General features: G+C 45.7%; 1 protein-coding gene across 1 annotated transcript; it reads right to left on the minus strand.

Annotated features, from left to right (window-relative positions):
• Positions 1–17,724: 17,724 nt before the first annotated feature.
• Positions 17,725–24,207, minus strand: LOC125521305. Its single transcript, XM_048686357.1, has 5 exons — positions 23,520–24,207; positions 23,025–23,237; positions 22,795–22,933; positions 22,446–22,585; positions 17,725–21,542 (listed from the first exon to the last, which is right to left on the minus strand). Exon 5 carries the CDS (start codon positions 21,439–21,441, stop codon positions 17,989–17,991), a length of 3,453 nt encoding a protein of 1,150 aa, XP_048542314.1. The 5' UTR covers positions 21,442–21,542; positions 22,446–22,585; positions 22,795–22,933; positions 23,025–23,237; positions 23,520–24,207; the 3' UTR covers positions 17,725–17,988.
• Positions 24,208–72,089: the final 47,882 nt, after the last annotated feature.

Raw genomic sequence — 72,089 nt, forward strand, 5'->3', positions numbered from 1 at the left:
AGAGTCGAAATGAGGTGCGGTTTCCGGCCACGCGGTCGTGATCGAACGCTCTAGAAGATGGAGAGGGTTTTGGTGGGTTTTGGGCCAAATTGTAAGGGTGTTGGGCTGCAACACACACGAGGCCTTCTCAGTCCCTCGGTTAACCGTTGGAGCATCAAACGAAGTCCAAATGGTACGAAACTTGACAGGCGGTCTACCGGTAGTAAACTAAGGCCGCATGACAAGTCTCGGTCCAATCCGAAAACGTTTAACGCCCGCACACGAAAAGAGGTAGAAAGGGACACCGGGTGACATAGGAGCGCTAGATTGCAAAACGGACAACGGGGAAAATGCTCGGATGCATGAGACGAACATGTATGCAAATGAAATGCACATGATGACATGATATGCAATGCATGACACGCAAGCAATGAAAAGGCAACAAAAGCCAATAACTGCAGGACACCTGGCACATCGGTCTCGGGGCGTTACACTAGGGGAGTCCTACTCCCACCGGGAGTAGGATTCCCCCTTTCCTAGTAGAACTAGGAGCCCTTCCAAGTAGTAGGAGTAGGAGGGAAGGAAAGGGAAGGGAAAAGGAGAAGGAAGGAAGGGGGCGCCCCCCCGCCCTAGTCCAATTCGTACCAACCCATGGGGAGGGGTGCGTCCACCCTTTGAGGCCTTTCTCTCCTTTCCCGTATGGCCCATTAAGGCCCAATACGAATTCCCGTAACTCCCCGGTACTCCCGAAAATACCTGAATCACTCGGAACCTTTCCACTGTCCGAATATAGTCGTCCAATATATCGATCTTTACGTCTCGACCATTTCGAGACTCTTCATATTTTCCCCGATCTCATTCGGGACTCCGAACTCCTTCGGTACATCAAAACACATAAACTCATAATATAACCGTCATCGAACTTTAAGCGTGCGGACCCTACGGGTTCGAGAACTATGTAGACATGACTGAGACACGTCTCCGGTCAATAACCAATAGCGGAACCTAGATGCTCATATTGGCTCCTACATATTCTATGCAGATCTTTATCGGTCAAACCGCATAACAACATACGTTGTTCCCTTTGTCATCGGTATGTTACTTGCCCAAGACTCGATCGTCGGTATCTCAATACCTAGTTCAATCTCGTTACCGGCAAGTCTCTTTACTCATTCCGTAACACATCATCCCGCAACTAACTCATTATTTGCAATGCTTGCAAGGCTTATAATGATGTGCATTACCGAGAGGGCCCAGAGATACCTCTCCGACAATCGGAGTGACAAATCCTAATCTCGAAATATGACAACCCAACAAGTACCTTTGGAGACACCTGTAGAGCACATTTATAATCACCCAGTTACGTTGTGACGTTTGGTAGCACACAAAGTGTTCCTCCGGTAAACAGGAGTTGCATAATCTCATAGTCATAGGAGCATGTATAAGTCATGAAGAAAGCAATAGCAACAAACTAAATGATCAAGTGCTATGCTAACGGAATGGGTCAAGTCAATCACATCATTCTCCTAATGATGTGATCCCGTTAATCAAATGACAACTCATGTCTATGGTTAGGAGACATAACCATCTTTGATCAACGAGCTAGTCAAGTAGAGGCATACTAGTGACACTCTGTTTGTCTATGTATTCACACATGTATTATGTTTCTGGTTAATACAATTCTAGCATGAATAATAAACATTTATCATGATATAAGGAAATAAATAATAACTTTATTATTGCCTCTAGGGCATATTTCCTTCAGGAATATCCTTCGTTGACTATGAGAGCTTGTGATGGGCTAAGTTGGGACACCCCTGCAGGGTTTTTGAACTTTCGAAATCCGTGCCTGCGGTTATGGGCAGATGGGAATTTGTTAATGTCTGGTTGTAGAGAACTTGACACTTAACTTAATTAAAATGCATCAACCGCGTGTGTACCCGTGATGGTCTCTTTTCGGCGGAGTCCGGGAAGTGAACACGGTTCTTGTGTTATGCTTGAACGTAAGTAGTTTCAGGATCACTTCTTGATCACTTCTAGTTCACGATCGTGCTTTGCTTCTCGTCTCGCTCTTATTTGCGTAAGTTAGCCACCATATATGCTAGTGCTTGCCGCAGCTCCACCTCACTACCCTTTCCTACCCATAAGCTTAAATAGTCTTGATCTCGCGGGTGTGATATTTTTGAGTCCCCGTGACTCACAGATACTTCCAAACAGTTGCAGGTGTCGATGATACCAGTGCAGGTGACGCAACCCAGCTCAAGTGGGAGCTCGATGAAGATCGTGTTTGTTGTGTTGTTTCGTTTCTAGTTGATCAGTAGTGGAGCCCAGTCGGGGCGATCGGGGATCTAGCATTAGGGGTGGTCTTCTTTTATTTTGGTTCCGTAGTCAGACCTTGATTGTATTCTGGATGATGTAATGCTATATTTATGTATTGTTGAAGTGGCGATTGTAAGCCAACTCTTTATCCCTTTCTTATTCAGTACATGGGATGTGTAAAGATTACCCCTCTTGCGACATGCCTACTATGCGGTTTTGCCTCTAAGTCGTGCTCTGACATGTGGGAGATATAGCCGCATCGTGGGTGTTACAAGTTGGTATCAGAGCCTTCCCCGACTTAGGAGCCCCCTGTTTGATCGAATCGCTGACGTTGTTGAGTCTAGAATTTTTTTTGAGTCTTATAGGATTATATATATCGGAGAGTAGGATTATTTTTACTCCTCAGTCCCTTCGTCGCTCTGGTGAGGCCTCCTGACGTAGAGTTTTGACTCTTCTCTTCTCAAATTTCACGAATTTTTTTAGGATCAGGCGTGTATATTGGAATCGTTCCGATGGTTTTGTGACGAGAACATTGTTCTTGGTTCCTCCTGACATTTAGGGGTTGTGGCAGTGTCCCGGGTAGTTGAGCTCCGAGGTGTTGTCGTCACAATTATATCGTTGCAGTTCTGGAATACCTGAGTTCGCCGACATCGAAAATCTCCTTTATGCAGTTGTTGGTGAGATAACCTCGACGCCACCCAGTACTGGGGCAGGAGTAAGGGAGTATTGCCATAACTCGTATAACGGATGCTTTTCGAAGGTTGAGGTAAACGATTTCCAAAGGTTTCTTGGTTATGTGTTGAAGGATGGATACAGTTGGATGTAGGATTTGCTAGTTTTGGGTGAGATATTATGCTTCCCGTGTATCCCCAACACCTGATTGCATAACTAGAAAGTTTCGGGAGTTTATAAGTGGGAATTCAAGTAGCTCCTAGAATAATCTTTCCAATGGACACATGATACGATATGGGATCTATCATATGTTTGTTTCCGGCTTATTTTGCAAGCCAATCCTTTGTTTTGTTTTTCAGTTGTGGTATTCGAGTTGCTTCGAAGTCAAATGTTGATTCCATACCTTTCCTAAGTGGTGTTCTCATATTACTATGGGAGTACTAATCCTTCTTGATCTTCGAGTTTGCCATCTCAATTTCATCTGAACCGGTGTGTCTCTCTTCAAGTGGATCCGATCTTTTTCAACATCCGCAAGATCAACTCAAGTCTTCTCAAAGTTGTTTGTTTCATCCGTCCCAAGTTTCCTTTGTTTTTTCCCGCCCTCCCACCCTTTCTTTTATTCAAGGACTCGGATTTCTTAATCAAGTAACCTTTTATGGATGTGAAGTCTCTTCATTCTTTTCAATCAATGTTCTTATCTGGTGATTCTCAAGAAGATGCTAACAGAGCTTCAAGTTCATCATTCTTCGTTTCTTTTATCTTCTCCGGTGGTTCCAACTCAAGCCTTTCAGTGTTGATCATATTCCTTTCATTGTTTCAAATGTTTTCCCATGCCGGTGCACCTCTTAATCATTCACCTCTCACTATTCATTTGTTCCGGAGGCTGAAGATATCTCGAAGATTCGTGTTTCCACTCTGCATTCGTTCAAGCTCTTTCAAGATTGTAATCTCATTCAAGCCATTTAATTTAACCAGTACAATCTCCTTTTCAAGTAATGTTCAACGTTGTATCTTTTGAGTGGGCCCTAACCCACAGGTATTTTCCCAGGATCTTACCTGACTCCTCTATTTTCCCGCAGTCTTCTCCAAGTTTGACGTAAGAATGAATTATCATCAGTCATTTGTATTTCTCCAGGATCTGTCAAATTCTTTTCATCATTGGTTCAACCTTTCTAATTTTCATTCCGGAGTGCCTCAACAATTCATGATGGTGTTTCTCGTCGTCATTCTCGGATTGTGAAGACCGAAGAAGAGTTTCTCTCAAATCTTGCTCCGTTATCTCAGAGATGCGTGGTTCTAGCTTGATGCCATCCTCTCAGAATTGTTTTCGATTGTGAGAATTCTTTTCACCCATCCAGAGCATTTCATGAGTTGTTTCCATTTCTTTCCCCCGAAGGCCATCTTTTCAAATATTACTCATTCCCAGCTTTCATCTCTTGTTCTCCAAATCATACCGGTGCATCATTCAAGTATTCTCTCATCAGCTCGTGATCTCTTCGTTCTCATGTATCTAAATTCTGTCAAGTATCTTCATTCGTTCTCTAATTCTTTCCGGTGTTTCTTTATCTTTTCTTCGTTCATTTTAAATTCTTACAGTGGTTTGCTCACGATTCTCTTCCATGGTTATCATATTTATTCATTCATTGTTTCAATCCTACTGGTGGTTCATTGAAGATTTCCCAAGGTTGCGCTATATCTATCTTAATCCTTTCTATGAGAATGAGTAGTATGCCAAATCCATTGTTTGTTATCAATTTAATTGGTGAAGGATAAGCATAATATAATTCTTATTCTTGTTTCATCGAGTAAATTCAATTCCTTATTCAGGAGGTTCATCAAAAATTCTTGGTTTCAATAGCTCATCTTTATTTTCCGGAGTTCCAAGTTTTCTTGGGTATATCATTTCAAAGCTTCATCTAATCATTGCAAGGCTTCTCCTGGAGTTCTTTTCAATTTTCCCTTTTGTTTGATCATTCTTTTATTACCGGAGTTCTTCATGGAAGTTCTACATGGTGGTTCGTCAAGGATTCTTTTCATTATTCAATTGTTCTTCAAGATATCTCTCGAATTTATGGTCCGCCAAGCTATACTCAAATATAAACATGGAGTTCAACACATGTCTTGTTTTGAGGAGTAAAAGTTTTCTTCATCTTGCAATCCGGAGTGCAATTGTTCTCCCTTATCTTTTGAGGTGGTAATATTGTTGGAAATATGAGAAATTTACCAAATGATTTTATTAACAGAAATATTAGATAAAGCATGACTAATATAGCCGCGATAAAGCAAGTCATGCAACCTGACGGAGAAAAAGTAAACAGCATTTGCATATATGAACTTGAACTGAACACGTCTAGGACAGACACTAGATCATGTTGCATATATGGAGTAGAACCTAACACATGTAGGGCAAGTACTAGTACGAGAAACTGTGGCAGGACATCTGATAGAAAGAAGAAGAACAAATATGGGACAGCAGCAGCAGAAGCACTGGACTTGGGGTCGACATCCTCTCCAGCCATGTCGTTGCTGAGGTAGTCGACGTCGGGGAAGAAGTCGTCGTCGGGGAAGTAGTCGTCGGAGTCCGTGATGAAGAAGCCAGTAGTCGCGCAGAGCGCTCCCCAAAAACCTTATCACCCTTCTCCCGTACAGGACTCAAAAGGTGCGGTCTCGGAGGCCTACTGTCCCGACGTGCGGTGCACGCCGCAAGCCGGGATGAGGAAGACAGCAGCAGCTCAGAGATGGAACCGAGGGTGAGGAAAGGAGTAGTTCTAGTGCGTCTCTCTGGGAGGAGCGACCTCCCTTTTATAGGCGCAAGAGAAGGAGGCGAGAGCGCAGCGACGGGAGGCGAAACGAAGAGACGGAGGCGAAGCGAGCAGCCAGCAACCGAAGGGCTGCACCGTTCGCATTCGAACTCCACTTTCGCAAAAATATTTTCAGCTTCCGTGTGACCTTTCTTATACCCGTAGTGCGTGGCAAAAATTTAGATATCGGCTCGGATCATTCCCGCAACCCGCGTCGCGTCGTGACGAGGCGTGGCGTGGCGAGGCGGGCAGCGGAGGATGGATATCCCTCTTGTTCTCATGCTCGTACAAATGGGGAAAGAACCTCCCTTATAAGGAGGTCCAACTCCCACTAAACTAGCAATGTGGGACCAAACTTTAGTAGTATCCCTTGCCTTGCACAAATGGGCTAAGTGGGCCTCTAGGATTTATTAGGAATTTCTGAAATAGTTATTGGGCTGCCCAAAATAGACTAAATTCCAGGAATCCCCACCAGATCCCAGAGGCACACAGAAATTTGCCTTTGGTTCCAAAACACTGTTTTATATACCGGTACTGCAGTGGAGACTGTTAAGTTGAACTTCCACCTAGAACTCTATGCTACACTAGCAAGCAACTTGAACAGTGGATTGGGCCTTGAACTGCAAGTTTTGTGCGAATCTAGCTTCACATAAAGCCTTGACCGATACGTGGCTACCGTGGGTCTTCCCCGCGGGTGGAGCTTATGCGTCATACTCCGTGACCTTTCATGAGTTTACTAGAGAGAGCCCTACTCTCATAGATTGCGACGTTTGACAATCAGACTCATGTAGGTGTGTTCTTCAAAAGATGTTCTGTAGGATAACATCTCTGCTTAAATAAGCCACTTAGAACACATTAAGATATACATCAACCTGCCATGCAGATTAGGAGAGTATTGCATCTTCATGGAGTGGTATTGTGAATAGTAAGGATACTCTCCTCTCAGTTGACCAACAGCTTGTCTTCCACATCTAATTCATGGGATCTCTGATCACAAAGAATAGGTTACCCTATGAACAACTCATATTGTGGGTCTCATACCCATCTCCCTCGATGCATTATCTATCACATTACGTGATAGACCCTTAGTAAAAGGATCTGCCAGATTTTTAGACGTTTGGATATAATCCAATGCAATAACTCTGGAGTTTTTCATTTTCCTGACAGACTTTAACCTTCTCTGAACATGTCTTGATGACTTCATGTTATCCTTTGAGCTGCTCACTTTCGTGATCATAGTTTGATTGTCGCAGTTCATAAGGATACTCGGTACAAGTTTCTCAACAACCGGCAAGTCATTCAAGAGCCGACGAAGCCAATCTGCTTAGACCGTAGCTGTATCTAGTGCTGTGAGTTCTGCTTCCATTGTTGACCTCGTTAAGATGGTCTGCTTGCAAGACTTCCAAGAAACAGCGCCACCTCCATGAGTGAATACATAACCGCTCGTGGCCTTTATCTCATCAGCATCTGAGATCTAGTTTGAGTCACTATACCCTTCAAGCACCTTTGGGTGCCCGGTGTAGTGAATTCCATAATTCGCAGTGCCTTTCAAATAACGCAAAACTCTTTCTAGAGCTTTCCAATGCACATCTCCTGGTTTTGAGACAAACCGACTCAGTTTGCTAACAGCAAAAGAGATGTCAGGTCTTGTAGCACTGGCTAAGTACATAAGCGAGCCAATAATCTGAGAATACTTCAATTGGTCTCTAGCAATTCTTCAATTCTTTCGAAGTAACACACTTGCATCATAAGGTGTTGGAGAGGGCTTGCAGTCACTATAGCCAAATCGACTCAAGATCTTTTACACATAGTGAGATTGAAGCAATGTAATCCCACCATCATCGTCTCTCAACAACTTAATGTTCAGAATGACATCAGCCACTCCTAAATCCTTCATCTCAAAACAGCGAGATAGGAAATTCTTGACCTCCTTAATAACATTCAGATTTGTTCCAAAAATCAGTATCTCGTCAACATACAAGCAAAGGATAACTCCCTCGCCCCCACCATGGTGATAGTACACACATTTGTCTGCTTCGTTTACAACAAAGCCTGCGGCTGTTAAAGTTCTTTCAAACTTCTCATGCCACTGTTTAGGTGCTTGCTTGAGTCCATACAAAGACTTCAGCAACTTGCACACTTTTCCTTCCTGACCATCTAATACAAACCCATCTAGTTGTTCCATATAGATTTTCTTGTCCAACTCTCCATTTAGGAAAGCAGTCTTAACATCCATTTGATGAACGAGAAGATCATGCGACGCAGCCAGTGAAAGTAGAACTCGAATAGTGGTCAGTCGAGCCACAGGTGAGTAAGTATCAAAGAAGTCTTCACCTTCCTTTTGGGTATATCCCTTAGCCACGAGCTAAGCCTTGTACTTTTCAATAGTACCATCAGGCCTAAGCTTCTTATTGAATACCCATTTGCATCTATAGGTTTGCACCAATAAGGATGATCAATTATCTCCCAAGTTTCATTCGCCAAGATGGAATCCATCTCGCTACAAACTGCTTCCTTCCAGTAGTCAGCATCTTCAGATGCATAGGCCTCTGAAATAGAACTGGGAGTGTCATCTATGAGGTACACAAGAAAATCATCACCAAAAGACTTTGCAGTCCTTTGTGTCTTGCTCCTAATAGGAACTTCATTGTTCTCCTCCACAGGACTTTCAAAGTGTTCCATCGAAACTGTAGGTTCGGTAATTGTAACTGGTTCCTGATTCGATGAACTAGGCATCTCCTGATTAGATGAGGTAGCCATATCCTTCATGGGACAGATATCTTCAAAGAAAGTCGCATCATTCGACTCCATGATCGTACCGACATGCATGTCAGGTACCTCAGATTATACAACCAAGAATCTATAGCCAATGCTATGAAAAGCATATCCCAGGAAAACACAATACACAGTCTTTGGTCCAAGTTTCCGCTTCTTTGGAATTGGAACATTGACTTTCGCCCAACAACCCCATGTTCGTAGATAAGAGAGTTTTAACCTTTTCTTCTCCCATTCCTCGAATGGAGTTATCTCTTTGTTCTTTGTGGGAACTCGGTTTAGGACATGACATGCCATCAATATCGCGTCCCCCCACCATGCCTTGGAGAGACCTAATGTGTCTAACATGGCGTTAACCAAATCAGTTATAGTACGGTTCTTTCTTTCGGCTACCCCATTTGATTGAGGTGAATAGGGAGGCGTCCTCTCATGGATTATACCATGTTCCGCACAAAAAGCATCAAATTCATTGGAAAAATACTCTCCACCACGGTCGGACCTAAGCCTCTTGATTTTTCGATCAAGTTGGTTTTCCACTTCAGCTTTATAGATCTTGAAAAAGTTCAAAGCCTCATCCTTAGATTTCAGAAGATACACACGGTAGTATCTAGTGGAGTCGTCAATTAACGTCATGAAATATTTCTTTCCACCTTTTGTCAAAACACCATTCATTTCACATAGATCTGAATGTATGAGCTCTAGTGGTGCAAGATTTCTCGTTTCTGCAGTCGTGTGAGACGTACGAGGTTGCTTAGCTTGCACGCACACTTGACACTTAGATCCCTTGACAGTGGTGAAACTAGGGATTAAGTTCAACTTCGCTAGTCGCGACATGCAACCAAAGTTAACATGACAAAGACGTGAATGCCACACATTGGATTCACTATTGTTGCAAATATGATTAACAACTTTATTGCAAACGTCTGATAAGGATAAACGAAACAGACCTCCTGACTCATAGCCTTTACCAACAAAGGTTCCATACTTGGATATTACAAATTTATTCGACTCAAAGACAAGCTTGTAGCCATCTCTACACAAAAGAGATCCACTAACAAGATTTTTATTGATGGAGGGGACATAATGCACGTTCTTCAGCCGCACGATCTTCCCCGAAGTAAACTTCAGATCGACCGTGCCAACACCACGAACAGAAGCACTTGAACCGTTGCCCATCAGCACGGTTGAAGTCCCTGCGGTCTGATAAGACAAAAACATGGAAATATCACCGCATACATGCATATTAGCACCCGTGTCAATCAACCAATCAGGAGAATGACATACTAAAAGAATAGTGGGAAATATACCATACCCAACATCCTTCATGTCAGTGTCTCCAATGACAACATTAGCGGTCTTGTCGCCTTTCCCAGGATGACGCTTGTCATAGCGATTAGGGCAACTAGGAGCCCAATGATCAGGATCCCCACACACACATGACAAGCACCTTTCTTCTTGTCATTCTTCTTCTTGAGGTTTGTGTGTTGCACAGCCTTGTTCTTCCCATCAAACTTTGCTTTACCATCAAACTTGCCCTTGTTCTTGAACTTGTGGGACTGGAAGTTCTTCTTCTGTACCAGATTGGCACTAGATCCTCCCTCAATACCTCAAGCACGTGTGTCCTTTGCTCTCGCCTTTCCTTCCACATCAAGAGTACCAATGAGATCCGGCACGGAAAACTCCTGCCTCTTATGCTTCAGCAAGGTAGCAAAGTTCCTCCACGAAAGAGTAAGCTTAGTGATGATACCTCCGGCAACAAACTTGTCCAGTAGCATACAACTGAAGTGCTCAAGTTCTCTAGCAAATGACTGTATCTCATGAGCTTGCTCAACCACGGAGCGCTCTTCAGTCATCCTATAATCATAGAATTGCTCTATGATGTACAGCTCAGTGCCAGCATCCGAGACCCCAAACTTGGCCTCGAGTGCATACCACATATCTTTTCCATTATCAATTGACACATAAGCATCAACTATGTTATCACCAAGAACACTCAAGAGAGCAGCCTTAAACAGAGTATCCATTTTCTGAAAAGCTTGTGCCTGTTGAGCATCAAGCTCTCCTTCAGGTTTGCCAAGAGTGGCGTCGTAGCAACTCATGGTTTGAAACCATAAGACTGCTCTCACGCGCCACCTCTTATAGTGGATACCCTCAAACATAGGAGGTCTCATGGAAGCATCAAAACCACTTGGGGCAAATTGCCTATAATAAGGTTTTTGATTGTTGGAAATATGAGCAATTTACCAAATGATTTTATTAACATAAATATTAGATAAAGCATGACTAATATAGCCGCGATAAAGCAAGTCATGCAACCTGACGGAGAAAAAGTAAATAGCATTTGCATATATGAACTTGAACTGAACACATCTAGGATAGACACTAGATCATGTTGCATATATGGAGTAGAACCTAACACATGTAGGGCAAGTACTAGTACGAGAAACTGTGGCAGGACATCTGACAGGAAGAAGAACACATACGGGACAGCAGCAGCAGAAACACTGGACTTGGGGTCGACATCCTCTCCAGCCATGTTGTTGCTGAGGTAATCGACATCGGGGAAGAATTCATCGTCGGGGAAGTAGTCGTCGGAGTCCGTGATGAAGAAGCCAGTAGTCGCGCAGAGCACTCCACAAAAACCTTATCACCCTTCTCCCATACAGGACTCAAAAGGTGCGGTCTCGGAGGCCTACTGTCCCGACGTGCGGTGCACGCCGCAAGCCGGGATGAGGAAGACAGCAACAGCTCAGAGATGGAACCGATGGCGAGGAAAGGAGTAGTTCTGGTGCGTCTCTCTAGGAGGAGCGACCTCCCTTTTATAGGCGCAAGAGAAGGAGGCGAGAGGGCAGCGACGGGAGGCGAAACGAAGAGACGGAGGCGAAGCAAACAGCCAGCAGCCGAAGGGCTGCACCGTTCGCATTCGAACTCCACTTTCGCAAAAATCTTTTCAGCTTCCGTGTGACCTTTCTTATACCCGTAGTGCGTGGCAAAAATTTAGATATCGGCTCAGCTCATTCCCGCAACCCGCAACCCGCAACCCACGGCGCGTCGTGACGAGGCGTGGCGTGGCGAGGCGGGCGGCGGAGGAGGAGCGTGCGTGGATATCCCTCTTGTTCTCATGCTCGTACAAGTGGGGAAAGAACCTCCCTTATAAGGAGGTCCAACTCCCACTAAACTAGCAATGTGGGACTAAACTTTAGTAGTATCCTTTGCCTTGCACAAATGGGCTAAGTTGGCCTCTAGGATTTATCAGGAGTTTCTGAAATAGTTATTGGGCTGCCCAAAATAGACTAAATTCCAGCAAATATATCATTCTTCATTCACAAGAATGAGATATTTAAATCCATCAATCTCTTCATTGGAGTTACCTTGGGTTATATTTCACCTAAAACCTTCCCTAAGGAATGTTGCTATTGGGGTGCTTATCAATAATCCAAGTTTCCTCCTATTCTCACGATGAAAGATGTTTTCATCTCTCCGTCGCTCTCAAGCAAGCAATTGTTTTCGTCTGTGGCAGGTTTTCACCTCAAGTTTTTGAGATGTTTTTCCATAAGCCCTCAACAAGCCTGTTCTTTTTGTTGTTGATTTCCCAACAACTCCGTTCAATCCTTCTTTTTAAGGATGCTCTCTCAAATTCATTTGAGGTAGAACATGTTGTTTTCTTCTCCGTTCTTTTCATTGCATTCTTTCATTTCTTCCGGAGACATTGTGATGATGCTCTCTTCACTCATCATCTCGTATTGTGAAGATCATGTTCTTTCCTTTGCTTATCCATTCAACTGGAGTGTCGTGTTTTCATTCGAGCTCTCTCATCTTATCAAGTTTTGCCTCCCTTCTCAACCGGAGTGCTGTCTGGAATCTTTCTTACCCCTTGTGCCATTCTTTCAATAGTTCCGGAGGCAATGTGTTGTTCATCTCATCAAGTATCCTCTCATCTTTTTCAAGTTCATGTTCAATTCATTCCATTTACAGTCGGAGTGTTGTCCAATTTATGTCATTCTTATTCCTTCTCTATCTTGTTCAAACGGAGTGTTATGTCTATCATTCCTCTTCTAACTGGACTCTCATCCAAGTGCTTTCATTTTGCCAAGTTCATATTCTTTGCCTTCCATTTCCAACCGGAGTGTTGTCGTAATTGATCTTTATCATTCCTTGTACATCTCATTTCTACCGGGGTGCTTGCATGTACTTCTTGTCCATTGTAACCCTTTTCTTATGTCTTTCAACCTACAAGGTTCTAGTAAGGTTCCTTGTTCCTCTTTTCAAACGGAGTGTTTTCAACTTTGTTCATCTTCATTGTATTCTTTCTTTCAAGTTGTTCAACCTCGCAAGGTTCTTTGGTTTCACTCATTTGTCAAAGAAGCAACTTAGTTTTACCTCTTCCCTTTCCTCTTCGGTTTTTCCCCGGTGCCATCCTAGATCTCGGGACGAGATCCTCTCGTAGTGGTGGAGTGTTGTAACGCCCCGAGACCGATGCGCCAGATGTCTTCCAGTTATTCGTTGATTGTTGCCGTGTCATTCGCTTGAGTGTTGCATCTTGCCATGTCATCATGTGCATTGCATCATCATGTTTTCAAAACTTGCATCCGTCCGGGTTTCCCCAGTTCCGTTTGTTGTCCGTTCTGAGCCCAACCACACTCGCCCGCGCCCGCGGCATGTCTGAGATAGTATTTTATAAGTGGCCAGAAAATGTTCTCGGAATGGGATGAGAGTTGGCGTGTGGTCTTCTTATAGTGTAAGTAGACCGCCTGCCAAGTTTCATCGCAATCAGAGTCCGTTTGATGCCCCAACGGATATTTATAGCGGCAATATAGTCGGTCTATCGCCGGACGTTTTCGGTCTCCAAAAACTGTTGCCGGGCTTTTCCTCTCTTTCCTCCCTAGACCGTCTACACAATCCACTACTTACCGCCAGGCCCAACCTAACCTCTCTCGTCAGCCCACGGCCCTCCTCGCGCGCGTTCGAAAACTGTCTCGAACCCGACCCGGATAGTCATCACCGTTGGGTCCCGAACATCCCCAAACATCTACAAAACATCACTGTTTCCTTGTTTGGATTTTCTAACCTATAGATTCTCAACCGTCCGATTCTAATCGGATGATTCAACTTCCCTCTTTTCCCGTATATATAGTCTACCCCTAGTCTCTTTTGGACCTAACCCTATTTCCTAGGGATCCTCCCCAGCCGCCGCCACCACACTCCATCCCATCACCCAGATCTGTCGCCACCCACCTCCTCTGTTTCTGTGCCTACCCGCGCTTCCTCTTGATCCCATGGATGTTGCTTCCCCTGCTCGAGCCCCTTCTCCCGCGCCTCTGCTCCACCTCATCATCGCATCTCCGTCGCTGAATCACCAAGCCATGAGCCCGAGCAGACCCTGCGACGTGCTCCTCCCTCGCCGCAGCGGCAGCGCAGCGCCGTGATCCTCCCTCGCCGCAGCAGCAACGCAGCCCCGAGCGGCCTTTGCTTCGAGCTCGCGCGCCCGGCTGCAAGCCGCTGCCCGAGCTCCTCCTTCTTCGAAGCTCCTCCTTGTGCGCCCCGTCCTCGACCCTGCTGCTGGACCCGGACCCGGATGCCCCTGCGACCAAGCTCGCCGGGAGACCACCAAGCCGCTGCTCCCCTCCCTCGCTAGCCTCCTGTGCCGGAGACCTCTGCTTCCGCGTCGCTGCCGTCAAGCTTTGTCGGATTGGAGAAGCACCGGACCAGTAGGACTGTGGCCTTCCTCTCCATCCTCCCCTCTATTTTCCTCTTGCTCCCCGACAACGCTCTCTCTCAGATTCTCGCATCTCTCTCGTTTCTCTTCATAGGGACCGACGCCATGGACACCATGATCTACCCTGAGTCCACCACCGGCGCCGTTTCGCGTCAGATCCGGCCGAGGACCGCCTCCGCCATGGATCACCATCCCCAGACCTCCTTCGCGCCCCCTTGCCTCAGCCGTGCCCTGTCTGTTGCGCCTTCGCCATGTCCCTGTTGCTTCGTCCATGCGAGGGAACGAGCGCTCGACCGCGTGCGTTGACCGCGCCTGCGTGGACCAGGAGGCCTCGATCACCACCGGATCCAGCACCCCTGGCCTACCTCCTACGCGCCGTGGGCCGCACCAACAGGCCCAGCTGCGCGCCCCTGCATGCCTCCCCTCTCCACCAGCTGGGCCAAGGCCCGATGTGAGCAACCCCTCTAGTTTCCCTCTTCCTATTGGGCCAGCAAGATTCGGCCCAGTGGATGTTTTTTTTGGTTCTGCGAATTTCCTATTTAACCAGGGATTTACAGATTTGCAGAAAAACCCTTGCACTTCATGCATATAATAACTCATTAACCGAGCATCGTATTAAAATGATTTATATATGAAAAATGACTAGAATTTCATCTAGTTTCATAATATGCCACTTTCATGCATGTTTGAAATTTTTATATTGATGTTTGCTTTAATTTTCTCTAATGCCATGTTAAAATGCTTTATTTCATAACTAAATAACCGTAGCTCCAAACCTAATAAACTTTATATGTAAATGGGGTAGAAAAATTCCTAGTTTAACATGGTATACTTCCTTTGCATGTTAAACAACTCTAAAATATGCTTTAGGGTAGAACAGTACCATAACCAAAAATATGCACATGAGGATTTTTCGGACTTGTTGCTTGTTGTTCCGGCCTCATTTAAACTTGCCTAGATAGGTAGTTTTGTTGTGCTTCACCCCTTGCCATGTTAATCAACATTTAATATTGTTGAGTACATAAACGAGAGAGAACTAAATAAGTCACGTGGTGTTTCGTCAATATGCAACGGAGTTGCATATTGAGCTCCACTTAATTTGTAGTGTTGTTTGTGCACTTTGCCATGCCATGCTTCATTAAACCGGTCATGCATCATACTTGGGTGTGCATCATGCCATGCTTATGTGAAGGTTGTTTACTATGTTGCTTGCTTCTTTCCGGGTTGCTTCTCCCGTTAGCTTCGGTTTCGTTCCGGAGTTGTGAGGATCTGTTCGACTACGTCCGTTTGTCTTCTTCATGGACTAGTTCTTCTTCCTTGCGGGATCTCGGGCAAGATGACCGTACCCTCGAAATCACTTCTACCTTTGCTTGCTAGTTGCTCGATCTATTGCTATGCCGCGATACCTACCACTTGCTATATCATGCCTCCCATATTGCCATGTCAGCCTCTAACCCACCTTTTCCTAGCAAACCGTTGTTTGGCTATGTTACCGCTTTGCTCAGCCCCTCTTATACCATTGTTAGTTGCAGGTGAAGATGAAGTTTGTTCCTTGTTGGAACATGGATATTGTTGGGATATCACAATATCTCTTATTTTAACTAATGCATCTATATACTTGGTAAGGGGTGGAAGGCTCGGCCTTATGCCTGGAGTTTTGTTCCACTCTTGCCGCTACCGGTGTTATGTTCCTTGATTTTGCGTTCCTTACGCGGTTGGGTTATAATGGGAACCCCCTGACAGTTCGCCTTGAATAAAACTCCTCCAGCAAGGCCCAACCTTGGTTTTACCATTTGCCACCTAAGCCTTTTTCCCTTGGGTTCTGCAGACTCAAGGGTCATCTTTATTTTAAACCCCCGGGCTAGTGCTCCTCTGAGTGTTGGTCCAAACTAGAGCACCGTGCAGGGCCATCCCTTGGCAACTTGGGTTACGTCGGCTCCTGTACGCTTAGCTTATCCGGTGTGCCCTGAGAACGAGATATGTGCAGCTCCTATCGGGATTTGTCGGCACAGCGGGTGGTCTTGCTGGTCTTGTTTTACCATTGTCGAAATGTCTTGTAACCGGGATTCCGAGTCTGATCGGGTCTTCCTGGGAGAAGGAATATCCTTCGTTGACCGTGAGAGCTTGTGATGGGCTAAGTTGGGACACCCCTGCAGGGTTTTTGAACTTTCGAAAGCCGTGCCCGCGGTTATGGGCAGATGAGAATTTGTTAATGTCCGGTTGTCGAGAACTTGACACTTAACTTAATTAAAATGCATCAACTGCGTGTGTAGCCGTGATGGTCTCTTTTCGGCGGAGTCCGGGAAGTGAACACGGTTCTTGTGTTATGCTTGAACGTAAGTAGTTTCAGGATCACTTCTTGATCACTTCTAGTTCACGATCGTGCTTTGCTTCTCGTCTCGCTCTTATTTGCGTAAGTTAGCCACCATATATGCTAGTGCTTGCTGCAGCTCCACCTCACTACTCTTTCCTACCCGTAAGCTTAAATAGTCTTGATCTCGCGGGTGTGAGATTGCTGAGTCCCCGTGACTCACAGATACTTCCAAATAGTTGCAGGTGCCGATGATACCAGTGCAGGTGACGCAACCCAGCTCAAGTGGGAGCTCGATGAAGATCGTGTTCGTTGTGTTGTTTCGTTTCCAGTTGATCAGTAGTGGAGCCCAGTCGGGGCGATCGGGGATCTAGCATTAGGAGTGGTCTTCTTTTATTTTGGTTCCATAGTCGGACCTTGATTGTATTCTGGATGATGTAATGCTATATTTATGTATTGTGTGAAGTGGCGATTGTAAGCCAACTCTTTATCACTTTCTTATTCAGTACATGGGATGTGTAAAGATTATCCCTCTTGCGACATGCCTACTATGCGGTTATGCCTCTAAGTCGTGCTCCGACACGTGGGAGATATAGCCGCATCGTGGGTGTTACAGCCGCCTTGGAGCCCACGGTTCGTCTTATGCGGCTTCATCTCTTCACAGTGGCGTGTTCACGGTCGAGGCCCCGGCTTCTCTTGTAGTGCTTGGGGTGGTGTCGCTGCACTCAGCGTTTATGTATCTTGCCTTGGAGGTGTGCGTGTGTTGTGATGGCGTGCGTTTGTATCGGTTTGTGGTTGGTCATTGCTTTATATATAAAGCAGGGCGAAAGCCTTTTTCGTATGTACTACTACTCCCTTTACACTAATAATACCAGAGTACAAAACAAGCCTGGTAGTCAAACTTGTTTTAGATGAGAATATGGGAGCGCCCCACAAATGGATGCACATAAAACAGCTCAAGCTGATGTTAGAAGAACATAAAGTGCAAGAATACTGAACAAGCCAGAAAGCCTAATGAGGTACCAACTTCCGCAGCGGAATAAAGCTCAAAATTCTCGGAGCAATTTCATTGGCAAATAGCGAGTATAAAAAAGATGCAGAATAGTATGCGACCAATCTCGAACACAAAAATTCAGTGTGCAACAAACGAATAATGAAGATAATCCTCATTGCCTGCTTGTAGCTCCATTACACGACGATGTACCTGATATGCAGTTTTAGGCTCGAGCTCAAATTTCAAGTATGCTAAAATAATTTCCAAGAACATACAACAGACAGCAACACCAGTGGTCAAGTCAAATCTGAACATGAAGAAAAATGCTGATATGGGACACACAAATTGTTCGCAGATAATACAGAAATATAGATTCTTAGATGAATAGGGTTCTTGTAAAAAGGGAGCATCAAACTTCAGGTCATGCCGGTGTGTTTGCTCCTGAAACAGGTTCAGGACGTCTCGGGGAGTTAATCCCACTTCCCTCTCCTGCCTTCCGATATTTTGCAATTGCATTTGACACAATAATTAGGAGCAGCAGGATTACTACAACGCCACCAACTAGTGCATAGACATACACTGAAGTCCTCAATTTGCGGCAGCTTCCCGCAGCAAAAGCTGTCATGAGAGCCAGCATATCCAGTATCATAATCAAGTGCAACACCCCAAGTGGCACAGCCTTCTTCCTGATAGATTTACTCAACAGAAGCAGGATCACGACAATGGATGCCATGAATGCGAAAGAATTGAAGCAGAAGAATATCTTGTACCGTCGGTGATTAATATCACGAAGGACGGGATTGCCTGGTACATGGCCCTCATCATCAGACCAGAATCCACCAGGTGGGTTCAGACCAGCTTGGTATGCGATCGATGCTGCTAAAATTGCAAGAAGCATCAGATACTTGTGTCTCTTTCTCACTTCTTTTTCTTCGACAACTGAAGCTTTTGGCCTCACGGGAATGATTACTCGTTCACCCTCTGCATGAAAGAGAAGATTGTGTAGAAATACTAGACACTTAGCCAATGGTCTTCCTAGTGTGCCATGCAACGAAGAGAGCAGAACTTGAATCAGAAGGGAGACTAGAACTGCCATAGCAATGATGCTCAGATAGATGGACTGTTTAATATTTCTGCAACTTCCTGCAACATAGGCAATGAGGAGGCCAAGCAATCCCGCCACCAAACACACTCGCAGTGCATAGGACTTGATTCCATACTCACAGGATTCCTTATTCACAAGTAATATTGTGACGACCACAGATGACACAAATGAAACTGAATTTGAGTAGTAGAACACATCATAGCGTTTTGGATGGGTATCCTGAAGGATTGGATTGCCTGGAGTTCCCGTGGCATCTTTGTCATCAGACCAGACACCTCCTGGAGGGTTCATGCCAGCTTGGTATGTGACAGTCACCGCTAAAATAGCAATGGTCAATAGCAGATTACGTCTTCTTCCCAACTCCTTCTCACTAGTATCACCCCCAGTCTGGTTGTGGCCTAATTGACGCGACACTGAGCAAAAATGACTAACTGAGTGCTCTAGCATCTCTGCCACCTGCCTTCTCCATTCTGGAGGAATTATATGTACTGCTATCAAGACATGAATTAGAACATAAGCAAGTACACTGCATACGAGCGCTGATATGAAAATAGTCTTCTTTGCCTCCCTGCAGTTCCCCACAGCAAAAGCTCCGGTTAGGGAAAGTAGGACCACTATCATCATTATTGGCAACGCACGCCGTTTGGTAACCTTGTTGCTCACCATCTTGTTCAAGAGCAAAGTGATCATGACAATGGATGCCACAAAGGCGATTGCATTGAGATAGAAGAATGCAATGAACCGGCGATGATGGGTGTCCTCAAGGATGCGATCAGCAGCTGAATGATGATCTTTACTTCTTGACCAAAAGCCACCTGGTGGATTCAGGCCTGATTGGTATGCCAGAGATACTGCAAGAATGGCAAGAAGCAGCATACATGTGCGGGTCTTCTTCAGATGCTTCTCAGTTCGAATGTCATCAGCATTTTGATTGGGTACTTGATTGCTGCCAGTATGTACATTCTCAGAATGTATAGGATGGTCATCACTGCAAAGAATCTCAGTACTAGGGTTATTATCTTCAACCAGATTGTTTTGTTCAGCAGAGTGTGCATTGCCAGTGGCTTCCGCAGGTGCAGAAAGCCCTTCATCCACTATGTCATGACTAGTGTCTCCGTTACTCTGCCTGACCGGCATATTTTGCTCAACATCTGTGGACTGACACTCCGGATTTGCAACACGCTGGACATGTGTAGACGGACACTCCGCGTTGGACGCAACAACCTCGATATTTGTTGATTGCTGGCTGTTCCCTGACAGATGCTGTGAGTGATTCACAGCCTCTTCATCATCTGAAATTTGATTTCTTTCTTCTGCAGGTGCATGCTCCTCATGGGACTCATCCTCTCTGATATTTGGAAGTTGCTGATTGTCTGCAGGCTGGTCTTGTGGTTCAGGGGTGTCATCTTCTGCAGGTGTATCAGTTGAACGGACTGAAGAATGATGATTACTTGCATAAGAATTCTCCTGCTCTGCATTGCTATGTCTGTGTCTACTAAAGCTCAATGAAAGTGCACGGCCCAATTTTTCCACGCAACAAAGGCTGCTTGTTTTGACCTTTTGTAGCCAATTTGCTACAGGCCTGCAAACAAAGAATCCAGCTAAAATTGCAAAGGAGATCCAAACTATGACGATGATAAACACCACATAGAATGATGTTGCTACCTCTCTACAACATCCTGCAGCATACGCAACAATTAGGCACGATAGGTCCACTACCACACATACAATCACTGCTTTGGTCCTTATTCCATGTCCACTCAGTTTTGGGCTCAGAAGCAGTATGATTATGACCAAAGATGCCACGAAGGAAGTTGAATTGGAAACGATGAATATATTATAATGACCAAGGTAGTTACTCCGGAGAACAGAAGTAGCCGGATGATGCTTGTAAGGAGGAAAGGCCATATGCACCTTATCAGAACCATGGTCATTTTCAGCCCAAAAGCCGCCTGGTGGATTCAATCCTGCTTGGTATGTGATAGTAGCAGCAAAAATTACAAGCGTCAAAATGAACTTGCGAGCCTCCTCAACGTTCTCTAGAGGGATGCTCACTTGCCTCACAAGGAAACCCCGTTTGATTAGAACTGTATTTATCATTCTCTGCAGATTCTGTTTCAATTTTCTTGGAATAAACCTTGTGGATACTAGGGTATGGATCCCAACATATGTGATGACCGCAAAGACTAGAACCCAGATGTAAATGGATGGCTTGAGTGCCCTGCAACTTCCGGCAGCATAAGCCCCAAGCAGGCTGAATAGGTCCAATATCATGGTTAATTGCATTGAGTGGAGCCACATTCTCTTCCTTGTCACACTCTTACTGAGAAGCAAGATGATTAAGACAAGAGATGCAGCGAAGGCTGTTGCATTGCAGTAAAAGAACACCTCATATCGTTCAGAAAAGCCAGCATGCATGACAGGGTCACCAGCATCATGACCATCCTTGTTTAGTGTCCACGATCCCCCTGGTGGTGTTAATCCAGCATTGTATGTCACACCAACTGCTAGGACTCCAAGAAGTACCAAATATTTACGATGTCCCCACAAGAGCTCAAAATCATCATTGTTGCTGGAGCTGGATTCATGGCTAGGGGGTAATAAATTTCTGTTGGACGAGCCATTGATGGTATGTTGCCTCATGCTGACAGTACCAATTCCAAAAACACCTCTGCTGACTTCACTCGAACCATTCTCTGGTACCTGGGTACCCATGGTGTTGGTGTTGGTCAGATCAATGCTGATTTCGGATTGCCTGCCACCTGCCATGTGGTTGCTCTCTGACCGAAATTGCAAGTCTCAGGTTCTCGGTTGCTTTCTATGCCTCTATCTGGATCATCAGGTAAGAGTTTCTTGGACGAAGAAGATATCTGAAGGATTCAAAGATAATTCAAGGGTGGTTCTGACCAATAAAAGCAAAGAAGGTTGCTAGAAAGATGGACTTGGTGAAGTCTATGTCCCAAACGAAAACAACACAAAGATAGCATGTTAAAGGCTAACTTGCCTGTTAGACCCTACAATGATAACCACAATATGAATTATATATTTTCAAACAGTAACCACCATATAAATTATTATTATTTTTGAAAATGACCACCATATAAATTATTAGCTCAAGTATTGAAGTATATAGACTTCTCTAGAAAGGTGTGAGCTAATGTTGTACGTCAACTATCAGAGTCTACACCGGGTTGGTGTTCAAGACGAAAGTAGATTAACAGCTGATTAAAGTCTTAAAGGGATCAACCCTGTTGTATATACTGTAACTAGATGAATTTCGTGTGCAGTTTGCATGACTAGATATTACAATACAAATGTTAATGTTTGAGCATAGAGTTCTACTCCCTCTGATCCAAAAAAAGTGCCGCAGCTTAGAACTAAGGTTGAAGTAACCTTAGTTCAAAAGCTGCGACACTTTTTTCCGATCGGAGGGAGAACTAGTTAATGATTATGCTTGGAAATGAGTTTTTGTGTTTCCCATTCAACAATAACATCATATACGTGACTGAACATTACTGTTATAATCTGACCCACAAAAATAAGTGGTCTAGAACTTTCCCTTTGTTTTCTCTAGATACCTAGTTCCAACTGCTATTACCACAATACACACATAGACAAGTACTCCTACTTCTTGGTGAAGACACTTAACAGATTCTACAGGGTAACTAGTAAAATTAACTGCAATCGCAGAAGCGGTAGATTATTGGCAGTGGCAAGTTACACACATCAAAGCCTAACAGCCAAACACATGAAGAGAAAGTAAAAGATTATACCTGGCATGGAAAGCATTGCAATGCTCACAGCCAAAAGGGAAGGGTGCCCTCATTAGCCATATACGGTTGCAAGTGAGCCTGTATCCAGAGCGATAACCAAAATAGCGGTCTAGATATTTCCCTTTGTTTTCTCTGAATACCTAGATCCGATTGATACCACCAAAAAACATGTATAAATAAGTGTTTGCTCGTCGAAGAATTATGTAACATACTATGCCTTTTTTTAGATAATTCAAGAATATGTTTGCTAACTAGCAAAACTAAGTGCAAGTAAAGAGGTTCAATAGGCAATGGAAACAATCATCCATGTCTAACAACCAAGAAGAGGAAGAGAAACTAAGAATCATACCTGGAAAGGGAAAGCAACGCAATGCTCCTCACATAGACATAGTCACACAGAACGGGTGCCCTCATTGGCCATAATCAACCCCTAGCTTAGGAAGCAGGTTTGAGCTTGTACCCAGATCAAGGGTAACTAGTAAAATTGGCTGCAAGTAGAGAAGTGGCAGACTATTGGCAATGGAAGCTATGTATCCATGTCAAAGAACCGAGCCCAGGAAGAGAAAGTCAGAATCGTACCTGAAATGGGAAAGCTTTGCAATGCTCAGCCGCTCACACGGAATGGCTGCCCCGTTAACCTAACTGAGGCTGCGGCTTTGAGCTTGTATCCAGAGTGACGGCTGCTGCTCAGACTAGTGAGGGACACCTTCTGTGCTTCAAAATGGCTGAGTTCTTCCGGAGTCAATAATGGTGTGAACGGTGGTGTGGATGGTGAACAAAAGAGGGGGAGACCTGTGAAGTCAGTTAAACGAAGGAAAGAATCAAGGCAGGACCCCACGGCAATGTACTACTCAGTCATATCAAGAAACAGTCAGCATCTAGATTAAGCAAGGGGAATAATGTATGCATATATGATCTCCTCAGGACCACTTTAGACTTAAAAGAGAGCCTAATGCACCAGAAATAATGAACAAACACGCATCTCAACTGTTAAATGCTCCAGCGTCGAGCTGGGCTGCTGAATAATTTGATTTGGAACACATAGATATAAGCAAGAATTAGCCAGTAGAATACCTGATACTAGGAGGCAGTGAAATGGAATCTGTAGACAGCGATGGTAAACGGAGCGGGTGTGTTGGCAGTTGACTGGTACACGACCACCACACACCGTGGGTTCACACCTCACGCCGGCGCTCAGAGGCCACCTTGACTAACCATCATCGCAGAAAACCGGAATACTGCCATCATCATCCACTTGACTCCGGCGAAGTCATCCACTTGCCTCTCTGGCGCCTCGAGCGTCGCCATCTTTTGACATTTTCGCTCCGCGTGCAACCACCGTTCCGTGGAGCGGCACATCGCCGCTCGTGCATTGGCTCTTCTCCGGCCATATTAGCTGCCGTGCCGTGGTTAGGTACTGGCCACCCCCAGGGCACGTTAGCAGCACTGGGGCACTCATCAGTACAGTCGGCTCCGCCCGCCGGCGCCCCGCTGGCCGCTGAAGCATTTGTTCGAACATCTGACGGGCACTGCTAGGGGAAGCAGAGCCGGCCGGGGCCAGCCAGAGCCTAGAGCCCTAGAACCTCGATCGGCGCCATATCCGACCGACCTGCCAGACCCCGAGCAGCAGCGGCGTGCATTGATCCCGACCATCGACGTCGACAGGGGCGATCCAATCCAATCCCCTCCCCGCCATCCATCCCCGCTGGAGTACATGACATCACAAGAAAAATAGGGAATGACGTCATGTAAACAGCTTTTCATGCGCTCCTGCATGACTGCATCCACCAAGTTTCAACTCTCCACTAGAAGCATACGCGCGCTGCGCCGTTCTACTTTTCTACCGTTTTTTGTTTGATTGTTAATTCACGAATAGATTGCTTGCTGCTCTATTTGCAGGTCGAGGGTTGTTGTTGTTGTTTTCATGGGCCTTCTGTGTTTTAGTTTCCATAAATTTGGGTTGAGAAAACTCTTTATTGCATTGCAGGATATGTCTAGATGCTAAGACACGTCATCATTTGCTTGGGTAGGATATTATTCATTTTTTTACAACTATTGTTCTTCATAAAAATGATATGTTAGCAGCACTATCAAAAACATATCCAAAATAGTGGTTGGCGTCAAGCATGTCCCAGACCCACAGAGTTAAAACATAGTATTGGATGTACATAATAATATTCATCTGCAAAACTAATTGAAAACTATGATATACGTAACTGCGCCTTCTGATTGTAGTATTCATCTACAACAATCATACAACTCTATGATTTGACCAATCAATATTTCGTAATTTACCTTATCACATACAAATAATACAAAACACCAACAATCATAATGGTAAAAGGGTAGTAAAAGTGAGAAATACTTAGAAGTTGCAGCACTGCACCAAAGTATATGGTTTCTGGTTTTCAATATTGATCATTCATATGGGTAGTTAGAATCAAAATAGAAAGAACATATTTGAAATAAAAGCAATAATTTGCACTGACTAGCGACAGGAATGGGAATGAATCATGTTTATAGCAGCCTCTAAGAGGAAGAGACATAAATGGGAGGATCAAGAGATAATAGTATAAGTGCTTGATCTCAGTTTTCGTTTGAATGTAACATTACTAACATTACCGATGCATTAATAAGGCCTGATCAACTGTGTACATAAGCGACTTGGTGACAATTAACCAAATTATCTTCATAGGAAAACCTAGTTATCATCTTGTCTTATTGTTTTAGTGCCAATTAAATTCAGTTAGAGACTGTGCTCCTTAGGGTTGGAACCATATTCTAATTAATACTCCCTCCATTCTAAAGTATAGTACATACTTTGTTTTGAAAAGTCAAACGTACCAATGTTTGACTAAGTTTTTAAAAAAAATCAACATCCACATGTATTGTTATAGTTTATTTATTTAGTACTTCAGATATTGATAGTTTATTCTAGAAACTTGGTCAGATGGAGATCTTTGACTTTTAGAAAACTAATATGCACTGCACTATGGAACAGAGGCAGCATAAAGTATGCCATATATAAACTGCGTGAGGTTGTTAATCCACAAGCACGGAGATGGTACTTAAGCAGTGAAGCATGAGGCTTTCAAATTGAAACCTTACACGGCGAGATAAAATCCCGGTAGAATCTGCTACTTGTTTAGCACCGAAGCAATCGAGATTGAATTTGAATCAGGCTGCCAAAGAAAGGATGACAGAGGGAGAGGAAGGAGGTATCGGGAGTTGTACTTCAGACCTTGTGGGCCATGGCGTGTTGATGAAGGCGACCAAGTTCCGAAGACGATAGTCGTCTCTAGGCCCCAAGCGTCGTCATTGTTGGACATTAATTACCGCACAAAAGAAGGGCAGAAAGATGGAGCGATGGGCGGGATGTGCGGTGTGGTGGTGGATAGGCAAAGCCCATGTAGCCTTGTGGTGCGGAGGAGGCGGTGTGGGACGGGCACCTGTGCAACCATGTGTGTGCGGAGGAGGCAGTGATGAACTGGGGCGCCCGTGCAACCATATGATGCGGAGGAGCATGTGATGGGTCGGGTGCCTGTGCAACCGTGTGGTGCGAACGAGGCGGTGATGGCTCGGTCGTGCCGCCATGAGAGAATGGGAGAAAGATGGAGAGATAGGCGGGGCATGCGGTGTGGTGGTGGACTGACACCGCCCATGCATCCATGTGACACAGAGGAGGTGGTGATGGGCCAAGCGGGCGGTGATCTTGTTGGGGAACGTAGTAATTTCAAAAGATTTCCTACGCACACGCAAGATCCATCTAGGTGATGCATAGCAACGAGAGGGGAGAGTGATGTCCACATACCCTCGTAGACCGTAAGCGGAAGCGTTATGACAACGCGGTTGATGTAGTCGTACGTCTTCACGATCCGACCGATCCTATGACCGAAGGTATGACACCTCCGCGATCTGCACACGTTTAGCTCGGTGACGTCCCACGAACTCAAGATCCAGCTAAGTGTCGGGGAGAGCTTCGTCAGCATGACGGCTTGATGCCGGTGATGATGAAGTTACGGACACAGGGCTTCGCCTAAGCACTACAGCGATATGTCCGAGGTGGAAATCTGTGGAGAGGGGCACCGCACACGGCTAAGAGATCAACTTATGTCTATGGGGTGCCCCCTGGCCACGTATATAAAGGAGGGGAGGGAAGAGGTGGCCGGACCTAAGGGGGCACGCCAGTTGTGGGGAATCCTACTAGGACTCCCCAGTCCAAGTAGGATTCCCCTCCTCTTTCCTATTCGGAGTAGGAGAGAAGAAAAGAGAGGGAGAGGGAGAAGGAAAGGGGGGCCGCGCCCCCACCCCTTGTCCACTTTGTTTGGGCAGGGGGGAGGCGTGCACCACCTCTTGGCCCTTCTCCCCTCTCTCTGCTAAATCCCAATAAGGCCCATTACTTCTCCCGCTGAAATCCCGTAACTCCCCGGTTCTCCGAAAAATACCTGAATCACTCGTAACCTTTCCGATGTCCGAATATAGCCTTCCAATATATCGATCTTTATGTCTCGACCATTTCGAGACTCCTCGTCATATCCGTGATCTCATTTGGGACTCCAAACAACCTTTGGTACATCAAATCACATAACTCATAATATCAATCGTCGTTGAACGTTAAGCGCGCGGACCCTACGGGTTCGAGAACTATGTAGACATGACCGAGACATATCTTCAGTCAATAACCAATAGCGGAACCTGGATGCTCATATTGGCTCCTACATATTCTATGAAGATCTTTATCGGTCAAACCGCATAACAACATACGTTGTTCCCTTTGTCATCGGTATGTTACTTGCACGAGATTCGATCGTCGATATCATCATACCTAGTTCAATCTCATTACCAGCAAGTCTCTTTACTCGTTCCGTAATGCATCATCTTGTAACTAACTCATTTTTCACATTGCTTGCAAGGCTTATAGTGATTACCGAGAGGGCCCAAAGATACCTCTCCAACAATCGGAGTGACAAATCCTAATCTTGATCTATGCCAGCTCAACAAACACCATCAGAGACACCTGTAGAGTATCTTTATATCACCCAGTTGCGTTGTGACGTTTGATAGCACACTAAGTGTTCCTCCGGTATTCGGGAGTTGCATAATCTCATAGTCATAGGAACATGTATAAGTCATGAAGAAAGCAATAGCAATAAACTAAACGTTCATAGTGCTAAGCTAACGGATGGGTCTTGTCCATCACATCATTCTCTAATGATGTGATCCCGTTCATCAAATGATAACACATGTCTATGGTAAGGAAACTTAACCATCTTTGATTAACGAGCTAGTCAAGTAGAGGCATACTAGGGACACTCTGTTTGTCTATGTATTCACACATGTACTAAGTTTCTGGTTAATACAATTCTAGCATGAATAATAAACATTTATCATGATATAAGAAAATATAAATAACAACTTTATTATTGCCTCTAGGGCATATTTCCTTCAGTCTCCCACTTGAACTAGAGTCAATAATCTAGTTCACATCGTCATGTGATTTCACACAAATAGTTCACATCTTTATGTGATTAGTTCACATCTCCATGTGACTAATATCCAAAGGGTTTACTAGAGTCAATAATCTAGTTCACATCGCTGTGTGATTAACACCCAAAGAGTGATCATGTTTTGCTTGTGAGAGAAGTTTAGTCTACGGGTCTACAACATACAGATCCGTATGTACTTTGCAAATTTCTATGTCTACAATACTCTGCACGGAGCTACTCTAGCTAATTGCTCCCACTTTCAATATGTATCTAGATCGGTGTAAAAAGCTTGCATCGACGTAACTCTTTACGATGAACTCTTCTATTACCTCCATAACCGAGAAATATTTCCTTAGTCCTCTAAGGATAATTTTGACCGTTGTCCAGTGATCTACTCCTAGATCACTATTGTACTCCCTTGCCAAAATCATGCTAAGGTATAGAATAGGTCTGGTACACAGCATAGCATACTTTATAGAACCTATGACTGAGGCATAGGGAATGACTTTTCATTCTCTTTCTATTTTCTGCCGTGGCCGGGTTTTGAGTCTGACTCAACTTCACACCTTGTAACACAGGCAAGAACCCTTTCTTTGCTTGATCCATTTGAACTTTTTCAAAACTTTATCAAGGTATGTGCTTTGTGAAAGTCCAATTAAGCGTCTTGATCTATCTCTATAGATCTTGATGCCCAATATATAAGCAGCTTCACCGAGGTCTTTCACTGAAAAATTCTTATTCAAGTACCCTTTTATGCTATCCAGAAAATTCTACATTATTTCCGATCAACAATATGTCATTCACATATACTTATCAAAAATGTTATGGTGCTCCCACTCACCATATGCGTTGATCACACTATCAAAGCGTATATTCCAACTCCGAGAGGCTTGTACCAGTCCATAAATGGATCGCTGGAGCTTGCACACTTTGTCAGCACCTTTAGGATTGACAAAGCCTTCTTGTTGCATCATATACAACTCTTCTTTAAGAAATCCATTAAGGAATGCAGTTTTGACATCCATTTGCCAGATTTCATAAAATGTGGCAATTGCTAACATGATTTGGACAGACTTGAGCGTCACTACGAGTGAGTAAATCTCATCGTAGTCAACATCTTGAACTCGTCAAAAACCATTTGCGACAATTCGAGCTTTGTATTTAGTAATACTACTATCAACGTCTATCTTCCTCTTGAAGATCCATTTATTCTCAATGGCTTGCCGATCATTGGGCAAGTCAACCAAAGTCCACACTATGTTCTCATACACGGATCCCATCTCAGATTTCATGGCCTCAAGCCATTTTGTGGAATCTGGGCTCATCATCGCTTCCTCATAGTTCGTAGGTTTGTCATGGTCTAGTAGCATGACTTCTAGAAAGGATTACCGTACCACTCTGGTGCGGACCATACTCTGGTTGACCTACGAGGTTCGGTAGTAACTTGATCTGAAGTTTCATGATCATCATCATTAGCTTCCTCACTAATTGGCGTAGGAATCACTAGAACTGATTTCTGTGATGAGCTACTTTCCAATTCGAGAGAAGGTACAATTACCTCATCAAGTTCTACATTCCTACCACTCACTTCTTTCGAGAGAAACTCGTTCTCTAGAAAGGATCCACTCTTAGAAACAAAGATCTTGCCTTTGGATCTGTGATAGAAGGTGTACCCAACAGTTTCTTTTGCGTATCCTATGAAGACGCACTTCTCCGATTTGGGTTTGAGCTTATCAGTCTGAATTGTTTTCACATAAGCATCGCAACCCCAAATTTTAATAAACAACAGCTTAGCTTTTCTTGCTAAACCACAGTTCATACGATGTCGTCTCAACGGATTTTTAGACGGTGCCCTATTAACGTGAATGTAGTTGTCTCTAATGCATAACCCCAAAACGATAGTGGTAAATCGGTAAGAGACATCATAGATCGCACCATATCTAATAAAGTACGGTTACGACATTCGGACACACCATTACGCTGTGGTATTCCAGGTGGCGTGAGTTGTGAAACTATTCCGCATTGTTTCAAATGAAGACCAAACTCGTAACTCAAATATTCACCTCCACGATCATATCATAGAAATTTTATTTTCTTGTTACGATAATTTTCCACTTCACTCTGAAATTCTTTGAACTTTTCAAATGTTTCGGATTTATGTTTCATCAAGTAGATATACCCATATCTACTCAAATCATCTGTGAAGGTCAGAAAATAACGATACCCGCTGCGAGCCTCAACACTCATTGGATCGCATACATCAGTATGTATTATTTCCAATAAGTCAGTTGCTTGCTCCATTGTTCCGGAGAACGGAGTCTTAGTCATCTTGCCCATGAGGCATGGTTTGGAAGCATCAAATGATTCATAATCAAGTGATTCCAAAATCCCATCAGCCATCAGCATGGAGTTTCTTCATGCGCTTTACACCAATATGACCTAAACGGCAGTGCCACATATAAGTTGCACTATCATTATTAAATTTGCATCTTTTGGCTTCAATATTATGAATATGTGTATCACTACGATCAAGATTCTGTAAGTGCATCTAGTGCCACCCCTAATTGGTTTTGGAGTATTGACGACAAACCTAGTTGAGGGACTAATGTGATTGTGAGAATTGCAGGATAACACAGGTAGAAGTCCCTCATTGATTCGGTTTTTCTACCAGAGATGACCCCTAAAAATGTATGAAGACATTGAAGTCAAAGGTGGTATGTGAAGACATTCACATTGAAGACTATGACAAGAGAAGACATCGCATGAAGACTATGGAGCGCGAAGACTTAGATCTTTCGTAGTTCTTTTTCTTCTTTGTTGAGTCATAGGAACCACCGTACTGTTAAGTGGGGTCCAAGAGAACCAGTCAGAATGACTGAAGTGATGCTTAACCAAAATCCTATCTCTTCGAGTGAAGACTATGAGAGCGAATCTTGTCCAGAGTTGGATAAGTCAGCTTTGCTTGTAGCCCAAGTAAAGTTGCCGTGTGTGTTTGAAATCTGATCGTTGGAACACGTGTCAGTTCCTTAGTGACCCAGGGTCATTTCGGACAAATCAGGTCGGGTTGCCTAGTGGCTATAAATAGCCCACGCCCTACAACCATAAACGGTTGGATGCTTAGAGTTAAAGTACGGCTTTTGTCGTTTGAGAGCAACCCACCTCGAAGCCTTTGAGAGAGAATTCCTTGCGAGGATAAAGCCCTAACTGTTGGAAATATGCCCTAGAGGCAATAATAAATTGATTATTATTATATTTCCTTGTTCATGATAATCGTTTATTATCCATGCTAGAATTGCATTGATAGGAAACTCAGATACATGTGTGGATACATAGACAACACCATGTCCCTAGTAAGCCTCTAGTTGACTAGCTCGTTAATCAATAGATGGTTACGGTTTCCTAACCATGGACATTGGATGTCATTGATAACGGGATCACATCATTAGGAGAATGATGTGATGGACAAAGACCCAATCCTAAGCCTAGCACAAGATCATGTAGTTCGTATGCTAAAGCTTTTCTAATGTCAAGTATCATTTCCTTAAGACCATGAGATTGTGCAACTCCCGGATACCGTAGGAGTGCTTTGGGTGTGCCAAACGTCACAACGTAACTGGGTGGCTATAAAGGTACACTACAGGTATCTCCGAAAGTGTCTGTTGGGTTGGCACGAATCGAGACTGGGATTTGTCACTCCATGTGACGGAGAGGTATCTCTGGGCCCACTCGGTAGGACATCATCATAATGTGCACAATGTGATCAAGGAGTTGATCATGGGATGATGTGTTACGGAACGAGTAAAGAGACTTGCCGGTAACGAGATTGAACAAGGTATCGGGATACCGATGATCGAATCTCGGGCAAGTGTCGTACCGATAGCCAAAGGGAATTGTATACGGGATTGATTAAGTCCTTGACATCGTGGTTCATCCGATGAGATCATCATGGAACATGTGGGAGCCAACATGGGTATCCAGATCCCGCTGTTGGTTATTGACCGGAGAGTCATCTCGGTCATGTCTGCATGTCTCCCGAACCCGTAGGGTCTACACACTTAAGGTTCGGTGATGCTAGGGTTATAGAGATATTAGTATGCGGTAACCCGAAAGTTTTTAGGAGTCCCGGATGAGATCCCGGACGTCACGAGGAGTTCCGGAATGGTCCGGAGGTAAAGATTTATATATGGGAAGTCTTGTTTTGGTCGCCGGAAAAGTTTCGTGCATTATCGGTATTGTACCGGGAGTGCCGAAAGGGGTCCGGGGGTCCACCAAAGGGGTCCACCTGCCCCCGGGGGCCACATGCGCTGTAGGGGTGTGCGCCTTGGCCTATATGGGCCAAGGGCACCAGCCCCAAGAGGCCCATGCGCCAATAGATAAGAAGAAGGAAGAGTCCTAAAGGGGGAAGGCACCTCCTAGGTGCCTTGGGGAGGAGGGACTCCTCCCTTGGCCGCACCCTTCCTTGGAGGAAGGGCCAAGGCTGCCCCCCCTCTCCCTTGGCCCTATATATAGTGGGGGAAGGGAGGGCAGCAATACCTAAGCCCTGGCGCCTCCCTCTCCCTCCCATGACACATCTCCCTCCTCCCACAGCGCTTGGCGAAGCCCTGTTGGAATCCCGCTACTTCCACCACCACGCCGTCGTGCTGCTGGATCTCCATCAACCTCTCCTCCCCCCTTGCTGGATCAAGAAGGAGGAGACGTCGCTGCTCCGTACGTGTGTTGAACGCGGAGGTGCCGTCCGTTCGGCGCTAGGATCATCGGTGATTTGGATCACGACGAGTACGACTCCATCAACCCCGTTCTCTTGAACGCTTCCGCGCGCGATCTACAAGGGTATGTAGATCCACTCCTCCCTCGTTGCTAGATGACTCCATAGATAGATCTTGGTGACACGTAGGAAAATTTTGAATTTATGCTACGTTCCCCAACAGTGGCATCATGAGCTAGGTCTATCCGTAGTTTCTATGCACGAGTAGAACACAAAGTAGTTGTGGGCGTTGATTTTGTTCAATATGCTTACCGTTACTAGTCCAATCTTGATTCGGTGGCATTGTGGGATGAAGCGACCCGGACCGACCTTACACGTACTCTTACGTGAGACTGGTTCCACTGACTGACATGCACTAGTTGCATAAGGTGGCTAGCGGGTGTCTGTCTCTCCCACTTTAGTCGGATCGGATTCGATGAAAAGGGTCGTTATGAAGGGTAAATAGCAATTGGCATATCACGTTGTGGTTTTTGCGTAGGTAAGAAACGTTCTCGCTAGAAACCCATAGCAGCCACGTAAAACATGCAAACAACAATTAGAGGACGTCTAACTTGTTTTTGCAGGGTATGCTATGTGATGTGATATGGCCAAGAAGAATGTGATGAATGATATATGTGATGTATGAGATTGATCATGTTCTTGTAATAGGAATCATGACTTGCATGTCGATGAGTATGACAACCGGCAGGAGCCATAGGAGTTGTCTTTATTTATTTATGACCTGCGTGTCAACATAAACGTCATGTAATTACTTTACTTTATTGCTAACCATTAGCTGTAGTAGTAGAAGTAATAGTTGACGAGACAACTTCATGAAGACACGATGATGGAGATCATGATGATGGAGATCATGGTGTCATGCCGGTGACGATGATGATCATGGAGCCCCGAAGATGGAGATCAAGAGGAGCAAAGTGATGATGGCCATATCATGTCACTATTTGATTGCATGTGATGTTTATCATGTTTATGCATCTTGTTTACTTAGAACGACGGTAGTAAATAAGATGATCCCTCATAATAATTTCAAGAAAGTGTTCCCCCTAACTGTGCACCGTTGTGACAGTTCGTTATTTCGAAGCACCACGTGACGATCGGGTGTTAGATTCTAACGTTCACATACAACGGGTGTAAGACAGATTTACACACGCGAAACACTTAGGTTGACTTGACGAGCCTAGCATGTACAGACATGGCCTCGGAACACAAGAGACCGAAAGGTCGAGCATGAGTCGTATGGTAGATACGATCAACATGAAGATGTTCACCGATGTTGACTAGTCCGTCTCACGTGATGATCGGACACGGCCTAGTTGACTCGGATCATGTAATCACTTAGATGACTAGAGGGATGTCTATCTGAGTGGGAGTTCACAAGATGAACTTAATTATCCTGAACATAGTCAAAAAAGGTCTTCGCAAATTATGTCGTAGCTCGCGCTTCAGTTCTACTGTTTAGATATGTTCCTAGAGAAAATTTAGTTGAAAGTTGATAGTAGTAATTATGCGGACTAGGTCCGTAAACTGAGGTTTGTCCTCATTGCTTCATAGAAGGCTTATGTCCTTAATGCACCGCTCAGTGTGCTGAACCTCGAACGTCGTCTGTGGATGTTGCGAACATCTGACATACACATTTTGATAACTACGTGATAGTTCAGTTAAACGGCTTAGAGTTGAGGCACCGAAGATGTTTTGAAACATCGCGAAACATATGAGATGTTTCGAGGGCTGAAATTGGGATTTCAGGCTCGTGCCCACGTCAAGAGGTATAAGACCTCCGATGATTTTCTTAGCCTGCAAACTAAGGGAGAAAAGCTCAATTGTTGAACTTGTGCTCAGATTGTCTGAGTACAACAATCGCTTGAATCGAGTGGGAGTTGATCTTCCAGATGAAATAGTGATGGTTCTCCGAAGTCATTACCACCAAGCTGCTTGAGCTTCATGATGAACTATAATATATCAGGGACATATATGATGATCCTTGAGATTTCGCGATGTTTGACACCACAAAAGTAGAGATCAAGAAGGAGCATCAATTGTTGATGGTTGGTGAAACCACTAGTTTCAAGAAGGGCAAGGGCAAAAAAAGGGATGCTTCATGAAACGGCAAATCAGCTGCTGCTCTAGTGAAGAAACCCAAGGTTGAACCCAAACCCGAGACTAAGTGCTTCTGTAATAAAGGGAACAGCCACTGGAGCAGAATTACCCTAGATACTTGGTAGATAAGAAGGCTGGCAAGGTCGATAGAAGTATATTGGATGTATTATGTTAATGTGTACTTTACTAGTACTCCTAGTAGAACCAGGGTATTAGATACCGGTTCGGTTGCTAAGTGTTAGTAACTCGAAATAAAAGCTACGGAATAAACGGAGACTAGCTAAAGGTGAGATGATGATATGTGTTGGAAGTATTTCCAAGGTTGATCAAATATCGTACGCTCCCTCTACCATCGAGATTGGTGTTTGCGTTGAGCATAGACATGATTGAATTATGTCTATCGCAACGGCTATTCATTTAAAGAGAATAATGGTTACTCTGTTTATTTGAATAATACCTTCAATGGTCTTACACCTGAAATGAATGGTTTATTGAATCTCGATCGTAGTGATACACATGTTCATGCCAAAAGATAGTACTGATAGTACCACCTACTTGTGGCACTGCCACGTAAGTCATATCGGTATAAAACGCATGAAGAAGCTCCATGTTGATGGATCTTTGGGCTCACTTGTTTTGAAAGGTTTGAGACATGCGAACCATGTCTATTGGTGTATATGCATGAAGAAACTCCATGCAAATGGACCGTTTGGACTCACTTGATTTTGAATCACTTGAGACATGCAAATCATACCACATGGGCAAGATGACTGAAAGCCTCGTTTTCAGTAAAATGGAACTAGAAAGCAACTTGTTGGAAGTAATACATTTTGATGTGTGCAATCCAATGAGTGCTGAGGCATGTAGTGGATATCATTATGTTCTTACTTCACAGATGATTTGAGTAGATGTTGAGTATATTTACTTGATGAATCACGAGTCTGAATTATTGAAAGGTTCAAGTAATTTCAGGGTGAAGTTGAAAGATCGTCGTGACAAGAGGATAAAATATCTATGATATGATCATAGAGATGAATATCTGAATTACGAGTTTGGCACAGAATTAAGACATTGTGGAAATTGTTTCACAACTAATACAGCCTGGAACACCGTAGTGTGATGGTGTGTCCGAACATCATAACTGCACCCTGTTGGATATGATGCATACCATGATGTCTCTTATCGAATTACCACGATAGTTTATGGGTTAGGCATTAGAGACAACCACGTTCACTTTAAATAGGACACCATGTAATTCCGATGAGATGACACCATATGAAGTATGGTTTAGAGAAACCTAAGCTGTCATTTCTTAGAAGTTTGGGGCTGTGACGCTTATGTGAAAAAGTTTCAGGCTGATAAGCTCGAACCCAAAGCGGATAAATGCATCTTCATAGGACACCCAAAAAAGTTGGGTGTACCTCCTGTCTCAGATCCGAAAGCAATAAGGGATTTTTTCTAGAATCGAGTCCTTTCTCGAGGAAAAGTTTCTCTCGAAAGAATTGAGTGGGAGGATGGTGGAGACTTGATGAGGTTATTGAACCGTCTCTTCAACTAGTGTGTGGCAGGGCACAGGAGTTGTTCCTGTGGCACCTACACCAATTGAAGTGGAAGCTTATGATAGTGATCATGAAACTTCAGATCAAGTCACTACCAAACCTCGTGGGATGACAAGGATGCATACTACTTCAGAGTGGTACGTAATCCTGTCTTGGAAGTCATGTTGCTAGACAACAATGAACCTACGAGCTATGGAGAAGCGATGGTGGGCCCGGATTCCGATAAATGGCTCGAGGCCATAAAATCTGAGAGAGGATCCATGTATGAAAACAAAGTGTAGACTTTGGCAGAACGGCTCGATGGTCGTAATGCTATTGAGTATAGATGGATTTTAAAAGGAAGACGGACAATGATGGTAGGTATCACCATTAAGAAAGCTCGACTTGTCGTTAAGATGTTTTCCGACAAGTTCAAGGAGTTGACTGCGATGAGACTTTCTCACTCGTAGCGATGCTAAGAGTCTGTTGGAATTATATTAGCAATTACTGCATTATTTTTGAAATCTTGCAGATAGGATGCCAAAAACCATTGTTTCCTCGACGATTTTTTGAGGAAAGGTTGTATGTGATACAACCAGAAGGTTTTGTTAATCCTGAAAGATGCTAATAAGTATGCAAAGCTCCAGCAATCCTTCTAAGGACTGGAGTAAGCATCTCGGAGTTGGAATGTATGCTTTGATAAGATGATCAAAGTTTTGGGTGTATACAAAGTTTATGAGAAACTTGTATTTCCAAAGAAGTGAGTGGGAGCACTATAGAATTTCTGATAAATATATGTTGACATATTGTTGATCAGAAATGACATAGAATTTCTGGAAAGCATATAGGGTTATTTGGAAAGTATTTTTCAATGGAAAGCCTGGATTAAGCTACTTGAACATTGAGCATCAAGATCTATAAGGATAGATCAAAATTCTTAATGGTACTTTCAAATGAGCACATACCTTGACATGATCTTGAAGGTGTTCAAGATGGACCAGTCAAAGAAGGAGTTCTTGCCAGAGTTGTAAGGTATGAAGTTAAGACTTAAAGCTCGACCACGGCAGAAGAAAGAGGAAGGACGAAGGTCGTCCCCTATGCTTTTGTCATAGGCTCTATACGGTATGCCATGCTATGTACCGCACCTAAAATGTGCCTTGCCATGAGTCAGTCAAGGGGTACAAGAGTGATCCAAGAATGGATCACAAGACAGCAGTCAAAGTTATCCTTAGTAACTAGTGGACTAAGGAATTTTCTCGATTATGGAGGTGGTAAAAGAGTTCGTCGTAAAGGGTTACGCCGATGCAAACTTTGACACTAATCCAGATTATTCTGAGTAGTAAACTGGATTCGTATAGTAGAACAGTTATTTGGAATAGCTCCAAATATAGCGTTGTAGCTGCTACAAGATGACATAGAGATTTGCGAAGTACATACGGATCTGAAAGATTCAGACCCGTTGACTATAACATCTCTCACAAGCATAACATGATCAAACCCAGAACTCATCGAGTGTTAATCACATGGTAATGTGAACTAGATTATTGACTCTAGTAAACTCTTTGGGTGTTAGTCACATGGGGATGTGACCTTGAGTGTTAGTCACATAGCGATGTGAACTGGATTATTGACTCTAGTGCAAGTGGGAGCTGTTGGAAATATGCCCTAGAGGCAATAATAAATTGAGTTATTATTATATTTCCTTGTTCATGATAATCGTTTATTATCCATGCTAGAATTGTATTGATAGGAAACTCAGATACATGTGTGGATACATAGACAACACCATGTCCCTAGTAAGCCTCTAGTTGACTAGCTCGTTGATCAATAGATGGTTACGGTTTCCTGACCATGGACATTGGATGTCATTGATAACGGGATCACATCATTAGGAGAATGATGTGATGGACAAAGACCCAATCCTAAGCCTAGCACAAGATCATGTAGTTCGTATGCTAAAGCTTTTCTAATGTCAAGTATCATTTCCTTAGACCATGAGATTGTGCAACTCCCGGATACCGTAGGAGTGCTTTGGGTTGCCAAACGTCACAACGTAACTGGGTGGCTATAAAGGTACACTACAGGTATATCCGAAAGTGTCTGTTGGGTTGGCACGAATCGAGACTGGGATTTGTCACTCCGTGTGACGGAGAGGTAAATCTGGGCCCACTCGGTAGGACATCATCATAATGTGCACAATGTGATCAAGGAGTTGATCACGTGATGATGTGTTACGGAACGAGTAAAGAGACTTGCCGGTAACGAGATTGAACAAGGTATCGGGATACCAATGATCGAATCTCGGGCAAGTGTCGTACCGATAGACAAAGGGAATTGTATACGGGATTGATTAAGTCCTTGACATCGTGGTTCATCCGATGAGATCATCGTGGAACATGTGGGAGCCAACATGGGTATCCAGATCCCGCTGTTGGTTATTGACCGGAGAGTCATCTCGGTCATGTCTGCATGTCTCCCGAACCCGTAGGGTCTACACACTTAAGGTTCGGTGATGCTAGGGTTATAGAGATATTAGTATGCGGTAACCCGAAAGTTGTTCGGAGTCCCGGATGAGATCCCGGACGTCACGAGGAGTTCCGAAATGGTCCGGAGGTAAAGATTTATATATGGGAAGTCTTGTTTTGGTCGCCGGAAAAGTTTCGCGCATTATCGGTATTGTACCGGGAGTGCCGAAAGGGGTCCAGGGGTCCACCAAAGGGGTCCACCTGCCCCGGGGGGCCACATGGGCTGTAGGGGTGTGCGCCTTGGCCTATATGGGCCAAGGGCACCAGCCCCAAGAGGCCCATGCGCCAAGAGATAAGAAGAAGGAAGAGTCCTAAAGGGGGAAGGCACCTCCTAGGTGCCTTGGGGAGGAGGGACTCCTCCCTTGGCCGCACCCTTCCTTGGAGGAAGGGCCAAGGCTGCGCCCCCCTCTCCCTTGGCCCTATATATAGTGGGGGAAGGGAGGGCAGCAATACCTAAGCCCTGGCGCCTCCCTCTCCCTCCCATGACACATCTCCCTCCTCCCGCAGCGCTTGGCGAAGCCCTATTGGAATCCCGCTACTTCCACCACCACGCCGTCGTGCTGCTGGATCTCCATCAACCTCTCCTCCCCCCTTGCTGGATCAAGAAGGAGGAGACGTCGCTGCTCCGTACGTGTGTTGAACGCGGTGGTGCCGTCCGTTCGGCGCTAGGATCATCGGTGATTTGGATCACGACGAGTACGACTCCATCAACCCCGTTCTCTTGAACGCTTCCGCACGCGATCTACAAGGGTATGTAGATCCACTCCTCCCTCGTTGCTAGATGACTCCATAGATAGATCTTGGTGACACATAGGAAAATTTTGAATTTATGCTACGTTCCCCAACACTAACCACCCAGAGCCAAAGAGAGTTAGGCATCACTTAAGTCTTCTTGTCTGTGTGATCTGAAGACTTATTACACTTGAGGACTGTGAATCCTCCAGCCGGTTAGGCGTCGCGTTCTGAGCATCCAAGAGTCGTTGTGGATCGCCGGTGAACGAAGTCTATGAAGGTTTGGAAGTCTACCTTGAAGACTTTCCAGAGTGATTGGGCGAGGACTGGGTGTTCTTAGCTCAAGGGGAATAAGGTGAAGACAAGGTCTTCTGAGTTGAATCTCAGCCTCCCTAACCAGACATACAGTTGTCACAGCAACTGGAACTGGTCCAACAAATCATTGTCTTCAACGAGTCACTGGTTTCATCCTTCCCTTCCCTTTACTTACTATTGGTCCTTGTGAAGTCATTGTATGACTGGATTATCTTTTGTCTTCACTGAGTGACTGCTTGTTCTAATTAGCTTCACAATATCTTCCTACCTGATCCTTACTGCCTAGCTGCTATTAGTCATTGTGCTTTCACTTCATTGAATACTTGACTATGGTTTTCCTAGTGTAGTCTAACTTCCGCTGCATGGTAATAGGTTTATTTCTATCATTTGTCTTCGAAACTTACATGTTTTGAAGACTTTCCTAAAAATCGCCTATTCACCCCCCTCTAGTAGATCACTAGCACTTTCAATTGGTATCAGAGCAAGGTACTCCCTTGTTCTGTGTGATTCGGTTTAACCACCTGGAGTTTTAGCTATGTCGACTGCAGGGATAATTAAAGTCTCCGCTGCGTGCCCCGTCTTCGATGGAACTGAATATCCCTACTGGAAGAATAAGATGCGCATGCATCTTGAAGCCATTGATGTCGACCTATGGTATGTCGTCAAGAACGGCGTTCCCAAGGTTGGAGAAGGTGTCACTGCCGCTGATGTCAAGAAGTTCGTTCAACTGGACTCTACTGCCAAGAATATCATCTGTGGTCATCTGACCAAAGGACAGTATGGCCGCGTGAGTGCTTTGGAAACATCTAAGCTAGTCTGCGACTAGCTATCCAAGGTCAACGAAGGCATCTCAACCCAGAGAGATCAGAGAATCAATGTCCTTCGCAACCTCTTCAATCGCTTCAAGAGAAATGACAATGAGAATGTCCAGCTCACGTTTGATCGACTCACTGACATCACAAATGAGCTTCAAGCCCTCGGCGCTACTAAGATCACCAAGCATGAAGTCGTCAAGACACTCCTGAGATCACTTGACAGTTCGTTTGACACCCTAGCCCTGATGATTCAAGAACGTCCTGATTTCAAGACACTCGATCCGTCTGACATACTTGAGAGGCTCAACACACACGAGTTTCAGCTTTCTGAGAAAAGAGACATCTACGGTCCCAACTATGGGTGAACTCGTGCCTTGAAGGCAAAGCCTGTCTCCTCATCTGAAGAAGAATCTGACAGCAGTTCTGATGATCCTGAAGACATTGGAAGGGAGCTTGCTATGCTTGTGAAGAAGTTCCAAAAATTCACCAAGAAGAAAGGCCTCAGAAAGTCTTCACGATCAAGCTCAAGGAATGATGAAGCTTCTGCTCATGACTACAAGAAGAGAACATGTCACAAGTGCAAGAAACCTGGCCACTACATCTCTGAGTGTCCACAGTGGGACAATGAGAAAAACAAGAAGAAGAAGAGCAAGGAGTATGACTCTGACGACAAGAAGAAGAAGAGATACTCAAAATCTTCTTCCAAGTCTTCCTCCAAGTCTTCATCACACAAGAAGAGCTCATCTGGCAAGGCACGTGCGTTTGTTGGCAAGGAAATGGACTCTGAGGAGGAGTCCGCTTCTAAGGAGGCGGAGGTGGAGTTTGAGGAGGAGTCCGATTCTGGCGTTGCAAGTCTGGCTACAGCATACGTTGCCAAGTCCATCTTCAACACTGAAGACAATGACTTCATCACCGACACTGATGCAAATGACAAGGACTACTCCGCTCCTTCCTACTGCTTCATGGCACGTGGTGCCAAGGTAAACACACGCACTACTCACTATCAAACATCTAGTGACGATGACTCTGATTGTGGTTCCAAACCCAGCTACAAAACACTTGCTAAAATTGCAACTGAACAACAGAAGGCTATGGAACATATTCAAAAACTGTTAGACAAAAGCGATGATCTGTTAGATGCTGAAATGACTCGATCTCAGTCCTTAATTGAAGACCTAAAAAATCTTTACGTTAAGTATGAGGAACTTGAAAGTCGTCATGAAACGCTCTCAACAACTCATGAAAGGCTTTCCTATGATTATCTTCAAAGGAAGCAAGATCTTGAGAAATTGAGAGCGGCTCATGAAGATCTTCCAAAGAAAAACGAGTCACTTCACGCCGAACAGATCATTTCAGCTTAGGAAGTATTTGAACCACCATGTCTTAAATGCATTGAGCGTGATAACGCTACTTCTATTGCTGAATGTTCTACTGCTGCTACTGTTGAAATATCTTCAACTGTTGATGTGGTAACTAACCCCTCTGCTGAGGATACCACTGCTATTGCTGATGAGAATGCTAGGTTGAAGACACTGCTTGAAACAGGGATGTACAAAAGTCTCAAAGGGCATCAGACACTATGTGATGTCCTCAAAAGGCAGATCCTGAACCGAAACCCTAGGAAAGAGGGTGTTGGGTTCGAAAGGAAAATAAATGCTGATGGCTCTTACTGGAAACCTGAGCAGTACCCCAAAACCACATGGGTTGCTGCAAAGGAACCTTCAGAAGATCCATCCACCCTATCTGGCTTCACTTGTGCTAACCCCATTGTTATTGATGAATCCTTTGATGCAAACTATAAACTGTTTAAGAATCAGAATGGTGAAGTGTTTGCCAGGTATATTGGTACTAACTACAGGAATGAACCGCCTATGAAGAAGATCTGGGTGCGGAAAAGGTGTTTGGAGAATCTTCCTGTGAATGTCATCATGACACCACAGGTGAAGAAGACAAGCCCCAGACCACAGGCTTCATACGGTCCAAAGGCTTCATACAGACAGAGGAATCACCTGAGTCACACTAACGCAAATGTTTTGCAGGGAAGCCATACGCAGGCCTATGAATATGAGCGCGGTCCGTCAAACCGCCATGTTCATAAGACCAAGAACTATTCTGCTTATTCTTATGAGTACTATTGTCCACCTGCAAGACTTTTTGCTAGGGCTCCAAAGCCAAAGTTCTCAGATGCTGCACTTAGACTTATTGCTTCGAAGCCACCCCTGAAGATGTGGGTGGCTAAGAAAGCTTAACTCTCTTTTGTAGGGAAAGGTCTCCAGCCGAAAACCAAAATCGTCTGACACTATTGTTGGGGACCTTAAACATCTTGTAGGGCACAAGATCAAATGCCCAAATGGTCTTATTATGTACTTTGTTCCTGAATCGCTTGCAACTTGCCCTATCAGTCCTAATCTCGATCTAAGCTTTAATAATCCACTGGTTCGTCAAATGCTTTTGCTTCAAATTCTCTTCGTGAAGCCTATCCCCCTAACTGCACTATAGGGTACGACACCAGCTGCTTCAGAATGGATTATTGATAGTGGGTGTACAAATCACATGACTGGCAAGCGAAGCCTTCTCATGGACTCAACTTTACGTCCATCTGACAAAAGTCACATCACATTTGCTGACACTAGTAAAAGCAAGGTATTGGGTCTAGGTAGAGTTGCAATCTCAAAGGATCAACACATGGATAAAGTCATGCTTGTTGAATCCCTTGGTTTCAACTTAATGTCTGTCTCAATGCTTTGCGATTTAAACATGATTGTGATGTTTGGAAAATATCGTTGCCTTGTACTAATGGAATCTGACAAGTCTCTAGTGTTTGAAGGGTATCGGAAAGATGATTTGTACGTGGTAGATTTCTCAGCATGACCACAACTTGCAGTATGTCTTCTAGCAAAAGCTTCTGAATGCTGGCTCTGGCATCGAAGGCTAGGGCATGCTGGCATGAGGAACCTCCACACCCTTGCAAGGAAGAAGCATGTCATAGGCATCGAGGGCATCAAGTTCAAGAAGGATCACTTATGCGGTGCCTGTGAAGCAGTAAAGATGACGAGGGCCAAGCATCCCTCGAAGACAATCATGACAATGACTCAACCCTTCGAACTGCTCCACGTGGATCTTTTCGGTCCCACTCATTACTCAACTCTTACTACTACTGCTTGTCTCTATGGCTTTGTCATTGTTGATGATTATTCAAGATATACTTGGGTGCATATAATCCTCTACAAGACTGAAGTGCAGGATGTCTTTAGACGCTTCGCCAATCGAGCAATGAACAACTATGGCGCCAAGATAAAGCACATCAGAAGTGACAATGTCACTGAATTCAAGAACACTGGCCTGGATACATATCTTGATACTTTGGGCATCACACATGAATTCTTATCTCCATACACGCCACATCAGAATGGCGTCGTTGAACGCAAGAACAGAACACTTATTGAGATGGCTCGGATGATGCTTGATGAATACAAGACTCCAAGAAAATTCTGGCCTGAAGCCATTGACACTGCATGTCATATCATCAACCGTGTTATAGCTTCACAAGCTTCTGAACAAGACATCCTATGAGCTCCTTACTGGCAAGAAGCCAAATGTCAGTTACTTCAGAGTATTTGGCGCCAGGTGCTGGATCAAGGATCCACATCATACTTCAAAATTTGCACCAAAAGCACATGAGGGTTTTATGCTTGGATATGGAAAGGATTCGCACTCCTACAGAGTCTTCAATCTCTTTCATTATAAAGTGGTTGAAACAGTGGATGTGCGGTTCGATGAGACTAACGGCTCACAAAGAGAGCACCTGCCAAATGTGCTAGATGAAGTTCCATCCAGTGAATCAATCAAACTTATGGGAACTGGAGAAATCATACCTTCTGAAGCTCAACCTGAAGAGGAACTTATCATCTCCGCACCTGATTAACCTGAAGACAATGCTCAGCCTAAAGACAATCCCTCTAACAATGACAATGATCAGCAAGAGCAAAATATTCATCCTATACATCCTCGTGTTGCAAATGAAGTGCAGATTGAGAGAATAATTGATAGCATCAATGCACCAGGTCCACTCACTCGTTCAAGGGCAACACAACTAGCAAATTTCTGTGGGCACTTCACATTCGTCTCAATAACTGAACCCAAGAAAGTTGAAGAAGCCTTCATGGAACCTGAATGGATTCAAGCTATGCAAGAAGAGCTTCAACAGTTTGAGCTGAACAATGTATGGGAACTGGTTAAGCGTCCTGATCCTCGGAAGCACAATATAATAGGCACCAAATGGATATATCGCAACAAGTAAGATGAGCATGGTCAAGTTGTCAGAAACAAAGCTCATCTCGTTGCTCAAGGATACACTCAAGTTGAAGGGATTGACTCCGATGAAACATTTGCTCATGTGGCTAGACTTGAAGCCATACGCATACTGCTGGCCTATGAAAATCATCATAACATACTTCTATATCAAATGGATGTGAAGAGTGCTTTTCTCAATGGCAAGATTAAAGAAAAAGTGTATGTTGCACAACCGCCTGGCTTTGAAGATCCAAAACATCCTGACATGGTTTACAAGCTCAACAAGGCACTGTATGGCCTCAAACAAGCTCCTCGGGCTTGGTATGACACACTCAAAGACTTCCTGAAGAGCAAAGGCTTCAAATCTGGTTCCCTCGACCCCACTCTCTTCACGAAGACATATGATGGTGAACTGTTTGTGTGCCAAATATATGTGGATGACATTATCTTTGGCTGCACCAATCAGAAATACAGTGAAGAGTTTGGATATATGATGCAAGAGCAATATCAGATGTCCATGATGGGTGAGCTGAAGTTCTTCCTTGGTCTTCAAATATGTCAGCAACGCAACGACATCTTTATATCTCAAGAGAAGTATCTCAAAGATTGCATGAAGAAGTTTGGTATGCAAGACTGCAAAGGCTTCACGACGCCAATGCCAGCCAAACATCATCTGGGTCCCGACGACAATGGTAAAGAGTTTGATCAAAAGGTATACCGCTCCATGATTGGTTCTTTACTTTATCTATGTGCATCTAGGCCAGATATTATGCTTAGTGTTTGCATGTGTGCTCGATTTCAAGCGGCACCAAAGGAATCTCATCACTTAGCTGTGAAGCGAATTCTTCGATATTTGGCTTACACCCCAACTCTAGGATTATGGTATCCAAAGGGCTCAGAGTTTGATCTGGTTGGATTCTCAGATGCTGATTATGCTGGTGACAAGGTGGATTGCAAGTCTACATCAGGCACATGTCATTTTCTGGGACGATCACTTGTATGCTGGTCTTCAAAGAAGCAGAACTGTGTATCTCTCTCCACTACTGAATCTGAATACATTGCTGCTGGATCTTGCTGCGCTCAGCTTCTGTGGATGAATTAAACACGCAAAGACTATGGCATTCATCTGAAGAAAGTGCCACTCTACTGCGACAACGAAAGCGCCATCAAGATTGCCAACAACCCAGTTCAGCACTCGAAGACAAAGCACATTGAAATTCGTCATCACTTTCTCAGAGATCATGTTGTGAAGGAACATATTGATATCATACACATCAACACTGAAGAGCAATTGGCAGATATCTTCACCAAGCCCTTGGATGAGAAGAGATTTTGCAAGTTATGGTGTGAGCTAAATATCTTGGAATCCTCAAATGTCCTGTGAACAGGCACACATCCTAACACTTATGCATATTGATGACTTAGATGTGCAACACATGAAGTAAAGTATATCTTCAATCAATGAAGACATACATTCTAAGTGTGAATACATTAATGTGGAATTTGACTTCGGAGTGCCACGATAATTGTGCACCGTGTCTGGGTCTAATACTTCCTATATGGTGGGTAACGCCACCACCAAATTCTTCTGTTTGAAGTGTTTTGCCCATGGCGTTACATTTGCTATGTCTTCACATTTTGTTTGTATTCATTCTCAACTTGTCTTCATGATTATCCTCACTATGTTGGTTTGGTTGTCTTTCTCACATATATATATACATATATATACTAGTGTTCTGTCCTCTACAACATTCACTTATAGCTATGTCTTCTTGTTGAATATTTTGAACTAAGTGAATGTGATCGGACCCTAACCTCTCTATGCTTTCTATCTTAAACTCTATCTCTCCAAATCATATGCATTCTCTTGAAACTGTCGAATGTCTTCTCTGCGTCCTTGTCAGCAGAAGATACAAAGACAAACATTAAGTCCGCTTTCAATGCTAATTCCTTCACCTGAAACCCGGAGAAGTGGGAACGACCACCCGACAATCCAGGCATGCGTGGGAACGTGGAACAACCTCGATATGTTGCATGATGGTCATGTGTCCTTCAGACGTGAATCGCCAGGGGCACCTGTGTAATAACACTGTGCCGTCCCTGTCCCTATAAATACACGCCTCACCACAGTCATTATCCTTTCTTCCACTCTCGCACGAACCCTAGCGCCATCGCTAGCCCTCGACGACGCCAGCGACGAAGCGCTTAGCTGCCGCGACCTCTCCGACGCCGTCTTCACGCCGGCCGCAGACATCGTCTTCTCCGCCGTCGCCATAGGTGTCCTCCGTCGCCAAGTTAGGGCATGGACAATCGAACTACTCGGCCTCCTCTTCCACTCCATCTAGCAGTTCTTGGCGTGGTAAATAAAACTTCCTTTTTACGGCCCCTTTGATCCTATTGATTCATCACTTTCTGCCACAAGAAGTTTCTATTCACACAAGTTGGATCGATTTCATACTGCATCTCATAATATGCCTAGTATGTTCACTTATGTTTCACAAAGTAGTTAGATTCCTCACTTGTATTGATCCATGGATTCGTACAAATCTGGAACCAACTCTTTATCTATGAGTGAATGTCTTCACACGATGAGGTCAATGTCTTCTAAACTGATTTATCTTCAAAATCTTATGAGAATGCATATGACCTCTTCCCCTTCCCTCGCACCTTAATGCTGTCACAGGTACATGTCCGTGGGAGAATCCCTTGGTTCTCATAGTCTGCATTCATTTGCAGAATTCTTACAGTATCATATAAATTCTCCCGAAGCCAGTTCCTGTTTGTCCAGCAAGCGAAAGCCTTTGAAGCCTTTGAACGTGTTGAAGCCATTCAGTTTGAAGTTCATGGCTGCAGAGAAATCAGTAAGGAAGGGTGGCAGACAGCATCGTGGGGGAACATCAAGAGATTTGCCTGATGACCTCTCAGAGCTATACAAGACAGATCCTGAAGAGGATTACAATCAGCGCAAGACCCGAATCCAATGGATTCGAAGATATTGGGCAAAACAATGGTTCAAATACCGGTTTGTGACCCAGGAATATGCTAAGAAAAATGCCATCAAGCGACCTTGGGGAGACATACTATACAAAAATCTTCAACCCAGGTCCAGAGACAAAGCCATTGATCAAGGCTTCTATCCCTGCATGGTCCGAGGACCACAGCCTGCAGATGCACACCCATCTTCACTACTATGGTGTCGTGACGACAATCTCTTCAAGCGCAACTTCTAGTTTGCCAAGAATTCGGGCAAGCAAAACAAGAAGTCATGGGGACTTGACTTCAACCCTGGCCCTTCTGCTCCCCGTGCCGATTGCACCCGCGAAGCTGAACCCAATCTTGTTGGGCCCTTCTACAACCTGGAAGGTCTCATCACCCATATCAAGGTTCAAGGGACAGTTGTGGATGAGCATGCAGATGACGCTGAATCTGATGAAGCGCCTGCACCACCGAAGCCACAGAAACAGAAGAAGCCTAAAGCTTCAATGCCTGCCTCAGCACCAAAAATTTCACGGGCGAAGCCACTGGCTACTGCACCTCCTGAACACAGTGTGCAGTCTGAAGATTTGTCACGCATCTCCAAGCCCTCAAGAGTCAAGATGCCTCTGCAACACACCAGCCAAGAACTGATTGCTGCTGCAATTCTGCGCAACGATGCCATTGATCTGTCCAGCGATGAAGATCTTGCAGATGACGCTCTTGAGCAACTGATCAAGAGCAAAGAAGAAGCAGAAATCTTCAATGATTTGCCTCTCTTTGACGTGGCAATCATCCACAACTTCATTGATGAGTGGTTTGACACGCCCAACCTCAGCTTTGAAGATCTGCAACTTCCAATTGGCCTCAGTGTCGCCTTCCATGGTGCCATTGCTTCAGAGCTAGCTCTAGCTCAGCGCATCGTTGAACTGAAGCAAAAGATCGACTTTGAGAAAGCTCAGTTTAAGAAGCATATGGCCAAGCTTAGCGTGCAAGAGGTCAAGAACTTCAAGATTATGCTGCACGAGCTCAAAGAATCCTTCCTCAAGAAGCATGAAGAAGCTCAAGGTTCTCGTGAGCGCATGAAGAGCCTGGCTGACAAGTGTGTGCAAGCCTACAATGAGGCTGAGAAGCGCAAGGCCCTTGGTCGTCCTGGCATCGATCCTAGGATGGCTGCAAAGAAGAAGAAGAAGCCCGCTGTGGCTGAAATCGACGCACCAAGGCAGGAAGCACATCCCATTGTCTTCCCAGCCAACATGACTGGCTCGAAGTCAAAGGTCAGGTCAACCGCTTCAGAACTGAAGAAGACGAGGAATGCTGAGGCTGAAGACAGAAAGAGGAAACATCTTGAAGCCTCTGATGCTGCTCCCTCCAAGAAGAAGCACAAGACCAAGAAGGATCGGGCTGCTCCCAAAGAGCCCTTGGTTGTTGAACCTATCTCAATGGTTCGCCCTACATCTACACACCAAGAGCGCCAACTGATTGTCCATGAACCTGCTTCCACAGAGGCTCATGCAACTAAAGACATTCCAGCAGTTGATCCCACCACTGCTGAAGGCATTGGTCACCATGACAATGTTGAAGATGATGTAGTTCTTCCTCCGATCAAGCACCAACAGGTATCATCGCCTGTGCTTACGCACAGCGAACTCATCAGCATTGGTCGTCCTCTGACGCCAATTGCTCAGGATGCATCATGGGCTGATCACCTACAACAACAAGTCACACCACCCCGGCAAGAATAAGAAGACGACTTTGAGGCCCAGTCAACTCCATCTCCAAAGGCGTCGCCAGTGTTCCGCAGGCTTCACAAAGGATCAAGGTCTCAAGTCCCTCCTTCCAGCATTCCAGAAGGAGAAGTGCCTCACCAATCTGGGTCACGTCAAGTGTTTCCAAGTGCCACTCCTACTGTGACTGAATCCAAAGTCAAACTGGCTGAAGATGTTCCGGCTGCATCAGCCGATGAAGAAGAACCCCCAAGAGTTGCTACACCCCCGTCTCACCAAGAAGCTATTCTCGAGGAGAACGTGTCTGTGCCCGACCCTCCAGCTCATCAAGTGGAGGTTGAGAATCTTGAGGCTGCCACCACCAACACAAATGAAGCCAATGACGTAGTCATGGCTGAAGCAAATGTGGAGCCTACACCAACCCATGAACCAGAAGTCAGTGAAGCCAATGATGCTACTGCTCCTGTTCCTGTGCCTGCTGCTGGTCCTCAATTTGACTATCATGTTGAGCACATGCCTCAGGTACAGAAGCCAATGCCAAGGTTGCCCAGGTTTCCAGGTCCTGCATCAGCACCTGGACCCTTTAATGTCAACGGCTTCAAAGCAGACAACACTTTCTTCAATAGCTCCAAGAACCCCTACTCAAGGGAAAGAATATCTTCTGATCGGTTCTGGAGCTATCCGCAGCGAAGTTATTACTCATGCATTCTATACAATCAAGGTCGCATCTTCCCTCATATGCGTCTTAACACCGAAGCAATAACTGGTCTGCCCTGCTTGGAAGAAGCTCTGGATTGCTTCAAAGAGGTTGGATTGTTTCCTTTCGTCACCGACCAAGAGCACTGGAACGAAGAGTTGCTGCTCCAATTTTATGCCACTCTTCACATACGTGGCTACAACAGAGATCCAAAGACTTGGGTCCTCGAGTGGATGACAAGAAATGTTCATCATGAAGCCAAAGCCTTTGATATCATTGAGCTCACTGGTCTGCCCACTCCTGGAGATCTCTATGAACCTGGCTGTCAGCTTCATAGTGAAGCTATGGAGAGCATCTTTCAGAAGCCTGAACCGAACATGAGTCAGATGCTTAGTATGATGAAGCCTTTGCCTCCAGATGCTGCATATCCTAAGGAGTTCTTTGTTGAAGACCTTGAGTATCTGCCACGCACTATCTATCACATTATGAGGCGAACTCTCTGGCCCATCAAAGGACATTCTCCACATGCAAAGCTGGAAGGTGCAATGAAGACTTTGGTCTTCTATATTCTTCATGGCAAATGCTTCAATGCACAAGACTTCTTCATCCGCCAACTTGCTGCATTAGGATCTGATCTTTTTGGCTTGAAGTTCTACGCTCCATGGATAATGCGGCTGATCAAACTTCACTCAGCTATCTCATATCATCCCTCTCCTTGAAATCATCGGATCTTTCTGCCTGACGTGGATATGTCCGTTGAAGCCATCTATCAAGAGCCTGCCAAGGAGCCTCTTAGTCTTCAAAATGCTGAGCATCAAAGTTTCTCTCAGAACATTGAAGGAGTTGAAGCAGTCACTCGTGTTTATCCTCTGGCTGGTACTACACGTGCACCTCATCGTTCCCTCACTGAAGCCACTGAAAGCACTATTGCCCAACGGCCCAAGAAGCGATCTCGTGTTCTCAATGACCGAGAGCTTCTGGTTGCCCTTCATCAAAAACAGGATAGGCATCATGACTGGCTGAAGCGCCAAATGCAAAGCCTCTTGGTGGATGTCAACCGCATTCGCAATCTTGCCACCAAGAATGCCTTCGTTGCCCATGAAACCTGTCGGCGTACATGGAAAGGGCTGACGCTTATGTGCTCTGAGGATGATCTTCATGAGGATGGCTTCCCTGAACATTTCAAGTTTGACTCCACACCTCCCCGAAGGACTGTACTGCGACGAACTCCGTCTCTTGGAGACTCTGAGTTCTCTTCCTCCGCGGCAACTGTGAATGCCAGAGTGATCGAGGACGAAGATGATGCTACTTCACCGTCCCCTACTTCAGCATGCATCGACACTGCCCCGAGTTCGTCTGCACCGGCTAACAACACCGACGACCTTGCTGCTTCATCTACTCCTCATGGGAATGAGTAGATGCTCTATGTCTTCAAACCTTTTTGGTCCTTACTGACAAAAAGGGGAGAAGCATATGAGTTTGATAGTCTTCAAGCGGGTCCTTATGGGCGGTTACTTTATGTTTTGCCTAGTGTTTACAACTCTCGTTTTTGATACATTTGGTTCTTTGAGTTGTAACACTTAAATTCGATGGTCGTCTGCTACTTATTTGCTATTCTACGATGCGATGATAAATTCCGCATGTGCGACGATAAATTCCGCACTTAGATCATTTGCAGACATCCATTTTTAATTATGCATGTCATTATCTTCACATACTTCTCATGCATGATGAATTGTCATCATAAGTTGAAGAGGATCTCCACAAGTACAACCTGCCATGTGCATTTGCATTCCAAAAGCAAATTCCTTATATGCACATCTTCAGGGGGAGCCCTTGCAACTTATGAAGACAATTTCTTATCCTTTACAATTTCACATATTATATTCCCCGTTGAAAACTTCAACTAGTTTGTCATCAATCACCAAAAAGGGGGAGATTGTAAGTGCATCTAGTGCCACCCCTAGTTGGTTTTGGAGTATTGACGACAAACCTAGTTGAGGGACTAATGTGACTGTGAGAATTGCAGGATAACACAGGTAAAAGTCCCTCATTGATTCAGTTTTTCTACCAGAGATGACCCCTAAAAATGTATGAAGACATTGAAGTCAAAGGTGGTATGTGAAGACATTCACATTGAAGACTATGACAAGAGAAGACATCGCATGAAGACTATGGAGCGCGAAGACTTAGATCTTTCGTAGTTCTTTTTCTTCTTTGTTGAGTCATAGGAACCACCGTACTGTTAAGTGGGGTCCAAGAGAACCAGTCAGAATGACTGAAGTGATGCTTAACCAAAATCCTATGTCTTCGAGTGAAGACTATGAGAGCAATCTTGTCCAGAGTTGGACAAGTCAGCTTTGCTTGTAGCCCAAGTAAAGTTGCCGTGTGTGTTTGAAATCTGACCGTTGGAACACGTGTCAGTTCCTTAGTGACCCAGGGTCATTTCGGACAAATCAGGTCGGGTTGCCTAGTGGCTATAAATAGCCCAGCCTCTACAACCATAAACGGTTGGATGCTCAGAGTTAAAGTACGGCTTTTGTCGTTTGAGAGCAACCCACCTCGAAGCCTTTGAGAGAGAATTCCTTGCGAGGATAAAGCCCTAACCACCCAGAGCCAAAGAGAGTTAGGCATCACTTAAGCCTTCTTGTCTGTGTAATCTGAAGACTTATTACACTTGAGGACTGTGAATCCTCCAGCCGGTTAGGCGTCGCGTTCTGAGCATCCAAGAGTCATTGTGGATCGCCGGTGAACGAAGTCTATGAAGGTTTGGAAGTCTACCTTGAAGACTTAACAGAGTGATTGGGCGAGGACTGGGTGTCCTTAGCTCAAGGGGAATAAGGTGAAGATGAGGTCTTCTGAGTTGAATCTCAGCCTCCCTAACCAGACGTACAGTTTTCACAGCAACTGGAACTGGTCCAACAAATCATTGTCTTCAACGAGTCACTGGTTTCATCCTTCCCTTCCCTTTACTTACTGTTGGTCCTTGTGAAGTCATTGTATGATTGGATTATCTTTTGTCTTCACTGAGTGACTGCTTGTTCTGATTAGCTTCACAATATCTTCCTACCTGATACTTACTGCCTAGATGCTATTAGTCATTGTGCTTTCACTTCATTGAATACTTGACTATGGTTTGCCTAGTGTAGTCTAACTTCCGCTGCATGGTAATAGGTTTATTTCTATCATTTATCTTCGAAACTTACATGTTTTGAAGACTTCCCTAAAAATCGCCTATTCACCCCCCTCTAGTCAATCACTAGCACTATCAGATTCAACAAACCATTTATATTGAGTGTATGACCATAGAAGGTTTTATTCATGTAAATAGAACAACAACTATTCTTTGACTTAAATGAATAACCGTATTGCAATAAACATGATCCAATCATATTTATGCTCAACGCAGACACCAAATAACATTTATTTTAGGTTCAACTAACCCCAAAGGTAAAGGGAGTGTGCGATGGTGATCTTATCAACCTTGGAATCACTTCCAACACACATCGTCACCTTGCCCTCAACCAGTCTCTGTTCATTTTGTAATTCCTATTCCAAGTACTAATCATAGCAACTGAACCAGTATCAAATACCCAGGGGCTACTATGAACACTAGTAAAGTACACATCAATAACATGTATATCATATATACTTTTATTCACGTTGCCATCCTTCTTATCCGCCAAGTATTTGGGGCAGTTCTGTTGGGAACGCAGTATTTCAAAAATTTACCTATGATCACGCAAGATCCATCTAGGAGATGCATAGCAACGAGCGGGGAGAGTGTGTCCACGTACCCTCGTAGACCGAAAGCGGAAGCGTTTAGTAACACGGTTGATGTAGTCAAACGTCTTCGCGATCCAACCGATCTAAGTACCGAACGTACGGCACCTCCGTGTTCAGCACACGTTCAGCATGATGCCGTCCCTCGAGATCTTGATCCAGTTGAGGACGAGGGAGAGTTTCGTCAGCACGACGACGTGGCGACGGTGATGATGAAGTTTACCGGCATAGGGCTTCGCCTAAGCAGTACGACGATATGACCGAGGTGTTAACTGTGGAGGGGGGCACCACACATGGCTAGGAACAATTGATGTGTGTTCTAGGTGTGCCCTCCCCACGTATATAAAGGAGGGAGAGGGAGGGAGGCATCCTAGGGCATGCCCAAGTAGGAGGAATCCTACTTGGGCCCCTAGTCCAATTCGGCCCCCTACCATATTTGGACAAGGGGGAAAGGAAGGAGGTGGGAGGGGAAGGAAGTAGGAGTCCTACTTCATACTTTCCTTTTCCTCCTCTCCTTTCCCTTTCTCCCCACATGGCTGGCCCTATAGGGGGCGCACCAGCCCCTTGTGGGCTAGTGTTCCCTTACTTGGCCCATTAAGCCAATATCTTTGTGGGGGGTTGCCCGGAACCCTTTCCGGTGACCCGATATCACCCAGAACACTTCCGGTGTCCAAATACCATCGTCCTATACATGAATCTTTACCTCTCGACCATTTCGAGACTCCTCGTCATGTCCGTGATCTCATTCGGGACTCCGAACAAACTTCGGTCATCAAATCACATAACTCATAATACAAATCGTCATCAAACGTTAAGCGTGCAGACCCTAGGGGTTCGAGAACTATGTAGACATGACCGAGACACATCTCTGGTCAATAACCAATAGCGGAACCTGGATGCTCATATTGGTTCCTACATATTCTACGAAGATCTTTATCGGTCAAACCGCATAACAACTACGTTGTGCCCTTTGTCATCGGTATGTTACTTGCCCGAGATTCGATCGTTGGTATCATCATACCTAGTTCAATCTCGTTACTGGCAAGTCTCTTTACTCATTCGGTAATGCATCATCCCGTGACTAACTCATTAGTCACATTGCTTGCAAAGGCTTACAGTGATGTGCATTACCGAGAGGGCCTAGAGATACCTCTCTGATACACAGAGTGACAAATCCTAATCTCGATCTATGCCAACCCAACAAACACCTTTGGAGACATCTGTAGAGCATCTTATAATCACCTAGTTACGTTGTGAAGTTTGATAGCACACAAGGTGTTCCTCTGGTATTCAGGAGTTGCATAATCTCATAGTCAGAGGAACATGTATAAGTCATGATGAAAGCAATAGCAATAAAACTAAACGATCATTATGTTATGCTAACGGATAGGTCTTGTCCATCACATCATTCTCTAATGATGTGATCTTGTTCATCAAATGACAACACATGTCTATGGTCAGGAAATATAACCATCTTTGATTAACGAGCTAGTCAAGTGGAGGCATACTAGGGACACTTTTTTTCTATGTATACACACATGTACTAAGTTTCCGGTTAATACAATTCTAGCATGAATAATAAACATTTATCATGATATGAGGAAATATAAATAACAACTTTATTATTGACTCTAGGGCATATTTCCTTCAGTCTCCCACTTGCACTAGAGTCAATAATCTAGTTCACATCGCCATGTGATTTAACACCAATAGTTCACATCACCATGTGATTAGTTCACATCACCATGTGACTAATACCCAAAGTGTCAGAGTAATGGGCCACGGGTAGGCCAACCCGAAGCCCATAACCTTTCAAGACATCGGGGCAGGCTACGCCCCTCAAGACCACAAGGCGAAGAGCTGCCTCCTGGGGAGTCTACGGCAAGGCGGCCGACTGCCCGCTCACGACCGAGTCCCAGGGGCGACTTCCAGAGAAGCCGGCTTTGGGGAGTCGGCCGGCAACTCCAACAAACGGTGACCTCATTGAGGGGGACGCGGCAGGGGCATAGCTACAATAAAGCCCACTCCCCGCCCCTTACCAAGGGCAGGCATGGCTACAGTGCGCCGTACTAGGGAAGATCTCCCTGCGGCGTGGCACTGTTGCCCAGCCAGCCCTGACATCAGCATCACTGTACCTATTATTGCGCCCACGACAGCTTGTCTGTACGGCCTGGAGGCAGCGGGGCCCACCAGTCAGCGAGACCTCCGGAGACGGCGGGAGAACCGCCAGTCGGACCCGTCGGGAGTCGGCCCGGGGGAGTCGGCCGAGCCCTCCCCCGGGGCCCACGCGCCATTAATCAAGAAGAGATGGGGAGTGGCCACAGTGATCGCCCGCCAGGCGGCGGGGCTGTTGCCACGACCCCATGACCGAGCTTGGGTCATCAGGAGCACGGCTACAGTAATCGGCAGCCGGCAAGACCCGCCCGCGGCGGACGCGGCCTGTCGGCTCCGTACCAGACCAGTCGGCGGGCCCCACCAGTCGGCGGAGAAGCTGGAGGTCGGAGGCACTGACGGCTGGGGCCGCGCCCAGTCGAATTACCATTGTACCTCTGGGGGGTAGGCCTATATAAACCCCCCAGGGCACCCATGCAAAGGGTTGGATCCCAATAGTTCTATACCACACCAGATAGAGGGAGAGAGCTAGCCTTGCCCTCTCCCACCACCAGACCCAGCTCAAGGAGCAACCGTGTAAACACTTGACCATAGTGATCATGCGGAGACCCCGTAGAGCAGCAGTAGGGGTGTTATCTCCCCGGAGAGCCCCGAAGCTGGGTAAGATTCACCGGCGTGCATGCCTTCGCCTCATCCCGTTTCCAGGCACCAGCGATGTTCTACTCGCCCCCACCATGATAAGCCATCCGTTGGCATATGTCGCACCAAACCCCCGACACAAAGGGTTTTACTAGAGTTAATAATCTAGTTCACATCACTATGTGATTAACACCCAAAGAGTACTAAGATGCGATCATGTTTTGATTGTGAGAGAAGCTTAGTCAATGGGTCTGTCACATTCAGAGCCATATGTATTTTGCAAATTTTCTATGTCTACAATGCTCTGCATGGAGATACTCTAGCTAATTGCTCCCACTTTCAATATGTATCCAGATTGAGACTCAGAGTCATCCGGATCGGTGTAAAAGCTTGCATCGGCGTAACTCTTTACGACGAACTCTTTATCACCTCCATAACCGAGAAATATCGCCTTAGTCTTCTAAGGATAATTTTGACCACTGTCAAGTGATCCACTCCTAGATCAATATGGTACCCCCTTGCCAAACTCATGGCAAGGTACACAATAGGTTTGGTACACAGCATAGCATACTTTATAGAACCTATGGCTGAGGCACAGGGAATGTCTTTCATTCTCTTTCTATTTTCTACTGTGGTCGTGTTTTGAGTCTTACTCAATTTTACACCTTGCAATACAGGCAAGAACTCCTTCTTTGACTGTTTCATTTTGAACTATTTCAAAATCTTGTCAAGGTATGTACTCATTGAAAAATCTTATCAAGCGTCTTGATCTATCTCTATAGATCTTGATGCCCAATATGTAAGTAGCTTCACCGAGGTCTTTCATTGAAAAACACCTTTCAAACACTCCTTTATGCTTTCCAGAAAATTCTACATCATTTCCGATCAACAATATGTCATTCACATATACTTATCAGAAAGGCTGTAGTCCTCCCACTCACTTTCTTGTAAATACAGGCTTCACCGCAAGTCTGTATAAAAATATATGCTTTGATCAACTCATCAAAGCGTATATTCCAACTCCGAGATTCTTGCACCAGTCCATAGATGGATCGCTGGAGCTTGCACATTTTGTTAGCACCTTTAGGATTGACAAAACCTTCTGGTTGTATCATATACAACTCTTATTTAATAAATCTATTATGGAATGCAATTTTGACATCCATTTTTCAGATTTCATAAAATGTGGCAATTGCTAACATGATTCGGACAGACTTTAAGCATCGATACGAGTGAGAAAATCTCATCGTAGTCAACACCTTGAACTTGTCAAAAACCCTTTTCGACAAGTCGAGCTTTGTAGATAGTAACACTACTATCAGCGTCCGTCTTCCTCTTGAAGATCCATTTATTCTCAATGGCTTGCCGATCATCGGGTAAGTCCACCAAACTCCACACTTTGTTCTCATACATGGATTCGATCTCAGATTTCATGGCCTCAAGCCATCTGTCAGAATCTGGGCTCATCATTGCTTCCTCATAGTTCGTAGGTTCATCATGGTCTAGTAACATGACTTCCAGAACAGGATTACCATAACAGTCTAGTGCGGATCATACTCTGGTTGACCTACGAGGTTCGGTAGTAACTTGATCCGAAGTTTCGTGATCATCATCATTAACTTCCTCACTAATTGGTGTAGGCATCACTTGAACTGATTTCTGTGATGAACCAATTTCCAATTCGAGAAAAGGTACAATTACCTCATCAAGTTCTACTTTCCTCCCACTCACTTCTTTCAAGAGAAACTCCTTCTCTAGAAAGGACCCACTCTTAGCAACAAAGATCTTGCCTTCGGATCTGTGATAGAAGGTGTACCCTACAATTTCTTTTGGGTATCATATGAAGACGCACTTCTCCGATTTGGGTTTGAGCTTATCAGGCTGAAACTTTTTCACATAAGCATTGCAACCCCAAACTTTAAGAAACGACAACTTAGGTTTCTTGCTAAACCATAGTTCATACGGTGTCGTCTCAACGGATTTTTAGACGGTGCCCTATTTAACGTGAATGTAGTTGTCTCTAATGCATAACCCCAAAACGATAGCGGTAAATCAGTAAGAGACATCATCGATCGCACCATATCTAATAAAGTACAGTTACGACATTCATACACACCATTACGATGTGGTGTTCTAGGTGGTGTGAGTTGCGAAACTATTCCACATTGTTTCAAATGAAGGCCAAACTCGTAACTCAAATATTCGCCTCCATGATCAGATCGTAGAAACTTTATTTTCTTGTTTCGATGATTCTCAACTTCATTCTGAAATTCTTTGAACTTTTAAAATGTTTCAGACTTGTGTTTCATTAAGTAGATATACCCATATCTCCTCAAATCATCTCTAAAGGTCAGAAAATAATGATACCCGCTGTGAGCCTCAACACTCATCGGACCGCATACATCAGTATGTATTATTTCCAATAAGTTAGTTGCTCGCTCCATTGTTCCGAAGAATAGAGTCTTGGTCATCTTTATCATGAGGCATGGTTCGCAAGCATCAAGTGATTCATAATCAAGTGATTCCAAAGGTCCATCAGCATGGAGTTTGTTCATGCGCTTTACACCAATATGACCTAAACGGCAGTGCCACAAATAAGTTGCACTATCATTATTAACTTTGCATCTTTTGGCTTCAATATTATGAAACTGTGTATCACTACAATCGAGATTCGATAAACCATTCACCTTGGGTGTATGACCACAAAAGGTTTTATTCATGTAAACAGAATAACAATTATTGTTTGACTTAAATGAATAATCGTATTGCAATAAACATGATCCAATCATATTATGCTCAACGCAAACACCAAATAACATTTATTTTAGGTTCAACACTAACCCCGAAGATAAAGGGAGTGTGCGATGGTGATCTTATCAACCTTGGAATCACTTCCAACACACATCGTCACCTTGCTCAACTAGTCTCTGTTCATTTTATAACTCCCGTTTCAAGTTACTAACCATAGCAACTGAACCAGTATCAAATACCCAGGGGCTACTATGAATACTAGTAAAGTACACATCAATAACATGTATATCATATATACTTTTGTTCACTTTGCCATCCTTATTATCCGCCAAGTATTTGGGGCAGTTCTTCTTCCAGTGACCATTTCCTTTGCAGTAGAAGCACTCAGTTTCAGGTTTGGGTCTAGCTTTGGGCTTCTTCATGGGAGTGGCAACTTGCTTGTCATTCTTATTGAAGTTCCCTTTCTTTCCCTTGCCCCTTTACTTGAAACTAGTGGTCTTGTCAACCATCAACACTTGATGCTTTTCTTGATTTCTACCTTCGCTGATTTCAGCATCGCAAAGAGCTCGAGGAATAGTTTTCGTCATCCCTTGCATATTATAGTTCATCACGAAGTTCCAGTAACTTGGTGATAGTGACTAGAGAACTCTGTCAACCACTATCTTATCTGGAAGATGAACTCCCACTTGATTCAAGCGATTGTAGTACTCAGACATTCTGAGCACATGCTCACTGGTTGAGCTATTCTCCTCCATCTTGTAGGCAAAAATACTTGTCAGAGGTCTCATACCTCTCGACTCGGGCATGAGTCTGAAATACCAATTTCAACTCTTGGAACATATCATATGCTCCATGGTGTTTCAAAACATCTTTTAAGTCCCGGTTCTAAGCCTTAAAGCATGGTGCACAAACTATCAAGTAGTCATCATACCGAGCTTGTCAAACATTCATAACATCTGCATTTGCTCCTGCAATAGTTCTGTCACCTAGTGCTGCATCAAGGACATAATTTTTCTGTGCAGCAATGAGGATAATCCTCAGATCATTGACCTAGTCCGCATCATTGCTACTATCAACTTTCAACTTAGTTTTCTCTACGAACATATCATAAATAAAACGAGGAAGCTATACGCGAGCAATTGATCTACAACATAGATATGCAAATACTATCAGGACTAAGTTCATGATAAATTTAAGTTCAATTAATCATATTACTTAAGAACTCCCACTTAGATAGACATCCCTCTAGTCATCTAAATGATCATGTGATCCATATCAACTAAACCATGTCCGATCATCACGTGAGATGGAGTAGCTTTCAATGGTGAACATCACTATGTTGATCATATCTACTATATGATTCATGTTTGACCTTTCGGTCTCAGTGCTCCGAGGCCATATCTGCATATGGTAGGCTCGTCAAGTTTAATCCGAGTATTCTGCATGTGCAAAAACTGGCTTGCACCCATTGTATTTGAACGTAGAGCTTATCACACCCGATCATCACGTGGTGTCTCAGCACGAAGAACTGTCGCAATGGTGCCCACTCAGGGAGAACACTTATACCTTGAAATTTTAGTAAGGGATCATCTCATAATGCTACCGTCGTGCTAAGAAAAATAAGATGCATAAAAGATAAACATCACATGCAATCAAAATATGTGACATGATATGGCCATCATCATCTTGTGCCTTTGATCTCCATCTCCAAAGTACCGTCATGATCTCTATCGTCACCAGCATGACACCGTGATCTCCATCATCTTGATCTTTATCAACGTGTCGTCACATGGTCGTCTCACCAACTATAGCTTTTGCAACTATTGCTATCGCATAGCGATAAAGTAAACCAATTATATGGCGCTTGCATCTTATGCAATGAAGAGACAACCATAAGGCTCCTGCCAGTTGCCGATAACTTTAACAAAACAAGACCATCTCATACAACAATTTATATCTCATCACGTCTTGACCATATCACATCACAACATGCCCTGCAAAAACAAGATAGACGTCCTCTACTTTGTTGTTGCAAGTTTTACGTGGCTGCTACGGGCTTCTAGCAAGAACCGTTCATACCTACGCATCAAAACCACACCGATTTTTCGTCAAGTGTGCTGTTTTAACCTTCAACAAGGACCAGACGTAGTCAAACTCGATTCAACTAAAGTTAGAGAAACAGACACCCGCCAGCCACCTGTGTGCAAAGCACGTCGGTAGAACTAGTCTCACGAACGTGGTCATGTAATGTCGGTTTGGGACGCTTCGTCCAACAATACCACCGAATCAAAGTAAGACGTTGCTAGTAAGCAGTATGACTATTATCGCCCACAACTCATTGTGTTCCACTCGTGCATATAACATCTACACATAGACCTGGCTCAGATGCCACTGTTGGGGAACGCAGTATTTCAAAAATTTACCTACGATCACGCAAGATCCATCTAGGAGATGCATAGCAACGAGCGGGGAGAGTGTGTCCACGTACCGTCGTAGACCGAAAGCAGAAGCATTTAGTAACGCGGTTGATGTAGTCGAACGTCTTTGCAATCCAACTGAGGGAGTCCTGGATTAGGGGGTGTTCGGATAGCCGGACTATACCTTCAGCCGGACTCCTGGACTATGAAGATACAAGATTGAAGACTTCGTCCCGTGTCCGGAAGGGACTTTCCTTGGCGTGGAAGGCAAGCTTGAAGATACAGATATTCAGATCTCCTACCATTGTAACCGACTTTGTGTAACCCTAACCCTCTCCGGTGTCTATATAAACCGGAGGGTTTTAGTCCGTAAGACAACATAGACAACAACAATCATACCATAGGCTAGCTTCTAGGGTTTAGCCTCTCTAATCTCGTGGTAGATCTACTCTTGTACTACCCATATCATCAATATTAATCAAGCAGGACGTAGGGTTTTACCTCCATCGAGAGGGCCCGAACCTGGGTAAAACTTCGTGTCCCTTGCCTCCTGTTACCATCCGGCCTAGACGCACAGTTCGGGACCCCCTACCCGAGATCCGCCGGTTTTGACACCGACATTGGTGCTTTCATTGAGAGTTCCTCTATGTCGTCGCCGTCAGGCTCGATGGCTCCTACGATCATCAATAGCGATGCAGTCCAGGGTGAGACCTTCCTCCCTGGACAGATCTTCGTCTTTGGCGGCTTCGCACTACGGGCCAATTCACTTGGCCATCTGGAGCAGATCGAAAGCTATGCCCCTGGCCGTCAGGTCAGATTCGGAAGTTTAAACTACACGGCTGACATCTGCGGGGACTTGATCTTCGACGGATTCGAGCCACTGCCGAGCGCGCCGCACTGTCCCGATGAGCATGATCTAGCTCTGCCACAGAACAGTGCCCTGGAGGCCGCACCCGCATCTGCTTCGACCAGTAATTCGGAGCCAACTGCGCCGATCGAGGATGGGCGGTTGGACACCACCTTGGGGGCTGCGATCCCAACGGCGATTGAGCCGAACACCAGCCCCGCACTCCGCGAGACTCGTGACTCTAAGGAGTCGGACTCCTCTCCGGACTCCGTACCCTCCGCGCCCCTGCCGATCGAATCCGATTGGGCGCCGATCATGGAGTTCACTAAAGCGGACATCTTTCAGCACTCGCCTTTTGGCGATATTCTAAAGACACTAGAGTCTCTCTCTTTATCAGGAGAACCCTGGCCGGACTACGGTCAGCAAGGTTGGGGTAAGGATGATGAAGAAATTCAAGACCCACCCACCACCCACTTTGTAGCCACTGTCGACGATTTAACCGACATGCTCGACTTTGACTCCGAAGACATCGACGGTATGGACGCCGATGAAGGAGATGATGAAGAACCAGCGCCTACTAGGCCCTGGAAAGCCACCTCATCATATGACATATACATTGTGGACACCCCAAAAGAAGGAGATGGCGATGGAACAGCGGAGGATGACCCCTCCAAGAAACAGCCTAAGCACCGGCGTCAGCGGCGCCGCTCAAAATCCCACCAAAACAAATATGGTGATTCCAGCACGGGAGATAATAATACTCTAGAAAGTGCCAAAGAGAACCCCCTCCAGCAAGATTTAGCACAGGAGGACGGAGAAGCCAGCCCTCATGAGAGAGCGGCAGACAGGGAGGTCGAGGACGGCAATTATATGCCTCCCTCCGAAGACGAGGCAAGCCTCGACAACGACGAATTCGTCGTACCGGAGGATCCCGTCAAGCAAGAGCGTTTTCAACGCAAGCTTATGGCCACGACAAGAAGCCTCAAGAAAAAACAGCAACAACTTAAAGCTGATCAAGATTTGCTAGTCGACAGATGGACTGAAGTCCTTGCGGCCGAAGAGCATAAACTCGAACGCCCCTCCAAGAGCTACCCAAAGCGCAGGTTGCTGCCCCGATTAGAGGAGGAAGCACTTGATGCGGCTGACCGGCCACCTCGTGGCCGCGACAGAGAGGCCTCTCGGCCCTCCACTCAAGCCGCACCCCGTACCAAGGCATGGGAATATGCACCGGACTTACGAGATATGTTGGAGGACAAGGCAAGGCAAACAAGATCGATATACGGATCGCGTGGGTGCCCCACGGCTCGAGACGGTAACCGTCACGCCGGCCACAAATTCGGCAGGGCCGAATACAGTAGACAAAGCTCATTGGAGCTACGTCATGATATAGCCCAGTACAGAGGCGCCGCACACCCACTATGCTTCACATACGAAATAATGGATCATCAAATCCCCGAGGGTTTCAAACCCGTAAACGTCGAATCATATGATGGCACAACAGATCCTGCGGTATGGATCGAGGATTATCTCCTTCATATCCACATGGCCGCGGCGATGATTTCCACGCCATCAAATACCTCCCACTCAAGCTTAAAGGACCAGCTCGGCATTGGCTTAACAACTTGCCAACAGGATCAATCAATTGTTGGGAGGACCTGGAAGCCGCATTTCTCGATAATTTCCAGGGCACTTATGTGCGACCCCCAGACGCCGATGACCTAAGCCACGTAATTCAGCAGCCAGATGAATCGGCCAGGCAATTCTGGACACGGTTCCTAACAAATAAAAATCAAATAGTCGACTGTCCGGACACAGAGGCCCTAGCAGCCTTCAAGCACAATATTCGTGACGAGTGGCTTGCCCGGCACCTAGGACAGGAAAAGCCAAAATCCATGGCAGCACTCACGACACTCATGACCCGCTTTTGCGCGGGAGAAGACAGCTGGCTTGCTTGTAGCAACAATATGACCAAGAACCTTGGTAATTCGGATACCAGGGACAGTAGCGGCAGGTTGCGTCGCAACAAGCAGAAGCACCGCATTAACGGCGACAATGCTGAGGATACGGCAGTTAATGTCGGATTCAGAGGCTCTAAATCCGGTCAGCGGAAAAAGCCATTCAAAAGGAATCCTAGGGGCCCGTCCAGCTTGGACCGAATACTCGACCGCTTGTGCCAAATACATGGCACGCCCGAAAAGCCGGCCAATCACACCAACAGGGATTGTTCGGTGTTCAAGCAGGCAGGCAAGTTAAACGCCGAAAATGAAGACAAGGGGCTGCATAGCGATGACGACGAGGAGCCCCGGCAGCCAAACAACAATGGACAGAAGGGTTTTCCCCCACAAGTGCGAACGGTGAACATGATATACGCAACCCACGTCCCCAAAAGGGAGCGGAAGCGCGCGTTAAGGGACGTATACGCGGTAGAGCCAGTCGCCCCAAAGTTCAACCCATGGTCCTCCTGCCCGATCACCTTTGATCGAAGAGACCATCCCACTAGCATCTGTCATGGCAGATTTGCCGCATTGGTTCTAGACCCAATTATTGATGGATTTCATCTCACTAGAGTCCTTATGGACGGCGGCAGCAGCCTGAACCTGCTTTACCAGGATACAGTGCGGAAAATGGGCATAGATCCCTCGAGGATTAAGCCCACCAAAATGACCTTTAAAGGCGTAATACCAGGTGTAGAGGCCAACTGTACAGGCTCAGTCACACTTGAAGTGGTCTTCGGATCTCCGGATAATTTCCGAAGCGAGGAGTTGATCTTCGACATAGTCCCATTCCGCGATGGCTATCACGCACTGCTCGGACGAACCGCATTCGCCAAGTTCAATGCGGTACCGCACTACGCATACCTTAAGCTCAAGATGCCAGGCCCTTGAGGAGTAATTACGGTCAATGGAAACACCGAACGCTCCCTCCGAACGGAGGAGCACACGGTGGCCCTTGCAGCAAAAGTACAAAGCAGCCTCTCCAGGCAGTTCTCCAGTCCGGCCATTAAACATCCGGACACTGTCAAGCGCGCCCGGAGTAACCCACAACAAGACCTCCTGGCACGTTCCGAGCAGGCGTAGCAATGCGGTCCCAACCCCAGCCCTCACAACAATGCGACATCAGTTCTTCGCGTACATAACTACGCTCTAAAAATACCATGGGTACAGGGGGAGGGGCACCAGCACGACACGCCCGAAACGCGGCTTAAACCGCACCAGGGGCTGCCGATTTTTTAATTTTCTCTTACTTTCGGGACTCCATTCTTCGGAAGGCCTATTCGGCATTTCAATTGCCGCACAAACGATGCAAGAACCTAGGAGGCAGACAAGCCACGCCGCATTACGGAACTCCCAGGTGGTCTCTATCACGAGCAGTATACCTGTTTCGCATACTATTCCGCAGCTTGCCTCTGGAGCAGACATGTTAAATGGTCCAACCTTTTGTTTATCGCATTACTTGTATCGTTCTGCTTTGATCGCAGCTATTTTTAATAAACAATGCATAGCTTTTGTCTATTTTAGCATTACTTTTTTTTATAAATATATGTTCCTTAACGACATGTTGCACCCGTACAATTTGGTACGGCCAAAATACGCCAGGGGCTTTAGTACCCCTCAATATGGTGTGAGAAGTCCGAACACTTTCACAAGTGCGGCACCCCAAACTTATAGCATTATATGCATCGACTCTGAATCATGTCTTGGGTCAATAGTTGGGTTTGCCCAGCTCCTATGTTTTGGTGCCTTACGTTCCGCTATATCGGCTAAGGTAGCACTAGGAGAACCACTGCGATTGTGCTCCAGTTGAGCTGGGCCGAGCACCTCAGTGGAGAAAGCTAAAACTGACTGTCATGATGAAGCGAGAGCTGGTCGCTATTCGAGAGGTTTTTTCGAGTCCCTAAAGACTTATGCCGCTTAGGGCGAGGAGTCGGCTCTGTTCGGCCAAGGTGTGGATAGCGCCCCGAACTCAGTCTTCCGAATACCAGGGGCTATGCCAAAATTTAAAATTATAGAATTCTATGGCTAAGTGAGAGTGTTCACGCGTTATAGTCTGATTGCCTTGTTCGTTGGGCTGAGAGCCTCCCTCGAAGGACCCAAACATGGGAAAAAGAGCGCTCAGGTTTATCCCCGAACACCCCAGCACTAGCGGCACGGGGGCAGAAGCCGACGACTCGCCATCTCTCAGAATTGATAAACAGCCGCACAGAAGGTAATATTTTAAATTCAAACAGCATTGCTCAGCGCATATGAACAAGTTTTCAGCGCACAGGACAAAAATGAGTGAGTTTTACTCAAAAATTAGATCCCTAGAACATTCATCCGCCACAAGGCAGGCACCCATCAGAACATCCTTATAGTAATTCTCGGGCTTGCGATGCTCTTTCCCCGGCGGTGGCCCGTCCTTCACAAGCTTCTCAGCATCCAGCTTGCCCCAGTGCACCTTAGCACGGGCAAGGGCCCTACGGGCACCTTCAATGCAGACGGAGCGCTAGATGACTTCGAGCCTTGGACAGGCCTCCACCAGCCCGAAATAGCTCCCAGGAAGAGCCTCTCCAGGCCACAGCCGAACTAAGAGGCCCTTCATGGCCTGTTCGGCCGCCTTGTGGAGCTCGACCAGTTGCTTCAGCTGGTCGCTCAGGGGCACGGGGTGTCCGGCCTCAGCATACTGAGACCAGAACACCTTCTCTATCAAGCTGCCCTCCTCAGGCCGATAGAATGCGGCGGCATCGGACACACTCCGGGGAAGATCTGCGAACGCTCCTGGAGAGCTCCAGATTCGGGTAAGTAACAAGTAACTCACGTTTATATGTTTGCTTTGCATAAAGAATGCCTTACCCGCCGCTATCTTCTTCACCTCATCCAACTCCTGGAGGGTCTTCTGGGATTCGGTCTTGGCAGACTTGGCATTTTCAATAGCCGCGAGCTCGGACGCTCGCGTCTTTGAGTCAAGCTCCAAACTCTCATGTTTTTTCATGAGAACCTGGAGCTCTTGCCGCACCTTGCCAACCTCGGACTCATACTTCTCCCGCTCGGTGCGCTCAGCGGCCGCACTCTTCTCGGCCTCGAGCAGCGCTTGCTTAAGGGTCGCCACCTCAGACGTGGCCCCTACAATAGCCATGTTAATCCTGTCATTTTTTTTGCAATTGCACCTTTTTTATATATATTCAAACAAGGTATTTCTTACCTTCCTTCTCCTCGAGCTGCCTCTTGGCACGCCCGAGCTCTTGCTCGGACTTCTCGAGGCTCCGCTTCAGCGTGTCCACTTCCGCAGTCAGTGCGGCGGACGCCAGAAGAGAAGCCTGCATACGCATATTGACTCCTTTGTTAGACTCCTGCGAATTCTTTGATCCTCTATTCGGTGTTTCTTCCCGAATGCCCAACAGATCATCAGGGGCTCTGTCTATGCGGTACTATTATTTACACATTCTTTACTTACCTCAAAGCCTGTTAAAAGGCTAGTACAAGCTTCAGTCAGTCCGCTCTTGGCGGACTGAACCTTCTGGACCACCGCACTCATAATAGTGCGGTGCTCCTCGTCGATGGAGGAGCCTTCGAGCACCTCCAACAGATTGTCCGGCGCCCCCGGTTGGACGGGGGTCACCGACACGGTGGGCTTGCTCCTCTTGGAAGGAGGTCGCCCGCCGGACTCTAGAACCTTTGAAGGTTCCGAAGCGGTGTCCGGCCTTGAGCCGGACTTGGAGCCCTGGGGGTTTCATCCCCTTTACTCCTGGAGTCTGGGAGGTCGCCTTGAGGCGCCTCCAGGACCACCTCCTCCCTGCTTGGAACCTGTTGGGACAACACTTCGGTGTCGTCCGTAGGGCGGGGGAGGAAGCCGTTAGAAGCGAGTTCACATCCGGCGAGTCCAGTGAGCCGCTCGACGACGCGTCGAGCCAGTCTTTGGGTGGGCTGCATAAACATATTCGACATAAGGGAAAGCTGTGCAATAAACGAATACTATGAATTATTCCGGTATCCGGATACTCACGATTTCGCCAGGGGCTTGGCCCTAGGCTGCCACTCCTCCCCGCCGTCGTCGGCGTCGATGGAGTAGTCCGGAGGAAGGGTTTTACCCTTCTTGGACCCTCCGGCCTCCCCAGAGAGGGCGGCCTTCCTTTTCTTCTCTCCTCCCGCTGGAGGGGGAGAGGTTTCTTCTTCTTCCTCGTCTTCACGGGAGGAATGCGCTCTGGAACCGTCGGATGATGAATCCAACACCTCCTGGCGCCGGGCACTCTTTTGAGTTCCCGTGGCCCTTCTCGCGGCCTTCTTCTCCGGCACCACATAGGGTGCCGGAACCAGCAGCTTCGCCAAGCGAGCGTCCACTGGGCCTTCGGGCAAAGGAGCCGGACAGTTGATCTGTCCGGACGTCACCTGCCAATCCTGTCAAAGGTAAGGGAGCTTAGATCCCGCATGGAGTCAAACTATGAAAAACTAATATCCTGTAAAAGGAAAAAATAGCTTACCGCATGAGCGTGATGCTGCGTACTGAATCCGCGATCCTCGGTAGCGGATGTGGGGGCCTCGGCGCCCTTGAAAAGCACCCTCCAGGCATCTTCGTACGTCGTGTCGAAGAGCCTGCGCAGAGTTTTTTGCCGCGCCGGGTCGAACTCCCACAGGTTGAAAGCCCGTTGTTGACACGGGAGGATCAGGCGGATGAGCATAACCTGGACTACGTTGACAAGTTTGAGCTTCTTGTCCACTAGGATTTGGATGCATGTTTGGAGTCCGGTCAGTTCTCCTTTTTTACCCCACAACAGGCCCGTCTCCTTCCAGGAGGTGAGCCGTGTAGGGGGTCCGGATCGAAACTCGGGGACTGCGACCCATGCGGGGTCGCACGGCTCGGTGATATAAAACCACCACGATTGCCACCCCTTCAGGGTCTCCACAAAGGAGCCCTCGAGCCATAGGACGTTGGCCATCTTGCCCACCATGGCGCCTCTGCACTCCGCCTGGTTGCCACGCACCACCTTCAGCTTGACGTTGAAAGTCTTGAGCCATAGGCCGAAATGGGGGCGGATGCGGAGGAAAGCCTCGCACACGACGATAAATGCCGAGATGTTGAGGAAGAAGTTCAAGGCCAGATCATGGAAATCCAGGCCAAAGTAGAACATGAGCCCTCGGAAAAATGGGTGAAGAGGGAAGCCCAGTCCACGGAGGAAATGGGGGAGGAATACCACCCTCTCATGGGGCCTAGGGGTGAGGATGAGCTGCCCCTTTTCGGGAAGCCGTTACGCAATGTCGTTAGACAAGTATCCGGCCTTCCTCAGCTTCTTGATGTGTCCCTCCATGACGGAGGAGACCATCCACTTGCCTCCCGCTCCGGACATGGCTGGAGAGGGTTGAGGTGGGAGTGCGGACTTGGGCGCTGGAGCTCGAGTGCGCGAGAATGGATAGGCAAAGGAGGAAGAAGGCATAGGTGAAAAGGTGGATCCTTATCCCCTTATATGGGTGGACGCAACTACGTGTCCCCACCAGCCTGGTAAAACTCGCTTATCTCCAAGCGCCGTAATCAATGGCGCGGTTGGGTTACCCACGCCCGTATTGATGAGAATCCCGGAATAAGGGGACACGATCTCTGCTTTGACAAGACGTGCCAAGGAAACCGCCTCGCATGACGCGCTGAGGTGGGATAATGAAGCGACTCGGATAAAGGCTTGGCCGTGGTGTGTCACGCTATGGCATACGTCGGCAGATTAGATTTGTATAAATATTATTCTCTCTATGGCAATATGTGGAAACTTATTTTGCAGAGCGGGACACTATCTTTGTGTTCAAAATCTTCTATGAAGTACTTGGAGGAGGAACCCGCCTTGCAATGCCGAAGACAATCTGCGCGCCGGACTCGTCGTCATTGAAGCCTGCTTCAGGGGCTACTGAGGGAGTCCTGGATTAGGGGGTGTTCGGATAGCCGGACTATACCTTCAGCCGGACTCCTGGACTATGAAGATACAAGATTGAAGACTTCGTCCCGTGTCCGGAGGGACTTTCCTTGGCGTGGAAGGCAAGCTTGGCGATACGGATATTCAGATCTCCTACCATTGTAACCGACTTTGTGTAACCCTAACCCTCTCCGGTGTCTATATAAACCGGAGGGTTTTAGTCCGTAGGACAACGTAGACAACAACAATCATACCATAGGCTAGCTTCTAGGGTTTAGCCTCTCTGATCTCGTGGTAGATCTACTCTTGTACTACCCATATCATCAATATTAATCAAGCAGGACGTAGGGTTTTTCCTCCATCGAGAGGGCCCGAACCTGGGTAAAACTTCGTGTCCCTTGCCTCCTGTTACCATCCGGCCTAGATGCACAGTTCGTGACCCCCTACCCAAGATCCGCCGGTTTTGACACCGATACCAACCGATCCAAGTACCGAACGTAATACACCTCCGTGTTTAGCACACGTTCACCACGATGACGTCCCTCGAGCTCTTGATCCAGTTGAGGACGAGGGAGAGTTTCTCCAGCACGATGGTGTGGCGGCGTTGGTGACGAAGTTTACCGGCATAGGGCTTCGCCTAAGCACTACGACAATATGACCGAGGTGTTAACTGTGGAGGGGGGCACCGCACACGGCTAGGAACACTTGATGTGTGTTCTAGGGGTGCCCTCCCCATGTATATAAAGGAGAGAGAGGGAGGGAGGAAGCCTAGGGCGCACCCAAGTAGGAGGAATCCTACTTGGGCCCCTAGTCCAATTCGGCCCCCTACCATATTTGGACAAGGGGGGAAGGAAGGAGGGGGAGGGGAAGGAAGTAGGAGTCCTACTTCATACTTTCCTTTTCCTCCTCTCCTTTCCCTTTCTCCCCACGTGGCTGGCCCTATAGGGGGCGCACCAGCCCCTTGTGGGCTGGTGTGTTCCCTTACTTGGCCCATTAAGCCCATTTCTTTGCTGGGGGTTGCCCGGAACCCCTTCCGGTGACCTGGTATCACACAGAACACTTCCGGTGTCCAAATACCATCGTCCTATATATGAATCTTTACATCTCGACCATTTTGAAACTCCTCGTCATATCCGTGATCTCATCCGGGACTCCGAACAAACTTCGGTCATCAAATCACATAACTCATAATACAAATTGTCATTGAACGTTAAGCGTGCGGACCCTACGGGTTCGAGAACTATGTAGACATGACCGAG

Source organism: Triticum urartu, chromosome 7 (assembly GCF_003073215.2).
Source record: "Triticum urartu cultivar G1812 chromosome 7, Tu2.1, whole genome shotgun sequence".
Lineage (NCBI taxonomy): Eukaryota > Viridiplantae > Streptophyta > Magnoliopsida > Poales > Poaceae > Triticum > Triticum urartu.

What these genes read in the sequence shown, in the direction of transcription:
- LOC125521305 (XM_048686357.1), bottom strand. Translation starts at nt 21,441, where the DNA reads ATGGCAGGTGGCAGGCAATCCGAAATCAGCATTGATCTGACCAACACC.